This window comes from Miscanthus floridulus, chromosome 3 (genome assembly GCF_019320115.1).
Source record: "Miscanthus floridulus cultivar M001 chromosome 3, ASM1932011v1, whole genome shotgun sequence".
In the NCBI taxonomy this organism is placed as follows: Eukaryota; Viridiplantae; Streptophyta; class Magnoliopsida; order Poales; family Poaceae; genus Miscanthus; species Miscanthus floridulus.
In genome coordinates, this window is record NC_089582.1 from 52,381,264 (window position 1) to 52,443,109 (window position 61,846).

General features: G+C 42.7%; 1 protein-coding gene and 1 pseudogene across 1 annotated transcript in view; both read left to right on the top strand.

Moving 5' to 3' along the window:
* The window catches only part of LOC136541648 (uncharacterized), a 15,755-nt gene extending 4,180 nt beyond the window's left edge, over nucleotides 1-11,575 (top strand). The window contains exons 7-23 of the mRNA XM_066533642.1: nucleotides 763-858; nucleotides 1,111-1,279; nucleotides 1,361-1,503; nucleotides 1,590-1,676; nucleotides 1,785-1,970; nucleotides 2,475-2,642; nucleotides 4,115-4,235; nucleotides 4,468-4,537; nucleotides 4,804-4,891; nucleotides 4,970-5,090; nucleotides 6,728-6,921; nucleotides 7,000-7,108; nucleotides 7,241-7,396; nucleotides 7,660-7,762; nucleotides 7,881-8,054; nucleotides 10,926-11,071; nucleotides 11,152-11,575. Coding sequence (XP_066389739.1) covers nucleotides 763-858; nucleotides 1,111-1,279; nucleotides 1,361-1,503; nucleotides 1,590-1,676; nucleotides 1,785-1,970; nucleotides 2,475-2,642; nucleotides 4,115-4,235; nucleotides 4,468-4,537; nucleotides 4,804-4,891; nucleotides 4,970-5,090; nucleotides 6,728-6,921; nucleotides 7,000-7,108; nucleotides 7,241-7,396; nucleotides 7,660-7,762; nucleotides 7,881-8,054; nucleotides 10,926-11,071; nucleotides 11,152-11,345 — 2,325 coding nt within the window. The 3' untranslated portion in view covers nucleotides 11,346-11,575. The remainder of the gene's footprint in view (nucleotides 1-762; nucleotides 859-1,110; nucleotides 1,280-1,360; nucleotides 1,504-1,589; nucleotides 1,677-1,784; nucleotides 1,971-2,474; nucleotides 2,643-4,114; nucleotides 4,236-4,467; nucleotides 4,538-4,803; nucleotides 4,892-4,969; nucleotides 5,091-6,727; nucleotides 6,922-6,999; nucleotides 7,109-7,240; nucleotides 7,397-7,659; nucleotides 7,763-7,880; nucleotides 8,055-10,925; nucleotides 11,072-11,151) is intronic.
* An 8,036-nt stretch (nucleotides 11,576-19,611) lies between these two features.
* Nucleotides 19,612-58,525, top strand: LOC136545730 (uncharacterized; annotated as a pseudogene).
* The last annotated feature ends 3,321 nt before the right edge of the window (nucleotides 58,526-61,846 follow it).

Sequence of the window (61,846 nt, forward strand, 5' to 3'; positions counted from 1 at the left end):
ATGTGCCTATATGAAGTAAGAATTGATGAGCAGTGCACACTGCCAGAGAATTTGTGGGATCCATATAATTCCTGCCTATATGCTACACCTTTAATGATTTCAATAATTTTTCTGTACTTCAACATCAAATGTTCAAGGCTTCCTGTTTTTGTTTTCCTTATTCATCTGTTAGCCCCACTGTTGCTAAATATGTATCACCTGGAATCCTCGTTTCAAAGTTTTGAAACTTTTTACCACTTATACCTATATAGTCCTACAAATGTAAAACTATATATATGTGACTATATACAAATTACACAAGTAAATTTTTAATGGTATATATTTTCATAGTATATGTACTTATTATTTTTAATATAATATATTTTCATGGTATATATACTTATTATTTTTAGAAGTAATATATAAACTATGGTCAAAGTCTTGCATTCAGGGCTTGGAAAAGTAAAAAGGTTTGAACATACATGTAGTGACAAAGGAAATGCATGAAAGCATGGTGTGCTTTTCAAACACAGTGATAATCTTCATAAGTTGAAGTAGAAAACATTTATTACTAGAGATGAAGTTGTTTCTTCTTATGTAAGTTGGAAAATAAACCATGTTATTGGAAAGAACTATGCTCCTTTTCATGGGCCATCTGAAGTTAATCAAACCATTTGTCATGTGCTTTACATATTTGTCACATGGTTCATTTTGGGACATAAGAATACTTTGATAATATTTTATACTGAATTAGTGTTGCTTGGTTATTTTTTGCTTCCACAGATTGTTAGAACATTTAGGGAGAAAGGCATTCCTTGCGATGTTGTCTGGATGGATATTGACTATATGGATGGTTTTAGGTGCTTCACGTTTGATAGTGTAAGTACTGGATCTGTTGTGTTTGCTACATAGGAGCACTTTAACCACTGATTTGTGTTTCTCTTCTCTTGTTTTAGAACTTTATATTTATACTGCTTCGGAATGTTTACTAGACCCTCCAGTTATTTTTTTTCCTATCATCATGCACTTTTTTAGCTAACCTTTATGGTGTTCTTTTGAAGGCAAATCATTTACTATGATAATTGCTTTTCTTGAATCCTGTCTGAGCACTTTGCTATCGATGTGCTACAGATCCGATTCCCTGATCCAAAATCAATGGTGGACGATCTCCATTCCATTGGTTGCAAAGCAATCTGGATGCTTGACCCAGGGATCAAGAAAGAGGAGGGTTACTTTGTTTATGATAGTGGCTCAAAAAGCGATGTTTGGATTCAAAAGGCAGATGGCAGCCCGTTCGTTGGTATGTATCACTGACTTAAATAAGATTCATCATCATTTTCTTAAACCTTAGGAGGTTATGCCTCATATAGTCTACATTCAGGGGAGGTGTGGCCTGGTGATTGTGTTTTCCCTGATTATACATCTGAAAAAACACGAGCTTGGTGGGCTAGTTTGGTAAAGGACTTCATCTCTAATGGTGTTGATGGAATATGGAATGATATGAATGAACCTGCTGTTTTCAAAGTACGCGATCTATCATGACACATATAATTAATATTGCATTGTTCAATTTTTCCTATGTAACTGAATGTGCTGGTCTAAATTTGTAGACTACCACGAAGACAATGCCTGAAAGCAATATCCATAGGGGAGATGCTGATATTGGTGGTGTTCAAAATCATTCATACTATCACAATGTATGTTTTTGTTCCCTTGCCATGAAAGTGGCTAATGACAGTGGCATTAGGGCACATATTTTTCTTTCTACTTCTATGTTCATATATTTTAGTGTATATAATTTTCAGGTCTACGGAATGCTAATGGCGAGATCTACCTATAAAGGAATGGAAATGGGCAATGCAGCTAAACGGCCATTTGTTCTTACACGAGCTGGTTTTTTAGGAAGCCAGCATTATGCTGCAACATGGACTGGTGATAATCTTTCAAATTGGGAGCATCTGCACATGAGTCTACCAATGGTTCTTCAGTTGGTAATTGAAACATTTGTTCTAATATCCAAAGTTGTTCCTTGAAACTTTTGGAGTGTCTAGTCTTTCGTACTTCTGAAAATATGTTCCCTGTGGCCCCTAAAAGAAAATTGTTCTAGCTCTTTGATCGTTGGTGCAAATGCTTATTCATGACATTTTTGTGACTAGTTATTTTAGCATTTAATTTATTGTGATATTCGATTTCACTGTATGTACAGTCTCGTGATGTGAAGGCAACTAAGTCTGTCAGTACGCAGAAGTACTAGGGTTAAGAACCATCGTCTTCTGTATTAGTTAAATTTGGTTCCTCAACTAGTTGTGCTCCGTCACATTTCTACCGTTCTTCCGGAAAGTTTTAAGGAGGCTGTTCTTGAGATGTTGATGTTTATAAACTGAAATTGTTAGTGGCCAAACTTTATTTTTACTGTGGTTCATCTGACAAGATGTGAAATTTAAGCATGCACTTTCACGCGGCCTAATGATCTAACAATATGGTTATCTGATCAGGGTCTTAGTGGTCAACCATTGTCAGGTCCTGATATTGGTGGTTTTGCTGGAAATGCTACTCCAAAACTTTTTGGAAGATGGATGGGTGTGGGTGCATTGTTTCCATTTTCACGTGGCCATACAGAAACTGGAAGCATTGACCACGAGCCATGGTCCTTTGGTGAAGAGGTACGTACTACATCATGCTACCCAGACTGCCATCCAAACATGTGTACTCAAGAACACAGGAAATTTTGCTACACTCCAAGAAGCTTGATTCACTGTGCATGTTTCTGCTTCACTGCATTTCATCTATGCATGCAATACATGGTTGATGGTTCAATTTCAGTTTCTTTATTATGCTCCTTTTGTGCAGTATACTTGCCACGTTTCTGTAGACTAGCTTGTTCTTGAGGTTGCCATACATCTGTTGAGCATTTCCTCCATTTTGTGCCAGTTGTTAACTCTTTATGCTATACATCATGATTTAACCTGCACTCTTTCTGTTCTGGTAAAAGGGTTAAGGTTCCAAGGGGTTATTGTTGTGCTAGAAATTTCTGCTGCTGTGTAGGCTAGATATGTTCATAGGTAGCTTAACCTTGTGGGCTTAGCCTTATTTCTTGTCATCTTGTGTTCTTCTTGTTAATGATGTACACTCGGATTTAACTTATGAGATACAATTTTGTAGTTAAGATGTACCTTGCCATGGCAGCAAATCTGCTCTGTTCTTTTTATTTTTTATCATTTTCTTTACTTTCCATGGTTGAGTGTCCAAGTTGTAGCCACATTCCTTTATAAAAAAATAACCAGTTTCTGAACATGATTTTAATCATATTGATTGTCAAATTTTTAGTAGTTTGATGAAATGGATCTTAGGACGTCAAAGAAACAGGCAAGTGATCAATGTTTTGAGGCAATTTAGTTTATCCAGCAAGAAGTATAGCATATGTAAATATTTTGTTAATATAAACTTAGGTTAAAACATATAAGTTCCATTTTACGTGTTAACTGCTCTCTAACCCTGTTATTTTCGTTACTTACTCCACTTCATTTTTCCCAAATACCTATGTTTTCCCAGGATGACACTGTTTTTATCTTGTAATTCTTAATGAACTGGTGCTTGTAGCTGATTATTTTGGATACAACTGTTTGTATATACTAACAAGAACAAGAAGAATTGAAGTCCGAAATATTGTGATAGCATGTCTTTGTTTGGTAATTTGGTTGAGTTCTATGTAATATTCTTGGGAATCAAAGCCCCTTCTGGCCATGCCATTTAGTATTTCCCCCCTTTCAGTATGCAGGAGAGCTGCGTATTGTTTCATTAAAGACGAAAAATAACCAAGTACAAAACCTACTCCACACCACACCCTCAACCAATTAAAACGAGTTAGCCATGAACTACTTAAAATACAATGTCTCAACATTAACAAACTCGGAACCTAGTCAAAGTCCGAGACCAACTCGAAGAGCCACTTTGCAGCAGCAGCGCACCACAGTCTACAGCACACCTTCCTCTACGACAGCCCTTACAACTCCATTTACATCAGGGAAAACCAACTTGAAGACTCAATTGTTATGATGCTTCCAAATGGCTATTTAGTATTGATCATTTCTTGATTGAAAAAGCATTGGCTGATTGGAGAACTTTGATCTTTCAGTGTGAGGAAGTCTGTCGCCTTGCGCTACTAAGACGGTACCGGCTACTGCCACATATCTACACTCTTTTTTACCACTCACATACAAAGGGTATTCCAGTTGCTGCTCCAGTTTTCTTTGCTGGTAATTAATTCTCTCACTTTGTATCACCCAATTTTAAGTTGCTCAGATGCTGGTAGTTTGTAGGAAGAACACAGATGTGTGGCAAGTTGCTGCCTCCTTTCTTTTGTGATCCAAACTTTGTATAAGATATTTACAGCCTTAGAGGAGACTGTCTGGTGGGTTATATAATAGATGATATTCCCCAGTTGCAGTTTGTTAACAGATATTATGTCACATTCCTCAATTCTTTTAGATCCACAAGACCCCGAACTGAGGAAAGTTGAGACTTCCTTTCTCCTCGGACCACTCTTAGTCTGTGCAAGGTAATATCTTCACAACAGTGATTTAACATTAGCTCTTTCCTTTTAACTTTTCTCTTGAGGCCCTGTTCATTTGCTTTGATGTAGCTCTGTGCCCAGTTCCTCAGTGCATGTTTGTGTGTTAGACGATTTTGCATCATAAATTGTAAATTGTTCAATTATCTGGCATCAAATATATATAGATGAAAAGATGCCAAAATGCCAAGTGTTATTTTTCTTCATCTTTCTCTATGCTTTGGTATCTTTAACCTTTCCAATTGTTTTGGCAGCACTTTACCTAATAAAGGAGCTCATGAATGTGCACATAAGTTACCAAAGGGCATATGGTTGCCTTTTGATTTTGCGGATTCACACCCTGTAAGTTGGTTTCTAAACTCTTAGTTTGCTGACTTCAATTCTATTCAAAGAATTATTTCTGAATGGATAATTGTGTAGGATCTGCCGGTGCTGTATCTACAAGGTGGAGCAATTCTTCCTGTAGGTCTTCCCATTAAGCATGTTGGTGAAGCAAGTTTGGAGGATGATCTGTCACTAATTATCGCATTGAATGATAATGGTATATACCTTCTCATTTTCTGAAGATCAGATGTTCATATCCTTTATTTAAGGTAGTGTTTGGTTCAATGTTTTCAAGTCGTCCGATTAATCGCGATTAATCGTCCTAATCGGTCTCTGCTGACTGATTAGGGGTACTGTCAACTTGTACAAGTCGTCCGATTAATCACGATTAATCGTGATTAATCGTCCTAGTCGGTCCCATGGCGACTAGGTTCAACTGGATGACTTGAAAACATTGGTTTGGTTGGGATAAGGTAACACAAACGTAAAGGGACTGGATAAACAGTAGTAACATCAACATCATAAGCAATTAATTGATCTGTCTGGTTAGCCTTGGTAACGTTAACAGTAGCTCGTGACAGCATACCAGAGTAGATCTTTGCCTGCTTCTTGCCATCCTTTTTCCCTTCACACTGCCGCGCTTTGCATTTTTTTTCTTCTCGAACACGCATGAGAACTGCTCATCATTATATAAGAAGAAGAAAGGAGTCTAGATGACTCGTAACCCTATAAGGGCAAAGAAGTTACAAAAAGGATTCACCAACAAACCTTAACTACAACCAGCAACTGAGGAAAACAATTATGTCCATATGCTTTGGAGCGCTTTGGCTCCCGCCATACACCATAACGTTGCCTCATCTCTAATATCCCTCAAGATGGCAGTAATATTAGGAGAAAACCCCCAAAAAATACAGCCATTCCCGATTCCCATGTTTACAAATCCACCATGCCACCAAAACAACCAAGGAGTTGAAGCCCTTGCGAGGTAAATTGGGAACCATCTGTAAAATTGCAGTTCTCTAAACCTGGGGCTAAGTGCTGCAGCCCGACTATTGATAGCACTGAAAACCACGCACTCCTAGCAAACACACAAGAAGTGAGCAAACCACACACTGCTGCTATGCTGTGCATAACCAGGAGAGATGCCGAAGTGCCACTTTGCGCGGCCACTGTCGCCACGACAAGCTGCCACCCGCCGGTAAAGATTGCTCTACGTCCTCTGCTCCACCCCACAAAATTGATGAGTCCACTTTTGTGAAGATGACAACTAAGTATTTGATAGCATCCTGGTAGGAGCATCATTACTTTAGGGAAGACCCATATTCAATAACAGCATGATCTGATTACAGGAGGCCTAAAACAAACACCACGCAATGGATCTATTACCCTCCGTAATCAAATCAAAATCACGTTACCATCATCCGAACCAAACATTACCTAAATGTCAATATGTCATATGTGGTTGAATGGATAAGAAAACAAAATTTTGATCTGCTGCACATTAATCTGTGTTTCAAAAAGGGTGACCTTTCTGTCCTCTTTAGAACTCCAAGGCTGACCCCCCCCCCCCCCCCCCCCTGTTGTTCTCTTCTATCCTTCTCCGTGTTCTGTACAGTTGTACAGCCTTGTAGTCTTTTCCCTTTCTTTCGTATTCTCTGTATAGTTTATTTTATTTTAATATAAATCTCTACAGTGGGGGCTTCCCCTGCTGTATTTATGGTTCAAAAAGAATGTAAACTATTTTTTATGCTTTAGTTAGCTTTTATTTGTGTTCAAGATATTGATTTAAAATGTTGTCTCAAAGCTGTGTGCATAATATCTGCCTATCTGCCAATGGCTTGGCTTGTTTTACAGGTAAAGCTGAAGGTGTCCTCTTTGAAGATGTTGGAGATGGATATGCATTCACACAAGGAGACTATCTTTTGACATATTATATTGCTGAACTCCACTCATCGGTGGTTACTGTCAAAGTCTTAAAATCTGAAGGGTCATGGAAGAGACCAAAACGAAATCTAAAAATAAATATATTGCTTGGTGGAGGTGCTATGGTATGCCTATTGCCTTTCATTATTTTTTTTTCACTCAAGAAACGAACTTATCTTTAACACAACATTTTTTTCATCCAGATAAGTACAGATGGTGTTGATGGTGAAGAAATACACCTTACAATGCCTTCTGAATCTGAAGTGTCAAGCTTAGTTGCAACTAGCGAATTTGAGCACAAGAAACGAATGGGTATTTCTCGTACCACTTATTTATGGTTATACTGTTTAAGATCTAGAAGGAAAGATTTGTCATTTCCATAAATTTTAACACATGTAATTGTCTCCGCTTGTCTTATACTGGCACATTGCAATGGTTGTACAGAGATGATTCAGCCTATACCTGATATAGAGGAGCCATCGGGGCAGGAAGGTGCTGAGCTATCAAAAATACCTGTTGATTTGAAAAGTGGAGACTGGTTCCTTAAGATTGTTCCATGGATTGGAGGCCGTATTATCTCAATGGCCCATCTTCCTTCTGGTATGCTTCACAATCACATGTGCAATGTGTTAATGATTTTTTATCTTAGAAATAGAGATATCCTTGTTTATTTTCTGATGCGTACTTTTCCTGACATACTTTAAAATCCATCTATGTTCTTTGTGAAGGTTTTATACTTGTATATCCTTTCGTCATGCAAATGCATTATGAATAGATCATGTTAATTTATCATTAGCTTTGAGTATCACTTGTTAATTATTATCCAGCATAGCTTGAGTATAATTTATAATTGATATTTGCAGATTCCCAGTGGCTTCACAGCAGGATTGAGATAAATGGTTATGAAGAATACAGTGGGACTGAATATAGGTCTGCTGGTTGCACAGAAGAGTACAAAGTCATCAGGTAACTGAAGTAATCATTTCAGACTAATTGTCCATGTGGCTATTTGTTTCCTGTTACATATTTCTTGTCTAGTTCCAATTTTGTCCACTAAATAACTTTAAGTTCAAAAAAACTGTAGGAGGTATCTTGAACAATCTGGAGAGGAGGAATCTATTTGTATGGAAGGAAACATTGGTGGTGGTCTGGTTCTCCAGCGCCAGATATCTATTTTGAAGGACAACCCAAAGATTGTTCAGATCGACTCCAGCATTCAGGCAAGAAGTGTAGGAGCTGGTTCTGGTGGGTTTTCAAGGTGAGGGCCCTTCTTCTCCCATGAAATTACTCTGATAAATCCTTGATGAGTTTCTGTGCAACTCTGCAACCAACATAATTTCAACCATAAAGCACACCACCAGAATGCTCTTTTTTTTTTGAAACTGAAAGGCAGCTTTATATTAATTTAACTGATCGTTACAAAGGATAGACCGGATAGATTCCGGAGCCACATTACACCAAGTTGATCCGGCACACTGATTAGCTAACCTAGCAATTACATGAGCTGCCTCATTACATCCTCTAGGAATATGGATGAAAGTGAAAGGAGTCCCCTTAACTAAGTTTTTAATATCCTGGACAATGGGACCTACAATGGATCTGTCAAGTATGGGAGATTTAATCTTGTTGACAACACTCAAGCAATCCGAAGCAATTATAGCATGCTGAAGGTTCAAATTCTTCGCATAAACCACAGCAAGGCGGACTGCTATTGCTTCTGCTAACTCAGGATCAGCAAGAACGTGCCTCTTTTGGCAAGAAGCAGATATAAATCTCCAAAATGATTGCGTACAACAACACCTTATGCATGGAAAGCAATTTTGTGGAGATTCTGTTCTCAACTCCAGCAGTGTACTTCAGGTCCTTCAATAGTTAAAATTAGTGCAAAACATATTCTAGGTGGTCCATAAATTGGATTATGTTTTGCAAAAATAATCCACCACATTGTAACCTCGCTGGCATGCCATCGGCCACATTGTGAGCCCTATAGGCCAGTGAATGGAAAAAAGGGGAAAATATATTCCTTTTGTTCTCCCACTAACCCTACCTCGAACTCTGGTACTGGGCTACTGGCATGTCTGGGCCTGAATCACTGGTGGCCACTGCTTGCCACCGTTCCATCTTTCCTTTGCCCACCACTAGCAAACAATTCCATGACATCACTGATAGTCTCTGTTGCTTGAAGAAGACCAGGGAAACCATATTGATTGACCTGAACAACCAAACGAAGAAAAGATAAAAACCCAGGAACATAGGTGCCCTTCTGCCGTCATTATACGTTCTTGATTTCTCTCTCTCTGCTCATGATTTGAACTCAAGTGTGACAAAATGAAGGATTGAAGGTCAACCCCTTTATAATTTTTCTAGTAGATCTTGCTGGAATTCAAAGTAAGAGCTTGAGCAGAAAAAATATTTTATACAATTTATAGCTTAGTCTAGAAGAAATGAATTTTTTAAGAGCAATTGAGCAAGCAAAAAAACAAAGAAAGAAAGAAAGAGGGGCAATGGTTAGCCTGCATGTTTGTAGCCCATGCCTAAACTGCTGTGAAGCTATTCTATGACAACTGACTGCATGACGTTATGATTATGCCCACGTTAGCACTGCCCTCCTGGACTCTTTCCTCTCCTATGTTGCTGAAATATAGGTGCTACTTACTGCTGTTTATGTACTAGACACATTACAGAACAGAGATGACACCAGAAACAGAACATTATGCTCGTTTGGTTCCAGGCATCAGCTGACCTTATCCTTGATCATGTCTATGTTTCTTTGCTTTGGAGCTTGCATCTAATATGCTTGCCTCAATTATTTATAGAAAAAAAATTAGCTATTTCACTCATTAAAAAAGTGTCATTTTGTACATCTATACAATCACTAGTGCTCTACTTTGATCTCATATTACCATTGTGAAATGTATGCAAAATATAGCAAATTTGAATATTTTGGAAGTGGATTTCAACACAAATCTAGTTAATCCATTTCAAAACTTCCAACAAAAGTATTCAACAGGAATTGGTTGTCAAAGTTTTAATGTGTGGAGTGTATGCAACTCTTCTTCTTTTTTGAAATAAAAGGCAGGAGCTCTGCCACTCAATTAAGTAAGAGAAAGAGTTTAGAGTTTTATCCACAAATGGTGCCCCCTGGCGCAATACACAATGGTCCTAGGACCCAAGTAGGAGAGATCAAATCCTCCTGCTAAAAGGATTCACCCAGCAAATGTCATCGCCCTACGTCTTTGCATTATATCCTCTTTTGCTAACGAGGCCACCTGCTGCGCCGTCATGTGGGTGTTTTCGAAGATCCTCCTATTCCTCTCTTTCCACAGGTTCCACACAATGTAAATGAGTATTCCATTGAACCGCTTGCGTTCCTGTTTGGGCACCTTGCTTGCCTCCTCCCACCATTTAGCCATGCCTGTAGGGTCCTGTTGTGAGAGATGCACCCTGAAATTCTCCCAGGACAGAACCTGGTCCCAAACAGCTCTTGCGAAAGGACAGAGCAAAGATAGATGAACTCCTGTCTCCAGCGGCCCATTACACAAGACGCAGTGTTCCTGTTGCGGCCACCCTCTCTTCTGTAAATTGTCAGCCGTTAGAATTTTGCCATGCATGAGGATCCAGGCGTGTACCTTGCATTTATTTTCTGCCTGCGCCTTCTAGATGAGATCATGCTGAAATGTTCGATGTGAGCCTCGGAATTGTATTCTATATGCCGAGCTAGTGGAGTAAATACCATCAGCCGTCCACTTCCAAATGATTGAGTCTTGCACATCATCCTGCAGCTGCACATTAAGTAATCGTGCCCGCAATGATCTGATCCAGTTCCCACTGAGTAGTTCCTGGTGTACCGTCCTATTTTTTCTGCGCACCAGCTTGAAAAGGTTAGGCGCTAGATACCTGGGTGCTTCACCTTCTAGCCAGGCGTGGTGCCAGAACTGGGCTTTGTGTCCATTGCCTATGGTGACCGTGGTGGAGGAGTTGAACAGGAGGTGATCTATGCAACTCAAAATGACACTCTTTTGTATTGCATGGATTTGTTGCGTGAGGTTATTTGTAATGTTTTTTAACTGTCCAATTGATTCTTTCAAGAATATATTTTGAAACATTGAATTATGTTTTCACTGTGAAGGTTGGTCTGTTTACGAGTTCATCCTACATTCACCCTGCTGCACCCAACTGAGGTAGTGGTTGCTTTCACGGCCATCAATGGTTCAAAGCAAGAGATCTCCCCGGAGGCAGGAGAAATAACATTCGAGGGAGACCTCAGACCCAACGGTAACTTCCTCTGTACAATTTGAAGACCCTTCCACCGCCGCCCATCTCTGTTAGCTCATTTACTTTTGGCAAATTCTCAGGTGAATGGATGCTAGTGGACAAGTGTGTCGGGCTGAGCTTGGTGAATCGGTTTAATCCCAGGGAGGTTAGCAAATGCTTTGTGCACTGGGGAACTGGTGATGTGAATATGGAGCTCTGGTCAGAGGAAAGACCAGTGTCCAACGAGACGCCATTGAGGATTTGCCACCAGTATGAGGTGCGGCAAACAAGCTAAACACTACCCGGACAGCAGAAATAAAAATACCAATTTGGAGGATGCCTCAGTTCAGCCTTGCACTTGTTTTACGGTCTTTGTATTGACGGTTGTCTTTCATGGTATTTTGGAGTCGGGTCGTTAGTCATTATCCTATTGGAGGACGTTGGGTCTGCTAAAAACATGGTTGCTCTGCAATCTCTGCTACTGTTCACGACTGGCATTAATCAAGCTGTGACTGTTGCAATCTCCATTATTTGTTCCAGTTAGTAAATTTCTGATTGAAAATCACGATTCCCAGGATGTTTAACAGCAATTGCTTGGTTTATACGATAATGACCAGAGTTTGTGCTCCGACACCAGACGTACATGCGCTCCAGTTTCGGTAGCAATTTGGAGCGGTATTAGGTGGTGTTTGGGTCCGGCTACTAAAATTTTAGGTGTGTTGAGAGGATGTTGTATGAGTTGTTTGGATACTAATAAAAAAATAAATTATATAATCTGTCAGTACTATACGAGACGAATTTTTTAAGCCTAATTAATCCGTCATTAGCACATGTTTACTGTAGTAAAACATTGTCAAATTATGGACTAATTAGGTTCAGGGATTCGTCTCGTAAATTAGTCGCAAACTATATAATTAGTTTCGTAATTAGTCTATATTTAATACTTCATGCATATGTTCAAACATCCGATGGGACAGCGACTAAAATTTAGGAGGGGCAACCAAACATCCCCTTAGACTATCTTCAATAGGTGACTCATATGGGCATCTAAACCTAAAATGGGTAGCAGGAGATCCAAAATTAGTCTCCAGACCTATTTTGGGTTGCCTGAGAGGCACAACCCAAATATGAGTATTCTCTCTCCTGAAAATTCATTTGCAGAAAGGATTCTCTTTTGGGTCCTGTTGTTGGAGAGGATGTCGATTGAGTATTGAACCCTTTGACTGTAGCGTTATCCAAACGTTGAATGGGTCTTGTATTTTGGGTGTTGTTGTTGGAGATAGTCTTATGATGCAAATTTGCGTGGTGGCAACTATGGCAATGGACCCCTTTGCGGTTTATTATAACTGTTGTCAAAATCATGATTTTGTGGTATGATTTTTTTGTCTCCACCATATTATAATTAGGTCTTTATACAATCTTAATTAATTAAGGGACCTGGTTTTATGATTCTAATCAGTAAAGTTATGTTTGTGTTGAGGTCTTATGACTGCGTTTTTTTCCTAGACTAGAAACCGTCTATGTGATTTAAAATCTGAGATTTCGACAACATTAAACCTCTATGGCTCGTCTAGGTTTCAGATAACATTACCTAGCTACCGGTTGTTAACCTATGGGATTCAAAACACATCTTAATTACAGAAATATACTAAGGCCCTCTTGATAAAAAAAACCATATTTCTGTTGCTTCGACTTCTAGGTGAAAATGGCTTTGGCTTTACTGTTTTTAGCTTGGTTTTGACTTCACAAGCTGTTTCACATGTGCACGTTTGGCAAGGCTTCACACAATGTTGGTTTCAGCCAGGGCTTATCAGTCATGGTACAGTGTTTTTCTCTCACAACAAACCAGCATCATTCGGGCTTATCAGCCGAGAAACCAACCAACGAACAGGCTGAATGATTAATGTGCACAAGATAAGCACGACAGTAAAGCTCGTCGCTGAATATAATTCTCGATTATTATATTTCCCTCGGCAATCGTGGATTGCTATGTGAGCCGTCAGCCCAGCACGAGGTCCGTTTTTTTTTGCCCGGCCCGGTGGCGCCTGGGCTAGCACGGGCCGAGGGAGCAGGCCATGCCTGGGCTGCTTCCCAGGCACGCCGAGCGGCACGACCCGGCCCGGTAAATGGCCAAAGGCCCAGTGAGGAAGCCAACAGCCCAGCAGTCCAGCACGCACCGCAGCCTGCTCCCACAAAAGCCCACCACGCCTCCTCCCTTAACCCTAACTTCCTGGCCCCTCTCATTCGATGCCGCCGCACTCGGCTCCTCGTCTCCTCCTGCTCGCTCGCGTCGCACGCCCCTAGCACCGCTCCTGCCTCGGCGATGTCTGCGGCGCCCCCTCCTGCCCCAGCACCGCTTCTGCCTCATGTGGGAGCAAGCTCGGCGGTGGCTCCCCTCCTGCCTTGGCGACGTCTGCGACGGCGGCTTGCCCGGGCGGACCAGCGGCGAGCCGGCGACTGCGCCCCAGCGACCCGACGCCCATCTCTCCGTGCCTCCTTCCTCGGTTCCGAAGGCTCCTCCCGATCTCGTACGGCGGCGGTGACCTCCTCCCGACCTCCCGTCGAGCACGTAGCCGGCTTCAAGCGGTAGTCGCGACCTCCTCCACGCAGTCACGCTCCCGATGATGTCCTATGTTCCCCTTCCCCTGCTGAAACGGACCATGGGCCGGCCCGGCCTGCTAGCTTGGTCGTGCTTCTCGGGCCGGAACGGCACGAAAAGCGGCTCAGAGGGCCGTGCTTGGGTCGTCGGCCAAGCACGAAGCCCAGGGAGGCACTTATATATAGCTAAGGTCAAAAATTTTCATGTTTAACTACGTCCACCACTGATCGGGTGCGGACTCACAGAAACTAGAAATTTCGTCTTATCAAAGCAGGAAGCTTTGGCCAAGGTTTAGGGCATCCACATCACCTGAATTCCTTCCCGCCGTTTGATCCCGCATTTGATGCTCCAGATCTCTTCAAACGGATTTTACCGGAACCGACTCCTCCTAATTCGCTTTGCCTTTCTCGACTTCTTCTCAGCTTCTTTCTACCTTTCCTGGCTTCTGCTCTGAATCCGGTCAGCCAAATATATTAGCAAGCTTCCGCTTTAGCTTCCACACACTTCTCCTCTCCCCCTCCTCTCTCTCTCTCTCCTCTTCCCTCTCTCTCCCTCCCCGATGCAAAAAAAAGCTCGCGGGCGAAGCGGCGGCGCAGCGCCGCGCGTGCCCCCGCCGGTGGCCGTCCCAGGCCACGGCTCAGCATGGCTGGGCCACGCCAGTGGCCGCCGCCGCGCCTTACCTGGCGCTGCCTCCTCCAGACGTAACCGTGGCGGTACACGAAACCCTACCTCCTCCTCCTCCTCGCGTCGTGTCCTGCCGGCCGGAACCGTGCCGCCTCCTCACCGCGCGAGGGGCTGATGGGACGTCACGGCGCGCGTGGGCTGCGGCACGCCACCGTCTCCATGCCCCGACGGGTGGCCGCTGCCGGCAACTCCTCCGCGCGAGCAGGCCACGCCAGTGGCCGCCGGCGTCGCTGCCTTCTCTCGTCATCCCGCGCCTGCTGCTATGCTCCATGAAACCCTAGCGCTGAGGCCGGCTAGGGTGGCAGCGCCAGGGAGTCTGTGGCAGCCGCCTCCCTGTGAAGCGTCGCATCGGTGGTCGCTGCCGCCGCCGCCGCCGCCCCTCCCCCACAGACACCGACGCCGGCTGGACTTGGCCTGGTCCCTCTTTCTCTCTCTCTCTCTCTCTCTCTCTCTCTCTCTCCGGGAGTGACAAAATGCTTGTGTGCAATTTCTATCCTTCGTGTGTGTTTGTAAGCAGCATTGTCCCCCGCCAGACTTGCCTATCTGAATAGGCCAAATATGGCGTATTGACTTGCTAAATGAATTGAGTTATTTTTAGTCACATCCTATTTAGCTGTGTTAAAATATTTCTGTTGCCTACAGGAAGTAATACGTGTGAATGTTTATTCTGTGCTTATGCAGGTTCAAATTTCCAGTACAACTATTTTACATGGTAGTTTAACATAGCTGAATAATCTAAGGTGTGGCCTATGCTTCACATCTGGAGCCTTTTACTTATTAGTTGTTATTTGTTTATTGGAATGGAGATGTTTAATGCTTTTTGTACCCATGTCTACTGCTTTTCACGAGATCTGCGGGTTTAGTTTGCGCTAATGAAATGCTAGTACGAGGACACGCGTAATGGACTAGTGTATAGAAAAGCTAAAGCTGTGGGGGTAAAAAAACGGTGACTGGCATGACCAGACGCGAGTCGGTCCACACCGGAATTAATAAGACTAGCTACTAGCTATAAAAAAGAATTCAAGTGGACGACGAAGCGTGGCGTGGTCATATGTTGATTCATGACGTTCAATTATCATATTCTCCCTCAGTTCCAAATTAGAAGACTCGTTTCCTGACAAGTCAAAAAAAATTTAACTTTAATCAATTATATATATAAGAATATCAATGTTTATAATATATAATTAGTAGTTGAATATACTTTTATAATAAACTTATTTGGAGATATAAATTTTATATGCATTTTCTACAAACCTAATCAAAGTTGAGAGTTTGACCAGCACGTATCACATAACGTCTTTCTTTCTGGGACGGAGGGAGTAGTTGTGTGTTTCGGTGGTAACTAAACTCCCTCGTAACGTATTTACCAGAATAGTACATCCTCTTTCCAAATTACAAGCCGTTTCGGCTTTTCTAGATATATTATTTTTACTATGTATCTAGACATAGTATATCGAAATGCATAGCAAAACTATTCAAAAAAAAGTGCATAGCAAAAGCAATGTATTTAGAAAAGCCAAAATGTCTTATAATTTGAAATGGAGGGAGTACAAATGATAATCTCAAATTCGTTATTTTCAATATGCCAATTTTCACTGTTTAACATGTCACTAAAAATACAAATCCCTAGTCAAGCGTAGGCTCACTTAGGCGCTGGGTAGAGCCTTACCGCCTACCAAGCCTTGCCTTTTGAAATAGTATGCTCAACCGTTTCACCTATGCGAGATTCACCACCACCCTTCTTCTTCCTTGCCTTCGTCAACTCCATGCTATTCCTAAGTTCATCTCACCAACTGTCAATTTGTGATGCTCTTATACTTTGACTGATCTATCATAACAATGATCCTATATCGTCTCGCTTATAGCTAGTTACATCACGGCTGCCCCTGTGTGCTTGTATGTAAGGATTGAATAGCCTCAAGAAAGGGGGTTTAAAAATTAAAGCAATAACTTTAGCCTATTAAAACTATTCCTCCCTTAAGTAAGAACTAACCCTAGAGATTCTATAAAAGCACACTAAAAAGTCTTTAGGGCCATTAGCCCATTACACTAAACATGTGAGAAAACTACTAACTAGAGATATACTAAGAAAATCTACCTTAACCTTCACACAATTATTAATGCACACAAGATAGGTAATACTAGTAAAGCTCATCACTCAATATACAATTTTCCATTATTATATCTCCCTCATCAATCGTGGATTGCTACAAGAGGTGTCATATATATAGCTATATAAGAGCATCTCCAATGGAACCCTCAAAATTTGACCCCCTTATCTCTCAAAGTAGGGCTCCCTCCTTCGGATTCCAACTCCTACTTATCTGTGAACTCCAACTGATCCCTTATATTTGTCTCCCTACTTTCACTCACCTCTACTTTATTCATATCTTCTAACTAACAAATCAACCGTTTGCAACGGCTATATTTTTAACGGTTATATTTTCAATGTCTATATTCCAATGTTTTTTTTTCAACAACTATTTTTGCAACAGCTCTTTCAAAAGGCCATATTCCAACGACTTTGTTGCTCCTACTATATTCAAATGGATCTATTTCAAACGTCTATATTCCAACGGCTCCTGAGGTTAGCTTTATATATGCTTCCACTTGCACACTCACATGGTTCATACACCGTCTCATTTGTTTTGTTGCTCCTTCTCTACTTTGTTGTTCATTCTCCACCGAAAATGAGCCATCTCTCTCTTAGATTCATCCTCATCTTCGGATGATGATGAGCCCAAGCTCATCCTTACCGCATTACACCAAGCCCACACTCAATATATGTCTGAATAGTCCATGTTGGGAATGTTCTATACTTGGCTGGCAATATGTTCATCGAGAAAGAGAAAGTGGTCATTTTAGACTGTACAATGACTATTTCTCAATACATCCAACCTATGGGGAATTTATATTTCGACACAGGTTTGCAAATAGCTCGGTCAATTAGTTTGCCCTCTTTTTCCATTCTCTTTCTATGCATAATATGTTTCCTTATTCTCATTTCTTTGCTCAGTTTTAGAATGGCTTGTCCTCTGTTTCTTCGCATAGTACAACCTATAGAATAACATGACAATTATTTTGTGCAAAAAGGAGATAGATGTGACGACTTGGGTTATCATGTTTGCAGAAAGTTATTGTGGCATTCATGATGATAAGTTATGGAGTACCGATAGATTTTATGGATCAATATATTCATATCGGTGAAAGTATTATCATAAAGAGTTTTAAAAGGTTTGTTATACCTATATATATATTCCGATGCAGGAGTAGACTCGAGTGGAGAATGTTTGAGCACACGCGGGCTCCCCAGAGGTTGCTCCCCTATGTGGATGAGGGATCCCATGCGAGCCCCTACCTGTGATGAGGGGGTGGGAGGCGATGGATGAGGGTCTCTCATTTGGTGTGAGTTGGATGAGGAATCAATCGGAGAGTTGTTTTACAATTTGGACCCTCAAAAGATGGATAGGGGGCCAGATGAGGGCTAGGTTGATGATGCTCTAAGGACCTGAGGTCAAGTACTCAAGTTTTATGTTTAACTAATGTGCATCACTGATCTTGGTGCAGAAGCTACCAACCAAGAGCAAGGCCAACGCAGGCATACAAGATTGTTAGCCTCAGGAAAAAGTTAACATACACGTCGAAAATACGGTTGGAAGCCACTGCTCTCCCCAACGCCCACGTCATTTTTTCTCAGTTTATTTCTGACCATGGTCCCGGAAAAAACTGAAAAAGCCTGTGACGGAGCCTTACTTTCTTTCCCCAACGCACGATTGCATGGTAGCCTACGCCTTTTGTCAGTTGAAGCAGCCGTCTCCTCTGCAGGCTTCTCTGACACCATGCAGAACCTCCATCTAGTACTACGTGGATGCTCTATGCGGACGTGGAAGCTAGAGCATCCAGAGCCACCGTGTCGCGTTGGGCACGGCCTAATAGAAAAGGTAAAATTAAAGGCAAAAACCAGTGACCATGCGCGAGTCAACCCGCCTCGAAATGAATAAGAAGACTAGGTGTAAAAAGAACTGAAATGAACGACGAAGCGTGCCTCATGTTGTTTCATGACGCTCAATAATTATCGTTGCGTTGCGTGTTTCAGTGGTAATTAATCTTCCTCGTCAGCAGCAAGCAAGCAACTAATGATGAAAACAGTAAGGAAATATCTCGTACCGAACCGCATCGTTTTCTACATTTAATCCGATCGAATTCATATTTTTGGACAAATTCGAATTCGGTTCGAAATTCAGAACACCAAATTCGAAATCGGAACGAAAACGGTTTAGACATTTTTTCGACCGTTTTCTACTTTTCTACTTTTAATTCGGAATATCCCGAATTCGAAATTCGGTTTAAACCAAATTTGACCCACTACAAGTCCAACCTTAGAAAATTATATCTTTTTCATAGGATGAAGATGATTTTTATATGAAAATTGTAGCTCTCGACGAGATCTACAACTTTCTAGTTCTTAGTTTTTTCATTTTATGTCTTAAAGATGTTCAAAAAAATTAAAATAAAAGTCAGCGATATATTAATCGCGTACAAGCGCTTGTTGTCTTAAAAAATCATATATTCCTTACGTCGTGTCGAATGGAGATACTTTTTAAGAAAGTTATTGGACTTGTTAATTATTATGTACTTGTTAATTGTTATGCACTTGGTCCTACGGGTCAATATTCCGTATTGATTTTTCGTATACCGACCGTGTTCGACATAATTCCACTCGAATTAGTTCGTTTTCGAAATTTTTGATATTCCATAAGTTCGTGTTCGTTTTCGTGTCCGGCTTTACCACTTTCGTTTTCATATTCGTATTCAAATGTAGAAGTAGAAAACGGTTGAGAGGTTTTCCGACCGTTTTCATCCCTACAAGCAACGTATGCCGCTTACGTGTGCACGTCCGTCAGAGTCTAGTCATGCATCTCTCGCTGACGTGTGGACCCCGATAGAGAGACTGACTCGGCACCGCAGCACTTGCAGGCTGTGCAGTCAGTCGCGTCTTTCAAAAACCCTTCTCCTCCGATCTCCCTCCCGCGTCGCTCAGTGCAACTTTCTCCATACTCCACCTGCTCCCATTAAACAAACACGAATCCACGCAAGCAAAGGCAGCGCCGCGGCTCCTACAATACAAGACGAGCAGGACGGTGCTCGCCAGCCGCCGCCACGCTTACGCAGACCACCGCTGCTGCGCTGGTCGCCTCCGCTACCACCAACGCGGACTAACGGCCGCCACCGCTCTGACGCTCGGGAGAGGCCGGATGGCGGCGCGGGTGATACTGATATGGTGTGGGTGCGCGTGTTGGAGGAAGGGGTGTTCCGGTTCGACGCCTCGGAGGCAGCGCGCGCCGCGGCGGGGCCCAGCCTCTCGTTCGCCGATCCGCGGCGGCGGGAGGTGCCGCGGGAGGGAAGCCACGAGCCAGCGGTCCTCCCGACGTGCGAGGTCGTCGGGGCTGTCCAGAAGGTCGTCCTCAAGGTACGGGACATGTGTGATGTAGGGATCATCATCCTACTAGCTAATGGTTGACGTGAAAAATTAATGTTTTCTGGCCGCCATCGTCGAAAACTTAGAAATCACAAAAGAAGAAAAAGACGAAACTCGATCAAACAAATGTGAATAAGCCGGAGTTTTGCACACACCTTGCCCACGATGATGTGAAGGTTTTCACAAAAATTCACCTTTAAAAGATCAAAGCTGGGTTTTAACAATTTTTTAAGAGAGGTTGACTTGAGAGTGCTCGTGGGAAATTGATTGAAAGCAAAGCTTACTCATGCATCCCATGTGTCATAGCACTCAAGTGACCAAGATCAACTTCAAAAGCTTTGATCAAAGGTTTCTCAAGAATTCACAAAAAGGATAAGAAAGAGGGAGCTTTGGGGCGTGGAACCAAGATAATAGAAGCTGAGCTTCAAGATATGATTTAGATACATTCCAAGCGTCCCAAAAACTCACAAAAAACATGCCAAATAATCAGCCAAATTAGTAACACAAAAACCTCCCAAAAATGACCAGAAAATCACCATAAAGAAAAATTGGAGTGAAAGGATGAACTCGAGAATTCAGCAAAAACTTTGATTACCAAAGCATGAATATAATTCATCTATACATCAGATTAGGCTCCTCATAACCAAAGAGGTGGTTACTTCTGTCTAGCCTAATCTCTCTAAAACATGAAGTTCTTGGCTAATCCTAAGGAAAATAGCAAGGGGCAAAAGGATAGCGGTCTTGGGCAACCACTTTTCTTATTTATAGGGTTATTATATATGTCAATAATGCCCTAGGTTTAGACTTTAACCACTAAGCCAACAGGGGTGAAACGGTCTGACTTGATTTCTATGCATTGGACGGCCATGAGCTCTTCATGAAGTCGCTTCGTCTGGACACAAGCTCACCGATGACGCCATGTGCGGTCCCGAGATTCTCCCCCTAGTTTTCAAACTCGGAAACCACTCCACCTGTAGTTCTGAGGCTGAAACTGCCAAAAACCCTCCAGGCCGCGCAGCAGCTATGCAAAGCCTCTGATGTCGACGCGTGTCCTCCATGTCCTCAGCCCAGTGGGCCACCAAGTGCTCGCAACGCCTTGCCACCTTGACTTGGTCCAAACTCAGCTTAGACACCGATCATGTTGTCTTCATCACCGTCTTGCATGTATCTCTTGCTCGATGACATGTCCAAGTGATAGCCGTACACAGTCCATCCTTCGGCCATTAGTCCTTCGGTCCAAGCCTCCGCGTCGACCCTTCACTCCTCATGATCCATCGTGCACAGACTCCTGCTTCACCTTCTCTATTGTCGTCGACCGTCTCATGCTCAACACCTGCACATCCACAAGCCAAGACACATGCTGCACATATAACTCACACCTTGGTTAATCACACACACATTTAACCAAAGCTCTGATCACCTCCTTGACAACGACTCATCACTCACACATGATCATATCTCAACCATGTGTTTGCACAGCAAGGCAAGGCCAGGCTGGCGGTGGCCATAGCCCGCCAAGCAGTGGCTATAGCCAGCCAATGATAGCTGGGGCGGCCAGAGGCCTCCGGGCTTGGCTAGGGTATGCAAGAAGAGGCTAGGGCAAAGAAATATTGGGAGAAGTTGCCCCGCACGCGGATTGGAAGTCACCTCCACACGTATTTTTTCACACATCAATTGGTTTTTTAAGTGCTAAAACATTGGTGGGAGTTAAGATAAGTAGTTGTTGGAGAGAGCTTTTTTTTTTCAATTCCGCAAAAAACCAACATTGGAAGTAGGTTTTGAGAAGCATTGGAGATGCTCTCTTGAGCCTTTGTTGAAGTGGGAGTGAATTGTCCGTACTTCACCTGGTTTAAACTAGTAGGTAAATGCATGCAACTCTCTCAATAATCTTGTGATGCTCACGTGAGCCACCTCTAGAAGTACTCCATTTTGCTAAATTGCCATTGTAGTTATTAAATCAATCATCCTCCACGCCAAATTGGCAAAATGGTTATCATTGTTTCTAATATGATATCTATTCCGAACGTAACTTTCATAATTTTCAATTCGACAACGCATCCTTTTTTTAAAGGAACAGGAGGGGCAAAGCCTCTACTGAAATGCATTATAAAGAAAAAGAAAGTGCAGTTTACAAACAAGCAGAAAGGGGGAAAAAAAGAGCGCATCCTTATCCTTTTTTTTCAGGCAAAAACGGGAGGCAGCCGGCTTACAGGTTTTGCCCACGTGGTTTTTTTAACTCTGATACCAATAATAATGAACTCTGTTTATGTATTGACTCTTTTTTTGATATGTTATCTCTCTGAAAGTTAAAGAAACATTACCTCGGAAAAACAATACATTTATAGGCTTACGTACATGTTCTCTTTTTTAACATGGCAGCTTCCTTCTGGGGAGCAAGCGGCCCACTTGAAAGAACTGGGAAACGAGTACAGAACCTGACAGAAGAAATTATAAAATATACTTTGTTGGCTTCTTTTATACCATCTCTATTTCAAATTATAAGATATTTTGGCTTTCCTAGATACATATAAACAGTGTATCTAGCAAAGCCAAAATATTTTATAATTTAGAATGGAGAGAATATATAACTAGTTTTTGACTTGCCATGATATATGTCAGGTTTTCACTTGGAACACGGATGCTTGGGCTTATGGACCAGGAACCACTTCATTGTACCAGTCATGGTAAGTCATTACTTTTGGGAGAAAACAATCATAAGCCCTAATCTGTACCATGGAAAACAATCATTTCTCCCTGTACCATGGAAAACAATCATTTCTCCATGGTACAGATTGACTTAAGACCAGAATCCACTATAAAATTCTCGGTCTCATCTGCCTACCCTGTCATTACTTTTGGGCCATTGAATACACCAGCTGAAGTTATCACATCCTTGTCTCATGCAATTGGTATTTCTCCCACAGTATTTAACCAATCTCTTCTGCTAATATTGTTATATGCTTTGAAACATGGCAGTGCTCTCTGGAGTAAAGTTTTTTTTTTAATTTTGTACATGAATAATGAAGCTGTATTCCTCTGCTCTGTTTTGAACAACGTAGTTGTAACGATCTTTAAATTCAGTTTAGCAATTCCATAGATACACGTTTGGAATCTTGATAGCGTTGTGGTATGTTAGCACTAGGGGTGGAAATGGATGTTCAATTATCCGTTTGTTTGAATTCATATCCAATAAAACAAATATTTTTCCTCGGACATGCACAAAGAGCTACGCATCATTTCATTAAGAAGAAGAGAGTGTACAAGGGAAGAAGAATCCACACACACACACGCCTCACACTCTGAGAAAGAAAACATGATAAAACCTGAACATGGATACTGGTATTAGCATCCGTTTTTAGTAGGGATGTTAAAATGGATGTACCCGAATCTAGCATTTCGTAACTTTTATATATCAGAATCTAGACTCGTATTCAAATAAATCATGCATTATCCAACAAATTATACGTATCAGTGAGGAATATAAATATGATGAAACTATTTAAAAGCTATTTTTATGTTGACTACTGGTATTAGTTTTTAGTATCATTAACGATGTATCTATTGAAACTATTGTTAATACCATTTTAAATTGTGCAAAATATATGTTATGGTAAAATTTTTCTATGATTAATATGTTGACATCAACAGTTGTTGTAGATCTATGTAACTTTTCATATATTAATGATCCAAGTAAAAAAAGTTTGATTGGATAGAATCCTAAAATGACCTATTTTTGGAACAGGAGGAAATAACAACAAACTCATAATCATAGGAAATAACTTTTAACTAATATAATGGTGCCATTTTGAATCAAATAACCTTCATATTGCGAGACTATGTTAGTTAATGATTAGAAAGTTTGATTTTTGAAACACATTATTTTGAAAATGTGCGGCCTACATTTTGGAAAAGAGGGACTACCTAAGATGCATCACTGCGCTTTTCACTATGTGAAAGGCCACAGTTGAACACACACATTCAAAATTAATTGTTTTATGTTACATCACTTGCTATTTGCTACCTTGTCAATTAAGATGGGAGAATTTTCCAATGTAGGAACTGTGTCCATGCCTCCGAAGTGGTCACTTGGCTATCATCAATGTCGTTATAGTTACATGTCTTCTGAGAAAGTGCTGAAGGTATTTTCTTGCTAGAGCTAGGTCAAAATGGTGTCATATATATATTTATTATTTTATATGTTTACTGTTACCACAAGTATGATCCAATGAAGTGTGGCATCTTAGACTTAAGAAATAAATATGCAAACTTATATTTAGTTACAATAGGAGTATATGAAAAATACTATGTACTTGTGATCAATACATGGTGATAATTTCCCTAAGCTGTATGTAGTAAAGAATTTTTATTATTGTTAAAAATTTTGTTCTTGGTGTTGTAAGCTTCAAAGTGATTCCATTATTAGAAAAAAAAAACTTTAGTCTTCTTCATGGGCCTATTGCAGCATGCAAACCTTCTATTTCTATAGCTCCAATCTTTTTTTTGTGGATCTTTTTTTTTCTCAAACACACAGGAGAGTTATGTATCATTTTATTAAGAAGAAAAAGGGGTAAGAGCCCTTACACAACACACACGCACACACACATGCACACACCCATGCACGCGCACGCACACACCACCTCTGTTCATGTAATTGTTTGTGGGTCATACTGTTTCAATTATTGATAAATTTTCTTTGTAACCTGACACCTCTGCTCTCTCTTCTTTATTTTAAGGCATGAATACATCTTAATAATGATTGTTTAACAGGTTGTTATAACATTTAGAGAGAAAGGCATTCCTTGTGACGTTATCTGGATGGATGTTAACTATATGGATGGTTTTAGGTGCTTCACGTTTGATAGCGTAAGTACTTGTTCTATCAAAGATTCTTTGTTTGAACATCCACTACGTAAAAAACGATTTTTAGCAATGGTTCGATTTTTTTTTGTAGGGGCGGCTGGTGATGGAGCCGCCCCTATAGTGGCGTGCTCGGGTGCCCAGACACCAGTCGCCCCTACAAATGGAACAGCAGGGGCGGCTGGTGTTACGAGCCGCCCCTACAAATGGGGTCTGATTTGTAGGGGCGGCTCAATCACCAGCTGCCCCTGGAAATGCTATTTGTAGGGGTGGCTGGTAATTAAGCCGCCCCTACAAATGGCCCCGTATTTATAGCACCGATTTGTAGGGGCGGCTCAATCACCAGCCGCCCCTACAAATGCCCCCCATATAAAACAGATGCAGCACCTTCTTCCTCCTCGGGTCACTCACTTCAACCCGTGAAAAAAGGTGGGGAGGACTTGGGCACCTCCCAAAAAGTGCTCTACTAAGGGGGGAAGGTTTTGGTCTCAAATCCTTTGGTGGAGAGGTTGTAGAAGGTAAGAAAATGCTATTCCATACTTTTTTTGAAGTTTAAATGGTTGGTTAGTGAGTAATTAGAGTTTTGTTTTTCTCTCTCTTCTATGGTGCTTGAGTTATTTATGAAGCAAATTAGACCCAACTTTTAAATGTACTAGGATAAATTAGGGAGGGGAACAAGATCATACCCTTATTTTGTCCATGTTTCTTGATTTTAGTGAACAATTAGTTAGTTTTATGGATGTTTCATGTGCATGTGGATCTAGATCTAGGGTTTGGTTTTTTTTATTAATTTCGTTTTTGTAAATTTATGTTTAATGAAATTGGACTAGGGTTTGTATGAAATATATTGGGTAAAGTATAATTATTGCTAATTGTTGTCTTTGAAATTATTTATTGTAATCAATAAATATGTATTTAATTATTTATGGATAAATGGGCCGTTAATTAATTTTCTTTTACCATGGTGTGTTTGTATGCTTCATATAATTATATTAGATTTATATTCATATATATCTGAAGTATATACAATTATTCTCAAGTAATTATTAATTTGTTTCATTTCTATATATATCTGAATAAGTACTCCTTTAATGTTTGTTTTGTTGTTGTTGTAAAAGATGGAGTACAAGAACTCTTGGATGTATGGTTCGTTAAGGTTCAAGGCAGGTTTCCGTGAAGAAGTGGATAAATTTATTGAAGCCGCAAAGAAGCATGCAACGACATTGAAAGAGAATAAGGATACAATTATTTGCCCATGTAAAGATTGCAAGAACCGTATGGCATGGACAGATGTGACTATCATCAGATCACATTTGATTATGCGAGGATTTGTTGAGGACTACACAGTGTGGATTCATCATGGTGAAACGGTTATTGTTAACGACGAGGATGAGGAGGAATACGACGACGAAACCATAGAATCCCTGTCCCAATATTCAGCAGAGCTTGATGCACGAATGGATTTTGAGTTTGGCAATGAACAAGGTGGTGATGCTGGTGGTTGGGATGGTAACGACAAAGGTGGTGCCAATAATGATGGTGGAGCACGTGTCGGGGATGAAGATGATTTGGAGGACATGATTCGAGCCCTTGGACCAGAGATTTTACTAAATAGCCCGAAAGGTCTAGAAAATTTGGAAAGGGTGACAAAAGCATCGAAGGAGACTGTGTATGGTGTTGAAAAGGGTTGTCCGATACATTGGACATTGCTACGTTTTGTGCTTGAGCTGCTCATCCTGAAGGCTAAGTATGGCTAGTCAGACTGTAGTTTCAATGATCTATTGCATCTCCTGTCATGGGTGCTGCCACAACCAAACTCAGTTCCCACCAACACATACCAAGCGAAGAAGGTCATAAGTCCATTGACAATGGGAGTTGAAAAAATACATGCATGCCCCAACCACTATATACTTTTTTGTGGCGAAACGTTCAAATCACTGGATAAATGTCCCTAGTGTGGGGCCAGCCGGTACAAGAACAATGACCTTTACGGTGGGGACAAACCCTCCACGGGAAAAAAGAGGAATGAGAAGGGTACCAAAAAGGTGGTACAAGAATCTCAGCCCCCAGAGGACACTCCATTAGGCAACGATGCAAAGCAGAGAAGAATTCCTGCCCTGGTAATGTGGTACCTACCAGTGACCGACCGCTTGAGACATATCTTCATAAACCCTAAAGAAGCCGCACTCATGACATGGTGGGATGATGAGCGCAAGGTGGATGATGATAAGATTGCACACCCGGCTGATTGTAGTCAGTGGCAAAGGTTTGATGAGAAGCACAAAGAATTCAGCGATGACCCAAGGAATGTATGGTTTGGCTTGAGCACCGATGGAATGAATCCCTTCAATGAGAGGATGAGCGACCACAGCACATGGCCAGTGATCTTGACCATGTACAACATCCCAACATGGCTGTGGCAAAAGAGAAAGTACCTTCTCCTCACTATTCTTATTTCTGGCCCTAAACAACCAGGCATTGATATAGACGTGTTCCTCGAGCCCTTGATGCAAGAAATGGAGAGGCTATGGAGGCATGGGGAGCAGATGTACGATGCATTTCGAAAGGAGGACTTCATATGTAGAGCAATAATATTTGTTACTACCAATGATTACCCCGCGCTGTTTGCTTTATCTGGACAGATCAAAGGGAAGACGGGATGCTTGGTTTGCTTGGATGGTACTACATGGGTGTACCTGGATGTATCCAAGAAGATAGTTTACCTAAGGAATCGACGCTTCTTAAAGATAAGTCACAAGTACCGCAGCAAATTGTTCTTTAGATTTTATGACAACGCCCCGGAGATTGAACCCCCTCCGGAGAGACGTCATAACGAAGAACACGTGTACAGAATGGTGAAAAACATACGCGTCATCTATAGAAAGAAGAATCTGGATGGGACGAACAGAGATAGAAGCACACCTCCTGTCGAAGGCGTACCTTTCAAGAAACAATCAATCTTTTTTCAGTATCTATCTTATTGGCCAGACTTGGAGGTCCCCCATGCCATTGATGTTATGCACGTGTAGAAGAATGTCTTTGAGAGTCTCATTGCTACCTTGATGGACACAGGCAAGTCAAAGGATGGTCTGAAAGCACGGAAAGACATGGTGCAGCTAAACGTGATGCCACAGCTTTAGCCGGTACCTGAGGCTAATGGAAAATACACGCTGCCCGCGGCGTGCTTCAACCTAACACCAGACGAGAAGAGAGCTATATGCACTTTCCTAAGAGGGATCAAAGTCTCGACTGGGTTTTCAGCAAATGTGAAGAAGCTAGTGTCGATGAAGGACTTGTCAATAACACACTGCAAGGCTCACGATTGCCATGTGATGCTGACAATATTTCTACCTATTGCAATCAGGGCTATAAAGCCAGAGTTCTTGAAAATGGCCATCACCCGCATGTGCTACTTCTTTTCGAAGATCTAACAGAAGACGATTGGCAAGGAAGAGCTGAGTGACCTACATGAATTTATGGTGGAGACACAAAACCAACTGGAGATGTGTTTACCCCTTGCTTTTTTATATATAATGCCACATCTCATGATTCACATGGTTCATCAAATACAGGTGCTTGGCCCTTGCTACTTGCATGAAATATGGTCCTATGAGCGGTTCATGTTGGTTCTAAGTCGATACGTGCATAATCGAGCATACCCAGAGGGCTCCATGATAGAGGGTTACAGTACTGAAGAAGTCATTGAGTGCTGTCAAGAGTACCTAAAAGTACAGAAAGGGATTGGTAAACCCGATTCTCGTCACAAGGGTAGGCTGGCTGGGAAGGGCACCAGTGGTAGAAAAGTGTTCATCGACCATGATTACAAAGAGGTGAGTCAGGCGCATTACAGTGTCTTGCAGAGTACACAACTGATACAACCGTATATTGATGAACACTTGGCTATCATTATGGCAGAGAGAAATGGTCGTTCGGATGATTGGGTCATGAAACAACACAAGCAACGACTAACTACATGGTTGAAGGACCAAAACATACCGCCTAGAGAAACCATAGACTCTATTACCATCAGTAGGTTGGCGGAGGGGCCATCGAGACAAGTGACATCTTGGAATGCTTATGACATCAATGGGTATACGTACTATACCCACGCAAAGGATAGTAAATATGTGAACCAAAACAGTGGCGTTCGAATAGAGGCTCTCGATGGATTAGGGCGGAAAATCCAATACTTTGGCATCATTGAAGAGATATGGGAACTTGACTATGGAAGGGATATAACGGTGGCCCTGTTTCGATGCCGCTAGATCAAACAACACCAACTGAATGAGATCGGATTGAGAGTCCTGGACCTCGAGAATCTAGGCTACCAAGATGACCCTTGGGTGCTCGCTTCACGTGTCACACAAGTTTTCTATATGTCTGACCCACAAAGTAACCTCCCCCCGAAGAAGAAGACAAAGCACGTGGTTGCCTCCGGGAAACAACACATTATTGGAGTTGATGGCGTGGACGATGTTGAAGCTTACAATAACTATGATGAGATATCGCTATTCACAGACTTTCCTAAGAAGATCAGTGTTGTGGAAAAGAACCTCCCCAAAGACATAATGCCATGGAAACGAAAAGGTGTCAAGGGAAAAGTCGTTACAGCGGGCTAGCTAGTTGTTGAACGTGGAGTGTTTGTGTAAGTGTGTGTTTGTAAGACTTCATTTATGCATGCGTGTGAGACTATATATTTATGTACGTGTGTAAGACTACATATTTTTGTATGTGTGTGAGACTACATTTTATGCATGTGAGACTACCCTTTGCAACATCCAGATGACTCTATTTGAACATCCACTCTATTACTACTAAAACTTTATGAAATCACTTAACACTTTATGAAATTAAGAAATGACCAAAATAAAAGTAGGAGATCTTGATGAGTTATACAACTCTTATATTCATCACCTTTATAGCTGAAATCATTTAGTGTTTGAAAATTAGGTTTGAAGCTGTCATTTTCTGAAATTTAAAATTTGAATTGTCACATGAAGAAGTGATCAAAATAAAAGTTGTAGACAGTGAGGAGTTCAACAACTTTTATGTTCACGACTTTTATTGTTGAAATCATTTAAGGTTTCAAAATCTTGTTTCAAGTTGCCATTTAGTGAAATTCAAAATTACAACGGTTCAAATTTGGTCAAATGAAAATATGATCAAAATAAAAGTTGTACATATTGATGAGTTGTACAACATTGGTATTCATGAGTTTTTCATCTGAAATTATTTACTCTTTCAAAATATTGTTTCAAGTTGAAATTGTTTGAATTTCAAAATTTGAATCGTTCATACAAAGTCACATGACAAGATGACCAAAATAAAAGTTGTACATGTCGATGAGTTATACAACTTTTATGTTTACAATATTTTCATTTTATTTAATTTAAAGTCATAAAATTGTAGTCGAAGTTTTAAAATTCAAATTTATAATTTTTATTTTTTTTGTTTTCTATATTGTTTTGACTACAATCGTTTATATATATATTTCTTCATATATATAATAATACAAAATATTATATTTGTGCATATACACAATTGTTTTTATCTTACTTTTATTTTGGTCACAATTGTTTTATATATACACAATTGTTTTTATAATACAAAATTAACAATTTTAAAAAATAAAAATATATTTCTAGGGGCAGTTGGATCAAGAACCGCCCCTATAAATGCATTTGTAGGGGCGGCTGGATCAGGAACCTCCCCTAAAAATGCATTTGTAGGGGCGGCTGGATCAAGAACCGCCCCTAAAAATGCATTTGCAAAAACCGCCCCTACAAATCATCCTGTCTATATATACGAGTGCGCACGGGTGTTGTCTTCATTTGGGCGCTCTCTTCTCCTCCGACGCCGTCAGGCTGCCCCGCCGACGTCGGCCCGTGCCCCTTCCCCGCCGACGCCGGCCCACGCCACTTCCCCTCACCCGCGCGCCCCATCTCCGCCCCCGCGCGCCTGCTCCTTCCCCGCACCCGCGCGCCTGCTCCTCCCTGCCCTAGGGTTTCTGACCCCGCCGCCGACGCTCGCTCGCTCCCCGGTGGTTGGCCCCCGCCGGCCGGCCGCTTCCCCTCACCCACGCGCCCCATCTCTGCCCCCGCGTGCCTGCTCCTTCCCCGCACCCACGCGCCTGCTCCTCCCCGCCCTAGGGTTTCTGACCCCGCCGCCGACGCCCGCCCGCTCCCTGGTGGTTGGCCCCCACCGGCCGGCCGCTTCCCCTCACTGCCCCAGTGCCTCGGCGCCATCTGCGGCGTGGGGCTCGTCAAGGCGTTCCAGAGCGCCTACTTCGATAGGTACAGCAGCGGCGCCAACTCGCTCACGTCAGGGTACTCCCATGGGATGGGGCTCGGTGCAGAGATCATCGGCACCTTCGTGCTCGTCTACACCGTCTTCTCCGCCACCGACGCCAAGCGTAGCGCCCGCGACTCCCACGTCCCGGTGAGCACCCGACCAACGCCACCGCCTCTTCCTTTTTTTCTTTCAGCTTTGTGTCTCGATCTGCTGCTACCTGCTTAGTTGAGAGTATACTATTTTGTAGCTTAAAAGTTGGCTTGTTTTAATACTTGGCATCACTCGTAAGTTGAGTCCTAGGCGAGCTTAATTAGAGCCCAATTCATGCTAGCTAATCACATGCTCAAATCTTGGCAACGTACATGGCGCATGTGAGTCAGTGAAGAAAAAAAGAAAAATTCGTTCCGGTTTAGAGAGGGAAAGGAGTAGCACAACAGATACAAAAAGGCAAGAGTTTATCTTCTCTTTGGAAAGTCCAGGGCAGAATATGAGTATCATCATTGCTCTAGAGCACGCAGGAGGAATTTCTTCGCCGTAGACTAACTAAAGTGTTTTAGTTTTTGAAAGATTCTCCTGATGTTTGTTTTGTTCTTCCATGCTTCTAGCTACAAATGTTATTTCTTATTTGCAGTATGACATAATATGATTTGTGGTAGGTTCTTGCATTGTTCTAGCATGCTGGCTTGACTGTATTTTTTTATGAAAACTTGTGCTACTTGCTGGACTATGATAGTAAAGTTGTATTACTTGCTGGACTATGATACTTGCTTGACTGTATTAGTTGACAGTTTCGATGCCACTCTATAACTGTGAGAGATAAATCCTTTGCTCCTCTCTATCCCTCATTTCAAACCTTGTGCTCGGATATGGCAGGGATTGAGACATAAACACTTATATTTGAACTGTGCAACAAGTAGAAATGTAAAAGCTTAAACACTTATATTTGAACGGTGCAAATTAATAGTCAATCCTTTTGTGTGCTCAAGGTGAAATAAGCACTGGAACTGAAATTATGTTTGTGATACTAACAGACTCAATCTTCTATTCTCCATAACAATGGCTGCTTTTAATAAGTTATACATACACTATATTTGCTTTGATGCTATTGTCTGCTTTTAATACTCTAGGCATCAGCTTCTTCTCGTATTATACATACACTGTATTTTCTTTGATGCTATTGTCTGTGCTCTTACTCTTACTCTTACTCATACTACTCTCTATACTACTATACTACTACAAAGTTAACTGGATATGTGCCTACTACTTCTCTTACTACTACATAACTACTGCCACTGCTCTATACTACTACTGCTCTGTACTACTTAACTGCTGCTGATACTCTATACTACTACTTAACTAATACTTAAGTTGTCCTTGCTACTACTTTATACTCTTACTCTTACTACTACTTCACTACTCTTACACTACTACTCCACTGCTCTTACTACTACTACTACTACTCCTCCTCTTACTACTCCTGGGCATGCTTGTACAACTGGGCATGCTTGCTGCTTGCTGCGCTCTGCTTGCTGCTTGCTGCTCAAAATTGAAACAGGCTTCCAATTGTAGAAGCTGTTAATGCTTATCTTGGACATGATGATGGCTATTTCGATTTTTACACGCTGAGCAAAGTGCCTAGAGTAATGGGAACTATACATGATGTTCATGCCCATTTTGATTCACACTGAGCAAAGTGCCTTAGGTCAATGATGTTAGATTTTTAGACGCAGGAGGAGCACCCTTAGGTGCGGCAGCCGCACCTTACTTACGATTGTTGTCTGCAATTTTTGCTAGCTAATAATCAGTACACCCCCTCAATGCATCCTCCCTGTCTAATTAGCACTATTTCCTAATGGTATCTGTGGACTGATTAGTAGCTTTGATGAGAACTTGGGTTATTAATTGAGACCTAAGGCACTTTGCAATAATGTTTCTATACATTCTTAATAGTATTATTTCCCATCTGTGAACTGTTGGTACTCGTTTCATGCCATTTGCAATAGCTCATTAGCTCATTAATCCTAGCTGTCTTCTCTGTACTTGTTGTCTTCTCTGTACTCCTCTTCGATCTACTACTACTCTCCTCTACTCCACTCTACTCCTCTCCTCTCCTAAGCAGTTGTTGCTTTTTTTGCTACTTCTACTACTTCCCTACTACTACTGTCTACTACTTCTGATTGTCCGATCTGCTTATCAGGTTTGGAAGATATTAAGCATATGATGTTCTTACATTGTCATGTTGCTTTTTCTAGGAAGCAGCACCTGCTTTTTTTTGCCAAATCTCCCCTCTCCTCTATTTGTTGCCACCTTTCCTATCCTCTATGTTTTGGAAGCAGCACCTGCTTTTTTTTGCCAAATCTCCCATCTCCTCTCCTCTCCTTTGTTTTGCCGATGATGAAATCGTCCAAGTCCATACATTATATGGAATATGAGCTGATGATTAAGAACTTGTGAGGAACTTGGCATCATTAGCAGCCGCCCCTACATTACCTTCTCCTCTCTTCTCTGTTATGATGCCTTGATGCTCTAAGTTCAAGATCAGATGATGTTTGACATGTTTCTGAGGCCTCTACCACTGCTACTTCTCGTTTTTTATATATTGTTGTTTTATAGGACTACTTTGGTTTATAGACCTTTTTGATTTCTTATACCTTCTCGCGTACCTAAAGCACACTTTCTTGCATCTATTAGAATAAAGCGCGAAATAATGTCGCGGACACTAGACAGTGCAGCCCGATGCCCCGAGCATGATGAGCAGCCAACCCTTGAGGAGCAAGCACTAGAGGACCAACTTACTTAGGAATAGTTCAATAAGGAGGTACAAAATGATCTAGAAGTGATGCTTACTCAGGAGCAGTGTGACAAGGAGGAGGGCCCCGAAGGAGAGGCTGCTGAAGGCGAAGAAGAAGAGGATGATGCTGATGATGACTCAGAAGAGGGATATGTAAATCCCAAGGATCCTTTCCCACGTGAAGCCAGAAGGAGGCCAACGGAGGAAGATTTGGACAAGGACTTTGACCCAAACGAGGAGGTTGGGAAAAGCCTTAGCTTGTAAATTTTGCTAAAGCTTTGGCTATGTTACCTCTGCTAACACTTTGACCTGTCGTATATACAGGCCCTCCTGAAACTCGGAAAAGACAACGTCGACGTCCGCGACATCTTGCTGGACAAGACGGAGTAGAGGAAAGGAGAGCAGAGGCAACAGCCACAGAGACAGATCACGATGCCTCTGCTCCACAACCTGAAGACACAACCACGACTACCAAGCCTAAGAGGAAACGAGGGGATAGAAAAGGAAATCTATATCCAGATAAGGCATGCTATGTGATAACGGAGGTCGGGCCAGCAGGGGTGGTCCTTGAGCCAAAGGAATTAAGAGGACGATTCCGTAATGCGATCGGGGCCCTAGTAAGAGATAAATTGAACCCAGCAATCCCTAACTAGAAAGAGGTACCAGAGAACAAAAAGAATGAACTATGGGATAGGCACCTGAGGGTCAATTTTAGATTTCCGGAGGGTAAGCACGAACTGGTAAAAAAAATGCTTTCAGGATGATGGGAGAGGTATTCCGACGTTGGAGGTCGGAGCTCAACACGAAGTATATCCAAAAGGGGTTAACTCCCTTCAAAGAGTTCGGCAAAATAACTCCTAGTCAATGGGAGGAGCTCGTGGCTTAGAAGACTTCACCGGAGGCATTGGAGCTCAGTGCCCGTAACACTGAGCTGGCGAAGAGGAACAAACACCACCATCATCTAGGCCCCGGTGGCTACTATGCCAAGGAAGAGCAGTTTAGGAAGATGGACGAAGAGGCCACAGTTGCTGGGAATATCGATGTGATGAATCTGAAGGTACGCTCAAGGAACTGGATATATGCGAGGAGTACAGAATCATTCGGCAGTAATCTTAAGTTTAATAAGCCGGAGACCCAAGAGGCGGTATCAAGGATACTGAAATATGCTGAAGACAAGGAGAAGGGCTCCTTCAATTCTTCTAGAGAGAGGGACGAGCTTAGCCTTGGCTTGGGAAACAAGGAGCACACAGGCCGCACCAGGGGGCTAGGGAAAAGGACGACCTGGAAGCAAGGATTTGAAGAGGACAGGCACATGTACAAGAAACATGGCCGAGACCGGGAGACTAGTCTTGAGCTCCAAGTGAAGGCTCTAGTTGTGAAGGCGCTGGAGGAGCAAGGACTATCTACGGAGCCACGGATATTAGTGACGCCGCCGGGAGAACTGGCATTAGTTGGCAGCCCTCCGAAAGTTCCTAGCAGCCAAGGTTCCACTGCAGCCACAACCCTCATCGATCACATACGGGAACCAACTAGTTGCACCTTGGTGTTTCTTAGCGGCCAACAAAACACTGTGATGGAGGTGGCAACGGGTGTGGCACATCCTCCCGGTGGCTTACACCACAATAATAAGATACTGCCGGACTACACTAGGGTCGAGGTGCATACCATGAAGCTCGAGTTCATGCAGTGGAGGATAGACTACGCAACTCCCGAGGGGCTGGTGTTACTTGGAGACGTTATTGGGCAGTTCATCCTCTAGCACAAACGGGACATTATATTGACTGCTTCTTCGCCGCCTCCCCCTCTCCCAAATTTGGAGCGAGTTGTTGTGGTTGGGGAGATATTTTCACCGTCTCGTGACCACCATGTACCTAAGATGCCACATTCTTCCCCACCTCCTAGCGAGCATGTGCCTGATGAGATGCCACAACCTTCTCCAGCTCGTACCAAGCAAGTGCATGATGAGATGCCACAGTCTTCTCAACAAGCATAGCCGATACATGAACAACGAGTGCCTCCTAAAGAAGGTGATGCACAAGAAGACGAGGACGTGCCTGAATGGGAACTTCGAAAGAAGATTCCAATCAACATAAGGCCAGTTTATGTTCCGGTGAAAGACATCTCGTCGGTGTCCAAGTGGTATTCACATGACCAGTTCAAGCCTGAGAACCAAGTTAAACAAGTCCTAGAACGGGGTTCTGAGGAGGCCGTAACTAGCAAACTCCACCAAATTACAAAGCAGTATCCAAATGTTGATGACATCAAATGGTCAAAGGATTGCCCGAAAACATATGAAAGAGGCAAGCCCTTTATACCAAATCGGGACATCCGGCGCCTACCACTTGGAATGAGAAGGTTCCATGATTGGTACTTGCGTGTTCTCCCAACGAGCATAGATATCATACAAGTATGCTTTCCCACCGGCACATTTGGAAGCCCAGCCGGGAAAATTGTCTTTGACTTCAATGACATGCACACATGTTTTCACCTGGGAGAAATGGAGATGAATCTAATTCGCACGTGGTGCTTGTAAGTCCTTGTCCTCCCGATATGATATGAATGTAATCTTTGAATTTTGTTGTAACTAACCAATGCCGTGATTTGTAGAATGCAAGTGCACATTGTCAAACAAATGCCAAGTCTGAAAGCCGGGTATGTAGACCCTCAAGCTATAGCCCAACCAAATTTTAATTACCCTAAACAGTGGACAGTGGATGCCAAAGAGCTAGCTGTTGCAAAGACTCTTCGGGAGAAAGAGCGCATCTGTACGGCGAAACTAAAGGAAGAGTCCCTTAAGGTTGCGGCATACATTGCTTTGGCTTTCAAAAATCTACAACAACACTCTACTATATGGCTACCATACAACTTCGAGTAAGTTCAACTATATACTTAAAGCTTTGTTTGATATATTTTATTCGATGCAAAAGAGCTTATCTAGTTCTATGATTAAATCCATGCAGCAACCACTGGATTTGTATAGCCGTCGATGTCGTTAGGAGCATGGCATGGGTCTTTGATTCAATAGATAAGGACCCGGCGACATACAAAGACTTCATATCGATTCTCAAGACGTATACATATCGACAATCCTCATTAGCTTATATGTTTGTATACATACTTGTAACGTTCACTTATGGATACTAACAAGTTGTATTTGCTAAAATAATTTGAACATGGCATTTAGTTCTATGTCACTCATCATCACGGAAGGCATGATCCAGCGAGGAAGGAAAAGCTGGCTATAAAAACACTATGTGCGGTAAGTGTAACTTACTTCTTCAGTACTCCGTTACATGGCTGTCAAAAGCATTACCTAACATTTTCATATGCAAAACACACAGTGCCCCAAGCAGAGGCCTGGGAGTGTACATTGTGGATACTATATATGTTCTATGATGAGTAACACCAGTGCCTACAGGAGACACCCTTTAAGGGTAAGTTTGAACCTCTTCATCAGTAGTATAAAAACTTCGTACATGGTATGAAATACTAAACCGAAACTTGTTCTCTTGTAGTGGAGAGAAGAGAAAGGAATGAAAAAAGACCCATACAAGGATGACCAACTCTTAGAGCTCGTCGGCGACCTTTGCAACTTCATATTGGACCAGATTGTACACGTCAAAGGCGCCTACCATGACCGAGAGTCTGACTTAGGTAGAAATCCTCAGTACCAACACCTTCATGAGACTGAAAGGCTAGCTCTAGGACGTTGATAACAATGTTTATGGAATTTGTATATTAAATGATGGATTGTATATATCCTTACGAATTGGACTTGTAATTGTAGTTTATATAATACTATTGTGCTGGTAGTCGCGTTCGGAATGTTGGTCGCGGGGCGTTCGGCAACGCGAACGCGGTTCGGAACATTGGTCGCGGGGCGTTCGGCAACGCGAACGCTGGATGGAATACGCGGAAACAAACAGTTCTGGTCGAATTTGAATTGTAAATTTGAATTTTTTTTTGCGGGAAAACGTACTGTAGGGGCGGTTCTAGATTGAACCGCCCCTATAAACAGGTATTATAGAGGCGGCTGGCACTACAGCCGCCCCTACAAATCGATTTGTAGGGGCGGCTCAATCACCAACTGCCCCTACAAATCGATTTGTAGGGGCGGCCTGGGAACCGCCCCTACAAATGCATGATTTGTAGAGACGATTCGGTAGGGGCGGCTGACCAAACCGTCCCTACAAAGGGTTACCTGCCGCCCCTAAAAATGCTTTGTGTAGTAGTGATCTACGCTTCATTTATCATCTACTCCCTTCGTCCCACAAAGAGTGTCATTTCTCGCTTCCCGAGAAGTCAAACACTTTCTACTTTGACCAAATATATATAATTATTAATATTTATGGTGCATAATTAGTATCATTAGATGAATCGCTTAATATATTTTATAATAAACTTATTTGGAGATATAAATATCGCTAATATTTTCTATAATTTAGTCAAACTTAAGAAAGTTGGACCAACACGAACCCCATAGCGACACTTTTTTTTGGAACAGATGGAGTACATGTTTACAAAATTATATTTCTTCAAAATTTTGAATAGTTCATGTAATTGTTTTGCTCCTATCATTATGTACAAAAGTGTAGTTGGATTGTCATTGGTCCCGTTAGGTCCTGTTTGAGCATTTTGCTAATGCTATCTGATATATATACTGCAGAACTGCTTCTACAGTCAAAATCAATGGTTGATGATCTCCATTCCATGGGATGCAAAGCAATCTGGATGCTTGACCCAGGAATCAAGAATGAGGAGGGTTACTTTGTGTGCGAAAGTGGTTCAGAAATGGATGTTTGGGTTCAAAAGGCAGATGGCAGCCCATTTATTGGTATGTTTGCAAAGCTTAAATGTTTTCCCTTCATTTTTTTTTCTTAAACTTAGTAGGATATCTTCATGTACTCTTTATGCATGTTCTAAACTCAGGGAAAGTATGGCCTGGTGATTGTGTTTTCCCTGATTTTACCTCGAAAAGAGCACTTGCCTGGTGGGCTAGTTTGGTAAGGGACTTCATCTCCAATGGTGTTGACGGAATATGGAATGACATGAACGAGCCTGCTGTTGCCGATGTAAATGATTTTCATTATCTGTACGTTTATCTTATGTCTTGTTTGGTTTGTTTCCTTAGCAACTGAAAGTGATCGTATGAATTTAATTTGCAGACTACTACCAAGACAATGCCTGAAAGCAATATCCATAGTGAAGATGCTGATATCGGTGGCACCCAGAACCATCCATACTATCACAATGTATATGTTGTTCCCCTGCCGAGGATTAGCTGCCATTGTCAATAATGAAATATTTTCACATAATTTTCTATTTCATATAAATTTAATGCTTTCGTGATTTTTAATCTTTAGGTCTATGGAATGCTAATGGCAAGATCTACTTATGAAGGAATGGTGTTGGCTAATGCTTCTAAACGACCATTTGTTCTTACACGAGCTGGTTTTATAGGAAGCCAGCGGTATGCCGCAACATGGACGGGTGATAACATGTCAACTTGGAAGCATTTACACATGAGTCTGTCAATGATTCTTCAATTGGTAAGTGAAATATTTGTTCCATGTATCCAAAAGTTCCACCTTAAAACATTCTGAGGGCCTAAGCATTTTTGTTTTTGACAACAAGCTTTAACTCGCTTCAATAATGCAAACCCTGATAAAGTACCTCGACTAAGGGGAGAGACATCCACCCTAGCATTTTACTAATAGGTAGAAGGTGAGAATCAAACCCTGGTTGGCTGTGTGACATCCTCCACCCCCCCCCCCCTAGCCAATTCATCTTAGGGAGATTCTCCATACCCTAATGAAAGGACCTAAACGATGCCTAGAGGGGGGGTGTGAATAGGCGCTTTATAAATTTAAACCTGCAAAAACGAAGATCAAACAGCACTGAATAGGTCTGTCGGCTTAATTAGCCGACTTGCCTCGTCGGCTTAGCCGATAGGCTCTCTGTTGCATAGTATATGGGTCGGCTTAGCCGATCCCACTACTTGGCTTAGCCGACTCCTTCGGCCAGGTCAGGTGCAGGTAGGGATGAAAACGGTACGGATATTTTTCGACCGTATTCGAAACCGAATCCGTTTAGAGGGGTTGAAATCTGTCCATATCCGAGTCCGGATATCCAACATCCGATACCGTATCCGTATCCGAATACTCAAATCGCATATTTATGATGTCGATATCCAATCGTATCATATCCGACATAGTTGACACTATCCGTATTCGAATCCGAATCCGGACAGAAATATGAAAACAAATGTAATATCGGTGATATCCGTCCGTATCCGATCCGTTTTCATCCCTAGGTGCAGGGTCCCCAAATGCTTGTTTTGATCTTCTCTCTTTCCCTCATCGATCCAAGGTGATATGGGATGTATATAGTGCAAATGTATCTTGCTCAAGATGCTCCTACACCCACAAACACATATACCCGAGTAGACACAATTGGAGGCTCACAAACATGAAAGTAATGAAATGAAAAGTAAATGTGAGCCAAACCGAACAGAGAAGACGCAGCGATGTGTTTGACCGAAGTTCGGGCCCCACCAAGGTGAGCCGTACATCTCCGTTGTGGAAGCTGAGGAGGACCCAACAAAGGTCAACTCGTGGCTAGGCCCAAAGCGGCCTCTTTCCAACTTTTACACTAAGGGGTCTTGTTTCCTTTTTTTAGCAAGAAGACTAGCCCTTACAAACTTCCAGCCGTGCACCACACCGCGGTGACTCACCGATGACCACTAAGGCCATCTAGGAGGAAAGCTCCAAGAGTAACAAATGCTTCACATGAACTTAATGTCACCACAAAGTGCTCAAGGGTGGTTCAACTCAGATTTTGCTCACACACAATCTCACACATGCTTAAATTTGCTCTCCAATTCAAAGGATATGGCTAGATGGACACCAATCCCACAAAGAGTGAATTGGGAGCTCTCTTTAGGCTTTGCTGGTATATATGAGCGTAGAAAAGCTTTAGGAACCGAGCAAGGCTGTGGGAGGAGGTATAAATAGAATAGGTTCAAAAAGTAGCTGTTGGGCTCCTAGGCCAGCCAGAGTCGTAGTCTACTTGACCAGTCGGCTTAAGCGACTGGGTGACAGGTGACCGTTTGAAAGGTCCTAATGGCTAGAGGGGGTGAATAACCTATTAAAATTTCTACAACAACACTTAGCAAACCGGTTAGACAAATATGAGGCGAAGCGAGTGTTGCGCTAGCCTACTAAAAATGCAAGCCACCTACCATAATTCTAGTTTCTATAGTCTCTATTCACACAATGGTTATGTCACTACACTGAGTTAGTGTACTCTCAAAGGCTAATTAAAGAGCCACACTAATGAAACTAATAAGCTCTCACGACTAGCTACACTAAAGAGCTTGACAACTAGTTTGCGGTAATGTAAAGAGAGAGGGAGCAAGATGGTTATACCGCCGAGTCGAGGAATGCACCAATCAATCACAAGAATGAATACCTCGAAATCAAATGATGACATAATGATTTTTTACCAAGGTTCACTTGCTTGCCGGCAAGCTAGTCCTCGTTGTGGCGATTTACTCACTTGGAGGTTCACGCGCTAATTGGCATCACACGCCAAACCCTCAATAGGGTGCTGCACAACCAACACAAGATGAGGATCACACAAGCCACGAGCAATTTACTAGAGTACCTTTTGGCTCTCCATCGGGGAAAGGTCAAGAACCCCTCACAATCACCACGATCGGAGCCGGAGACAATAACCAACCTCCGCTCGACGATTCTCGCTACTCCAAGCCATTTAGGTGGCGGTAACCACCAAGAGTAACAAGCGAATCCCGCAGCAAAACACGAACACCAAGTGCCCCTAGATGCAAACACTCAAGCAATGCACTTGGTTTCACTCCCAATCTCACAAAGATGATGAATCAATAATGGAGATAAGTGGGAGGGCTTTGGCTAAGCTCACGAGATTGCTATATCAATGCAAATGGCCAAGAGAGTGAGCTAGAGCTAGCCAAACGATATTTATAGACACCCCCAAATAATAGAGCCGTTGGCTCAATTATTGGGCTGACTGCGGGACGACCGGACGCGTCCGGTTGCAGCCTGACCACCACATGTCCCTTTCAAATTGTTTAATCATTCGCACCCAATGGCTAATACTACATGATCAGACGCGCTGTTATAAAATGACTGGACGCGGGAGACGCAGCGTCCAGTCGAGTCCAGAGAGCTCCTAGAGCCGCTCTGGGCCGACCGGATGCGTCCGGTCACACCAGACCGGACGCGGGAGACGCAGCGTCTGGTCGAGTCCAGAGAGCTCCCAGAGCCGCTCTGGCCCGACCGGACGCGTCCGGTCACACCAGACCGAATGCTCCCAGAGTCCGATCAATTATTGCGCTGAAACCCCGAGACTTGCAGGTTCACGCTAGAAGCGTCCGGTGTGGCGACCGAACGCGTCCGGTCGCTATCTGCAATCCTGCTTCAGGATATATCACTTTGACCTGATGCTGAACAGTAACTCGTCAGCGTCCGGTCACTCCACTGAGCCGAAGTCCGATCACCTCGGTAACTCTGCCCGCGCCTGGCCAGAATACCAGACGTGTCTGGTATCGATATCGGACGCGTCCGGTCACGTCAGGAACATTGCCGCTGAGACAGTACCGGACGCGTTCGGTCACCCCGTGACCAGCGCGACTAACTCCTTTTCAACTCTATCTTCTTTACCCTTGCTCAAATGTGTCAACCACCAAGAGTATCACCTTGTGCACATGTGTTAGCATATTTTCACAAATGTTTTCAAGGGTGTTAGCACTCCACTAGATCCTAAATGCATATGCAATGAGTTAGAGCATCTAGTGGCACTTTGATAACTACATTTCGATACGAGTTTCACTCCTCTTAATGGTACGGCTATCAATCCTAAATGTGATCACACTTGCTAAGTGTCTCGATCACTTAAACCAAAAAGCTCCTATCAATTTCACCTTTGCCTTGAGCTTTTTGTTTTTCTCATTCTTCTTTTCCAAGTTCAAGCACTTGATCATCACCATGGCATCACCATCATCATGTCACGATCTTCATTTGCTTCGCCACTTGGAGTAGTGCTACCTATCTCATAATCACTTTGATAAACTAGGTTAACACTTAGGGTTTCATCAATTCACCAAAACCAAACTAGAGCTTTCACCGTTGGAGATGCTGACCAAGTCGGCTCAGCCGGCTGGGCCAGCCAGCACAACTCCAAAAACTTCTCTCAAGTGCTTTCTTATGGATTTCTCACTTGGGGTTGGTTTTGAGCACTTTTAGGTCACACTAGTATAATGTGTTGCATCCCTCTTGATAGTACGACAAGCCTAAACTCAAGAAATATAAATTCACAATTAATTCCACTTGAGCTTGTCATTCTTCAAATAATGTCGATTTATCAACTCAAACATTTGAGGGTTTCCAACACCATCCATGTTTTGAGTTGAGTTTCCTTGAGCTGTGACTTTGTGTTGATCAAACCATTTGATTAGAAATCCACATATCAACCAAAGTCACTCTTTCCAATTATTTGATCCTTCATATCAACATGATCTTTAAAGCTTGATTAGTACTTCGACTGAATGCAAGTACTTTCTTCTTCACCTTAGCTAGGTTCTTCGGTCGCTAAGCCATCGCTTGCCCTTCACCTTTGCTTAGTACCTCGAAACCTTTCCTTGCTATCTTCACTATCTTAAGCCATCAAGTCACATCTTGTTTTGAATCAACCATTACGCTCATAATATATTCTTTTGTATTAATCTATTCATCATATAGATCGATCAAGCTCCAAGAGTGAGACCATTCCATATACAAGCCTCTATGTCTCATATATAATAGATACATGGCAAGCTTGTCAAATCATTTTGATAATATGCCTCGGACTCATTTCTCATTTGTGTGTCATGTGCTTATATTTGAGCCTAAATTCAATACAACACACTTGGGACTAAATACCTGTGAAAGCCTGCAAGTCTCATGAAACATATTAGTCCCCTAATCATGTTGTCATTCAATCCACCAAAACCAACTTAGAGGCTAGATGCACTTACACCTGATAAAGTAAAACATATACTTATCACAAGTATCCTAAAATTATGTGTATAATGCTGTGACACGAAAGTGACACATACTTTGTTATAGTACTGAGAACCATTATATTCCCTTCTGTACTGTTCACAAAATTTGGTTCCTCCATTAATTTTCTCCAGTACAATTATATTGTTCTCAATTTTCATTCTTTGAAGTTTTATGCATACCCTTCATTGTATATTTTACATATAAAGTTGAATCATATTGCAGTGATAAAATCATTGTTATTAATGGGTGTGATATGAGAACTGATCAAGCTTGTAAGAACCTAACGACATGGTTAGCCATTCAGGGTCTCAGCGGTCAACCGTTCTCAGGTCCTGATATTGGTGGTTTTGCTGGAAATGCCACTCCAAAACTTTTTGGAAGATGGATGGGTACGGGTGCATTGTTTCCATTTTCACGTGGCCATCCGATAACCGGAAGTAATGACCATGAGCCATGGTCCTTCGGCAAAGAGGTATAGCTTTATGCTCCCTATGGTGCCACTCACACAACAGCACAAGCATGCACATAAACACTAACACAAACAACTATTTTATCACACTCAAACTATTCCATCAATCATTTAGTTGTAACCCCTATATGTTTTTCACACTTAGCCCTCAAACTAGAATCAAGACTCTTAGAACCATACCCTTGTTTTTAACGGGCAGATTCGCCAAGACTACTTAGTCAAAGCCATCTCAATAAATAATGCAAATCACAATTAACCATGCCAATAAATGCAGGTCATGACTACATCTTCGCAGGCAAAACACCCAGGCGAATTAAGTGTGAAGTAGTACTTTGTATTAACTAGGGAATTAAGTGTGAAGCATTACTTTGTATTAACACTTTTTTGTGTGTTTGAGGGGTAGGGTGGGTTGGGGGCGATAAATGGTGTTGGTGGACAAACAAAATAATTCAAGTGACTAAATGGACTTCTCATGAAACAAAAATGAAGAGAATAATGTTATGTGCAATTCAATGTCTTCCACTAGAAAGTGGGAATATATTAATACCTTTTCAATATAACTTAATATAGCATATATACCCTCTTTTGCCTGTATTAACCAAGCTATTATTGTATTTCCATTCCTCTTCATTATATCCTAAAGTAGTATATATGTTCTCAACATGATAGAAACTATTTTTTCGTATTTTTATTCCTAACGAATGATATTTTTTATGGCAGTAGGGGTCAAGTAAATCATCTCTATAAAAAGAGATAACTGTGTATATTAGTTACATCAGGCAAGAACTCTAAAAGTAGTGAGTGCCTCTAGAGGAGAGTGGCTAACCCGCTACCAATCAAATTCATATCATTTAGTATCAGAGCCAAATCATGATGGAACATGTTCAGTTGCTAAACCGTTCCTTGCTGCTTATAGCTATTTTAAACGCTAGTGTTGTTGATACACAGCCTACACCAAAACTCGAGGACTTGAAGGGGTGGAATAATGTTATACAAAGAAGGCTATCTAGTATTCATCTTTTTTCTTTTATCAAGATAGCATTGGCTAATTGAAAAACTTTGTATGTATTGCAGTGTGAGGAAGTTTGTCGCCTTGCGCTACTAAGACGGTACCGGCTACTACCACATATCTACACTCTCTTTTACCATTCACATACAAAAGGGTATTCCCGTTGCTACTCCAGTTTTCTTTGCTGGTAATTATTTCTGTCACTTTATATCGTCCAATTTTAAGTTGGTTTCAATGCTTGTAGTTTGAAGGAAGAATGAAGGTGTGTGGCAAGCTGTTGCCTCATTTCTTTTGCTATCTGACCTTTATAAAATATATTTACATCCTTCTTAGCTGGAGACTGTGTTTGATGGGTTAAATAACATATGTTCTTCCCAGATGCAGTTTACTACAAATATTATGCCGCATTCCTTTTTTTTGTAGACCCACAAGACATTGATGTAAGGAAAGTTGAGACTTCCTTTCTTCTCGGGCCACTCTTAGTCTGTGCAAGGTAAAATCTTCACATCAATGACTCGACAAAGTTTTTTCTTAACCTTTCTTCTTGAGACCCATGATCTTCTTTGTATTGGTGTTCATTCGCTTTAATGTAGCTATATATGTGCCAGTTCTTCAGTGGATGTTTTTTGTGTTAGAAATGATTTTGCACCATCAATTGGAAATTGCTCAATTATCTTTCATCAAATATATAGATGAAAAGATGCCAAAAATCCAGTGTTATTCTTTTGAATCTTTCTCTATGCTTTGGTATCTTTAATCTTTCTGGTCTTTAATTTGCAGCACTGTATCTAATAAAGGAGCTCATGAATGTGCACATAAACTACCAAAGGGCATATGGCTGCCTTTTGATTTTGTGGATTCACACCCTGTAAGTTGGTTTTTAAACTCCTGGTCCATGGACATCAATTCTATTCCAATACTTATTTACGAATGGGCAATTGTGCAGGATTTGCCAGTGCTGTATTTACAAGGTGGAGCGATTCTCCCTGTAGGTCTTCCTATTCAGCATGTTGGGGAGACAAGCTTGGAGGATGATCTGTCACTAATTATTGCATTGGATGAAAATGGTATGCAACTTCTCATTCTCTGAATTATCAATGTTGGTGATTTCCTTTAAGGCAACATTTGGATAAAGGGAAATGAGGGGTGCGATGAGGATATGTGGGTTGGGAAATATTTGAGACCATGTTTGCTTTTATGGAAAGGGAAAATAGAAGGGTTTGAGAATGGGTTGCAAAGGGGTCTTATCCCACTCAACAAAACCAAGTAAGGGAGATGGGCCGATTGTGAAATGGGGACCGGATATGATTTGCCCTGCCCCACCCCCCATCAGAGTGGCCCTTTGCCCCCATCTAGCCATCAACCACATCTTCTTGAGCCCTCTTTGTTCAGTCATTTGTGAGCGGCGCTTGGGCCATCGCTGTCTTCTGAATCCACCCAAGGAAGCCATAGTGACCTGGTCAGCTAATCTTTATTTAGCTAGATCTTTGGTTGTTGTTGTTTCTTCCTCATTTGTTTCTTTTCTACACATTGTTGTGCTATCTTGCTTGACTAGAGAGCACGGATGGAGATAGAGAGATTCTTAGAATGCAAAAAGATTTATGGTTATATCGGTTTATCTAGCAAAATAGACATTATTTTAGCTTTGTTCCAATGAGGGGGTATTTTGGTCATAAAAAGTTGTATCTCTATCCTAAACCAGTGCATACCAAACATTGGAAAAAGGATAAGTCCTCATATCCTTAACCCAATCCTGCAGCATGCCCCGCCACATTTCCCTATATCAAACCCAGGTTATATCCAAACACCAAGTGTCAATATTATTAGAGTATATGGCATGGATCCCAAAGTATCTGGTTGTTATGGCAAGATAGGATTAGCTTCCATCTCTACTATATAAAAGATTGCTTGAGATCCAAGCCACCATGTACTCTATATAAACAACATACATGACTCAATACAGATCATTTCATATTCTTACATGGTATAGAGATGGTGTTGTGTTCTTGAGCCACAACATCTATGCTTTCGTATTGCAACACCAAGGAGGAGGGGTTGATCTCCAAAATCTTCACTGGGAGTTGCGCACCCGTAGTTTAGTATTGTATCACTGATTTATAGGTCGGCCACTGTCGGGATTGTAACCCCGAGGTGTCTCAAGGCACCGATTAGTGAGCAAGCCAAGCGGCCCGCAAGACATTAGCTAGCGAAGGCCCAAACGACTGAGGCCTAGCTAGGCCAAGCGAACCAAGCCAGAAGTCAAGGTCAGGGTCGACCACGACCCCTCCCTTTTGCCGTAGTCGCACGTCACTCGATGGGCGCATGACCTTTCCACTGTACCGACCCCTAGGAGGGATGGGGAGAGGTCGAGCCTAACCAAACACGCCTGCTCTAACAAGAGCAAGCATGCCACACTGACCCCGCAAGGACCGAGGGGACAGCAGTCACCTCGGCCCGGTCAGACACCATCCCTACGCCACGTCGCATCGACGAGACAACACCGCACGACGGTGGTAATGGGTACGATACCAACCATCCAAATATAGACTGAGTACACGCGTGTACGATCCCACCCACTACAAGATGGGATCCGCGACAAGGGACTCGATGAAAAGGCCATCTAGACCGGTAGAGTGCCCTGACCCCGATGATCGGGGTCGTGGCTCTCTGTCCAGTAAAGCCACCAGAAGAACGATGACCCGGGGTGGTTACCTACTTTGGGTACGACACCCCTGGGAACTAGTAGACGATGACGAAGGCCACGACAGACACCGCGTTGCATAGGACAGCTAACGAACCGCCATCGAGGCTATAGTGCCGCCACGACCGGTACAATAGCGCCATGTCACATCCTACCGCAACGAGGCCAGAAGACGATGACGATAGCCACGACTGAACGTGCACCAGGAGACGGTGTAGCTTGCAAGCCTTGTTAGTTAGGCCCTCCCTCGGGCTCTCGACCCTTCCGTTGGGAGAACCTCCTCTTTGTATAAGCCCTGGCCCCAGACTCTATATAAGGGCAGCTACACCCATCTCGGGGATGATTCACATCCTCTACCATTCTATTCCTTCACCATTGTAGTAGGGGCTCCTGGAGCTTCTCTTCGGGCAGCCCTCCGTCTAGCATAGGTCCTTCCATCTCTTCCACCTTTCTTGCACCCCTATTGTAAGAACTTTAGAGCATTCAAGCGAGGAACACACACTCGATCATCTCTGAGACTAGACATAGGGCTCTGGCCTGAACTAGTATAAATCCTCATGTCTATTGGATGCTACCATCGTCTTCCTAGAGCAGCGCGACAATTGTATAAATTTACTAGTCCATTTTACAACAAACCGACAGTTGGCGCACTAGGTAGGGGACAGTCGCGCACTCTCGTCTGTTGAGAAGGAAGCGATGGCTCCTCGCATTGCCGGTGAACTCGCTGGTGGAATGGCCCACGACGGCCACATCCGCCGCAGAAACTACGAATTCACCAGCATCAAAGGGCCAGCACCCGTGACCACCCGTGGCTACGACCCAAACCTCTGCCATAGAGATTCGGGACATGTAGCCCGCAATGGACACACTCTTGGAACTGCCTCTGATGGCAGCATCCTGGAGTTCACCTACCCAGAGGGGCCAGTACCCTCGCTCACCGAGGGAACTCCTTCCTACATTGCTTCTCAGTCATCCTGTTCGCACATCTTCTTCGTGGTTCGTTATCACTGCCTGCATCTACATCGTCGTCCCTTGTGCATGGATGACCATTCTGTGACCCTTGCTCATCACCTGTCTTCACTAGGTTTTCATCAAGCTGTTTGAGTTCTTTGTTACTAACATTGATCACTACTATCGTTGCCTACCTTGCGTCAGGACTGCTCGCCTTCGAGCAAGATCATCCACCCGGATTGCTCGCTTGAGCATGCACTGCTTCTTCTACATCCAGCACAACCTCGTCCCCAATGTTGTTGTCTCTAGCAAACCCGACGCGTACCTTGTTAGGGCCCTCTCCCTAGTATGTTTGGTATTAGAAACATTGGTGCATACCTTCGTCCCTGACACGTAGCTGAGTCTAGCAAACTTGACACACGCCTTAGCCTTGGTGCCATTACTGTATCGACTTCAACATTCACCCTCCCATCCCATTTGTCTCCATTGCTTCGCCATCTTTGTCTACGTCCTCGACAGCATTGACAGTTGGCATTGTCCCCTTCCATGACGACTGCCTGGACGTGTCTCCATCATCACCATGATGCCTCTTTTGTGTCCATAGCTCCATGTGCTACTTCCTCGACATTAGCTACCTCAACTGCTATGTTAACTATGATTATCTCTAGTATGACATCCTCGACCACGGCTAATCCACCCTCACGCTTGGCTATCTAGGGCACAACGGGCTACTGCCTAGCTTGAGTAAATCTTGTCAGCTTCCACTCTAGCCACAACGTCCACTACGCATCGAGCATTATGACTACATGGGGAGGTCAGCTAGATGGCTTACAACATTCAGCTTCTTCTCTAGTCTAACCATCTACGTCGCTCCCATTGTGACTGCAGGAATGTCAGAGTATATTGGGATATCTCCAGATATGATAGAAGGTAGATTAGGATTGCCTAACCCTTATGTCTAAGGAAGGTTTCTTGCCCCCTAAACAATGCACTCCTATATATCCGGCCACGAGCCTCAACAATATAATCGACAATTCCACACAATATTCCTCCTACAAATACGTCATATGTCATTGAATGGATACGATAACAAAATTCGATCAGCACATTAATTTATGTTTCCATGTTATATTGTTTTTATGTTTTATTTAGTTAAGCCTTTATTTGTGTTTTTAGGATACTGATTTTTTATGTTGTCTCAAAATTGTGTGCATAATATCTGCCAATGGTTTGGCTTGTTTTATAGGTAAAGCTGAAGGTGTCCTCTTTGAAGATGTTGGAGATGGATATGGATTCACACATGGAGACTATCTTTTGACATATTATATTGCTGAATTCCACTCATCGGTGGTTACTGTCAAAGTCTTCAAATCTGAAGGGTCATGGAAGAGACCAAAACGAAATTTAAAATTAAATATATTGCTTGGTGAAGGTGCTATGGTATATGTCTATTGCCTTTCATTCTTTTTTTCACTCAAGAACCAAACTTATCTGTAACACAATTTTTTTTCATCCAGATAAGCACAGATGGTGTTGATGGTGAAGAAATACACCTTACAATGCCTTCTGAATCTGAAGTGTCCAGCTTAGTTGTGTTGTACACAATCGTGCCTCTAAACCGTAGATCATGGGTAGGCTTCTTACTTAGATGGGGAAACAGTTGATGTACCTTGGTCTAGGTCACCATTCGGTCCATGGACGCCGGTGTCATGACAGCTCCACCATAGTGGTGAGAAGGCGAGGTCTAGTGGCCCAGTGGTGACACTACAGGGGCGATGTAGAGGTGACGGCGGAGTTAGTGGGGCTTCCCGTCACTGGCATCACACACTTTAGATCGGAATAGGTTTTTCTATGGGTGGTTACAGCGGCTCCGGTTAATCTCATAGTCCAAGCCTTGATCCCCACCTCTCTTTATATAGTGCTGTGCGACAGGGGCCCACCAACCATATTAGGGTTGGGCGCCCCCGATCAGGGTGCAGATCCAAGGGCCCAATAGGCCATTGGGCCTATTGGTGGAGATCAACTAATATTCTCCCCCTTGATCTCTTTCCATCTTTTACTTTCATATCATTTACTTTTGTTTATTCTATTACAGATTAGCGCATAGAGCATGTCTCATCGTCACGGTCCATTGCCGATAGATTTAACAGCTACAACACACCACTATGTTCTGAAATAGATACTTATCTTTGGGCCTTCTTTTGTCGAGGAATTACAGGCTTTCCCTTAAACCCATGCTAGCTACATGTTCTCTGAACACGTTGGGTGGCAAGCCTTTTGTAAGCGGATCCACGAGCATCTTTTCTGTACTTATATGCTCAAGACTTATGACATGATCCCGGATTTTATCTTTCACAACATAATACTTTATGTTAATGTGTTTGGCAACACCACTTGACTTATTGTTGTGAGCATACTGTACTGCTGAATTATCATCGTAGTATTACTTAAGTGGTCTATAGATGTCGTCAACCACCTTCAAACCGAGTATGAACTTCTTTAGCCAGTTCACCTGCCCCGTTGCCTCATAACACGCTACAAACCATCATACATTGTGGATGATGTAGTGACGGTTTGTTTTGAGCTTTTCCATGAAATAGCTCCCCTTGCGAGAGTGAATACATATCCAGACGTGGATTTTCTATCATCTCCCGCATAATCAGAATCTGAATATCCCACTATATGGAGTGAATCAGATCTTCTATACGTCATCATGAGGCCTTTAGTTCCTTGCAAATAACGCAAGACTTTCTTTTCTAATTTCTAGTGTTCTGTTCCAAGATTGCTCTGGAATCTGCCAAGTAACCTGGTAACAAATGCCAAGTCAGGGCGCGTACATGCTTGAGCATATTGCAAGCTTCCGACAGCTGAAGCATATGAAACCACTTTCATTTGATCGATCTCATATTGGTTCCTAGGGCATTTAAAATCCCCATATCTGTCGCCCTTGACTATAGGAGCAGGCGACGGACTACATTTGTGCATACAGAATTTCTTTAAGATCTTTTCTATGTATGCCTTTTGTGACAGTCCTTATACCCCTTTACTTCTATCTCGGTGAATCTCGATCCCTAGAACGAACGAAGCTTCACCAAGATCTTTCATATCAAATTTTGAGGACAAAACTTCTTTGTCTCCAGTAATAGACTGACATCACTACTAGCAAGTAAGATATCATCCATATACAGGACAAGGAAGATAAACTTCCCATTCTTAAACTTTGCATAGACACAATTGTCCTCTACATTCTCTTTAAAACCCAAAATTCCTTATTGTCTGATCAAACTTCAAGTACCACTGTCTTGAAGCTTGTTTTAATCCATAAATGGATTTCTTTAGGCGGCATCCCATTCGTTCTTTTCCTTCCATGACAAAACCTTTTGGTTGTGCCATGTAAACACTTTCCTCGAAGTCGCTATTGAAAAATGTCGTCTTTACATCCATCTGATGTAATTCTAAATCGTAATGTGCCACTAATGCCATTATGATTCTGAAGGAATCCTTACATGAGACTAGAGAAAAGATCTCATTGTAATCAATCCCTTCTCTTTGCGTAAAGCCTTTTGCCACAAGTCGCGCTTTATATCTCTCTATATTCCCTTGAGAGTCAAGTTTTGTTTTGTAGACCCATTTATAGCCTACTGTTTTGGCTCCTTTAGGAATTATTTCCAAGTCCCAAACTTTATTGGCATTCATAGATTTTATTTCATCTTCCATGGCCTCGAGCCACTTTGATGAATGATCACTTCTCATGGCTTCTTCAAATGAGGTGGGATCATCCTCCATTTGAAATTCCTCAGTGTTGTACACTTCATAGTCAGTAGGAATAGCTGATTTTCTAACTCTTTGAGACCTTCTAGGGGCCTCCACATTTGGCACATCTTCTGTTTGAGGCTGTTGTTGCTCCACCTCATTTGTGGCAATAGGTTCTATAGGATCATGAAGAATAGGTTCCTGATCATCATTCATTGGTGCCACAGGCAGAACAACAACAGGTGTTGGCACCACAGTATCTTGCACTGTTGGTGTAGCGACAGCAGGTAGTGAGAAAAATGGCTCATGAATCATCGGAGTGGGCACATACACCCGCTTCTCTTCAAGATCAATTTCTCGAGCTACCATGCTCCCCCTCATCATTTCATCCTCTAGGAAGACTGCGTGTCTCGTTTCTATAAACTTTGTATGTCTGTCTGGACAGTAGAAACAAAAATCTTTTGACTTTTCTAGGTAGCCAATGAAATGGCAACTTACTGTTTTTGGATCTAGCTTCCCAATGTTTGGGTTAAATACTTTAGCCTCAGCAGGGCTCCCCCACACACGTAAATGGTTTAGTGAGGGTACTCTTCCTGTTCACAACTCATACGGTGTTTTGGGCACCGACTTACTTGGTACTCTATTGAGAATATGAATGGCGGTTTTTAATGCCTCCATCCACAGGCTCAACTGTAAGGTGGAGTAACTTATCATACTGCGCACCATATTCATCAGGGTACAATTGCGTCTTTCAGCTACTCCATTCTGCTGAGGTTCGCCCGGTGTAGAATACTAGGCTACTTTGACATTCTCTTGTAAGAACCTTGCAAAAGGTCTAGGAACTTGGCCATATGGGGTGTGCCGACCGTAGTACTCTCCCCCACAGTCGGACCTGACTATCTTAATCTTTAAATTACGTTGGTTTTTAACTTTTGCCTTAAATATCTACATTTATCCAATGCTTATGTTCTTTCTTTGATTGGATAAATGTAGACATAACGGGAGTAATCATCTGTGAATATTATGAACGAATCATTACCATCCACACTCTTTACAGGAAACTGACCACAGATGTTTGTATGAATAATCTATAAAATTCCTGCGCTTCGTTTGACATCTTTCTTAATTTTCTTTACATACTTTTCTTTATGCATTCTCTGCATTGTTCTAAATCTGAGAGCTCTAATGGAGGAAGAATATTATTATTAACTAGTCTTTCTATTCTCCCCCTCGAAAATATGGCCTAAACGATAATGCCATAATTTCTACGACGCATCGTGAGCTCTCTTATGCCACTATTTCCAGAGTGACTCTCTGTCACCAGCTGCTTTATCAGCTAGGTAGCATATGTCTTTGAAGAGCTAGTGAACTGACTCTTTATTTTATCGAGGTACTCGGTGATCATGTCACACTCTGGTATTGAGCCCATAATTGCAGGCTCAATCGTGTTCTTTATCACAGCCAAATATTTCTTGTTGGCAGTGATCCACTTCCTATGCACAAGGTCGTAGGACATCTTTTGGGATTCAAAATCTCTCTCTTTAGTTGCCTAAGCGGCATCAGCCTCGTTTGTCTCTCTCACCGGTGCCACAGGATCAGTGGGACACAGTGAGGTGACTACCCAGTCCATCTTAGCCAAGATGAAAACCAGGTTAAACCTTTTCTTAACATAAAAATAACACCTTTTGCATGCCTTGATTCCAACGTTGGTCAAAAACAAAACATACAACTGTTCTTATACATCAATTCTACATTATCGTTGGGCAGAAATAGAATTAATGCATAAATCATTAAAATTTACATTTGTTCTTATACACTAATTCTACATCACCGTTGGGCAGAAATAGAATTAATGCATAAATCATTAAAATTTACATATGTTCTTATACACTAATTCTACATCACCGTTGGATAGAAATAGAATTAATGTATAAATCATTAAAATCACGATATTGTTATTAACAACGTTAGTCAAAAAATAACAACATCATAATCAAGTCAAAATCTCTTTTTCTCCAATTAAATATCACGTTGGTTTTAAAAATAACTGGAGAATAAACAATTTCTTTAGCAGCGAAAACATGAAAAAATTCATTGTCTATTTTTCAGAAGCTTTTCTAGTTCATATCTACTTTCTAGAAAAAATAACACGTTGGTGTACTTTTACTAGAAATTTTAAACCTTTGAAATTCATCAAAATTCATTCAAATCAGATTCTGAAATTAAATAAAACAAAAAATTGCTTTTCTATTCATTTTGGCCCGGCCTATAGAAATAGTAACCGGCCAGCACATCATCAGCATCGCGCGCGGCCCAGCACAGCTCCGCCGCCGCCCAGGCCCAGCACGCCTAGGTGCCAGCCCACGATCGCATTCACGCGCGCTCGCCCGCGCCCAGGCCGCAACCTGGGCCTGGGCCGGGAAAGTGGCCTGGCGCTCGCGCCCGCCTGGGGCGAAAGCTGGCCCGACCGCCCGCAGCCGCTCGATCAAGATCGACGGCTCAGCTACTTTTTCGCACGAACAAAAACCCCTAGCCGCAGCCGGCTCCCCAAACCCTAGTTCATTTGCTTCATTCCCTTGCTTTCCTCCTCAGCGGCGCAGTCAGAGGAGAGACGAAGCAGCGCAGCAGTGCCGCCGCCAGTCCGCTTCGGCTCTCCCCGCACCCCAGAGAGCGAGCGTAGAGAGCGAACGGCCATGGCGCCGTCGCCGGCCCCCTCGCCGGCGCGTGTGCTCCCCAACGGGTGAGCTCGCCGCCGTCGAACGGCCTGGCGGCGGTGCCCTATCACGCTCGTGAGGGCCGTGCCCTAGCGGCAGCGGCGCCTGTACATCCCGCGCGACGGCGGTGTCGGCAGCGGCGAGATAGGCCTCTCCCCTTCCCTTTCTTCTTCCCCTTCCCCATCTTTTGGGTTTGGATTCTCGTTTGTTCTTCTCGGATTCAACCGATTTGGGGATTTAGGGTTAGGGTTTCTTTTCCCGATTCGATTCGTTCGATTCGGTTCATCTTTTCATTTGATTTCTTTTATTTTCTATTTATACCGAATCAATCTTTTTCCCCTTCTTCATGCGAGTTAGGGTTAGGGTTCGGTTGAACCCGATTCAGTTTTTCTCTCGGTTTTGATTCGAGATCGGGATGGGGATTCGTTCTTGGGTTAGGGTTCGACTGACTGGAGTCACTATTCTTCTTTCCCAGCGAGTTCTTCGTGAGTTTGAGCTCGGATTCGGGTTCTTCTTGAAGCCGAGTCCTTCTTCTTCTTATTCCTTTCCTCAGATCCGAACGGGGTCAATTCTTTTCTTGCTGTGCGCCGGCGAGGACGGCGGTGCGGCACCTTTCCCCGCGCGGTGGCGGTGGTGACCGGGAGTTCCGTGACGTCCGCCACCTCCGGTCTCTTTTCAATTTGCTTTTACCCAGTTAGGGTTAGGGTTACACACTGGCAACCTGTCTCTGATACCAATGTTGTACACAATCGTGCCTCTAAACCGTAGATCATGGGTAGGCTTCTTACTTAGATGGGGAAACAGTTGATGTACCTTGGTTTAGGTCACCATTCGGTCCATAGATGCCGGTGTCGTGATAGCTCCACCGTAGTGGTGAGAAGGCGAGGTCCAGTGGCCCGGTGGTGACACTGCAGGGGCGATGCAGAGGTGACGGCGGAGTCGGTGGGGCTTCCCGTCGCTGGCAGCACACACTTTAGATCGGATTAGGTTTCTCTGTGGGTGGTTACAGCGGCTCCGGTTAATCTCATAGTCCGAGCCTTGATCCCCACCTCTCATTATATAGTGCTGTGCGACAGAGGTCCACCAACCATATTAGGGTTGGGCGCCCCCGATCAGGGCGTAGATCCAAGGGCCCTGGGCCTATTGGGGGAGATCAACTAACAAGTTGCAACTAGCAAACTTGAGCACAACGAACGAATGGGTAATTGTCCTACCACTTGTTTATGTTTATGCTGTTTTAGACATAGAAGCAAAGATTTGTCATTTCCATAGTTTTTAAACACGTTACAAAAGAGATACCACAGCTTTAATTGTCTGAGCTTGTCTCATACTGCCACATTACGACGGTTGTACAGAGATGATTCAGCCTATACCTGATATTGATGAGCCATCAGGGCAGGAAGGTGCTGAGCTATCAAAAATACCTGTTGATTTGAAGAGTAGAGGCTGGTCCCTTAAGATTGTTCCATGGATTGGAGGCCATATTATCTCGATGACCCATCTTCCTTCTGGTATGTTTCACAATCACCTGTGCAAATTGTAATATATTCTAATAATTTTTTTTATCTTAGCAATAGAGACATACTTGTTCATTTTTCTGATACGTACTTTTCCTGACATACTTTAAAATCCATCTATGTTCTTTGCGAGGGTTTTGTACTTGTACATCGTTTCGTCATGCAAATGCATTATGAATAGATCATGTTAATTTATTATTAGTTTTGAGTATCACTTGTTAATTATTGTCTAGCATAGCTTGGGTACAATTTATCATTGATATTTGCATATTCCCATTGGCTTCACAGCAGGATTGAGATAAATGGTTATCAAGAATACAGTGGGACTGAAATTATGTCTGCTGGCTGCACAGAAGAATACAAAGTCATCAGGTAACTGAAATAGTCATTTCAGACTAATTGCTTGTGTGGCTATTTGTTGCCTGTTACATTGCATATTTCTTGTCTAGTTCCAGTTTTGTCCACTAAGTAACTTTAAGTTCAAAAAAACTATAGGAGGTATCTTGAACAGTCTGGAGAGGATGAATCTATTTGTATGGAAGGAGACATTGGTGGTGGTCTGGTTCTCCAACGCCAGATATCTATTTTGAAGGACAACCCAAAGATTGTTCAGATCGACTCTAGCATTCAGGCAAGAAGTGTAGGAGTTGGTTCTGGTGGGTTTTCAAGGTGAGGGCGCTTCTTCCTCTCAGTCTCTGCCTCTTCCTATGCTCCTTACTGTTGTTTATGGACTTGAGGAATTACAGAACAAAGATGACACCAGAAACAGATCGCTTCTCTTATAATCCGTCTTTTTCAGCTTATTTTTTCAGCCGGAGCAGTGTTTTTCTCTCACAACAAATCAGCAAGAACAGTGTTTTGGCTTGTTTTTTCAGCGAAGCGAACGGGGCCAGAACATTAAGCATGAGTAGTTTTTTTTTCAAACAGTTCAATTGATTCTTTCAAGAATATATTTTGAAACACTGAATTCTGTTTTTACTGTGAAGGTTGGTCTGTTTACGAGTTCATCCTACATTCACCCTGCTACACCCAACTGTGGTAGTGGTTGCTTTCACGGCCATCAATGGTTCAAAAGAAGAGATCTCCCCGGAGGCAGGAGAAATAACATTCGAGGGAGACCTCAGACCCAACGGTAAGTTACCCTGTGCTGCACAATTTGAAGACCCTTACCTTTGCCCATCTCTGTTAACTCACTTTTGGCAAATTCTCAGGTGAATGGATGCTAGTGGACAAGTGTGTCAGGCTGAGCTTGGTGAATCGGTTTAATCCCAGGGAGGTCAGCAAATGCTTTGTGCACTGGGGAACTGGTGGTGTGAACATGGAGCTCTGGTCAGAGGAAAGACCAGTGTCTAACGAGACGCCGTTGAGGATTTGCCACCAGTATGAGGTGCGGCAAACAAGCTAAACACTGCCCGGACAGCAGAAATTAAAGTACCAATTTGGAGGATGCTTCTTGCTTCAGTTCAGACTTGCACGCGTTTGTCTTTGTGTAACGGTCGCGCACCAAAACATCTTTCATGGTATTTTTGAGTCGTGTCAGTCGCCCTATTGGACGACGTTGGGTCTGCTAAAACATGGTTTCTCTGCAATCACTGCATCATACTGTTCACGACGGGCATAAATAAATCTGTGGTACTCACTGCCTACCACGAACCGACCTTAGACGCTTAATATTTCTCTCCAGTTCATTCTCATCTTTAGCCTTAGGGCTTGGCTCCAACAAGATAGTGTTGGCTTCCTGTAATTTTCTTCAGAGATATTTCCTTCGGGCATGTCAGCACTAACCCAGAACACTTTCATGCCCTGAAATCATAGGGTGGCCTTGACTAGCCACCTCTTAAAATGCACACCGGAAAAAAAAAATCAGCCTCGGCGTAATTAATTTAGGAAAAGGCCTACAATAATGTTTTTGGATTGTTGAAAAGGTAGGCAATTTGGAAATCAAAATCAGAACATAGATCATGACAATCTCAGATACTAGCATTTGAAGCCCTAGCATACTAGTTAGATTGGTCAGCATGAACAACGGCGTGATGAGCAACAACGTGATCATCAAAATAGTAGGCATACGACAATAACAGATTGGATCACGGTGCATGTGCCTTTCGTCTGCAGAGGGAGACGCCATTGCTTGTGGTGGTACGAAGTTATTGAGTGATGGAGGAAGAGCTCGAAGCAGCTGTGAAAGAACCGAGGATGTCGCCTAGAGGGGGAGGTGAATAGTCGTTTCTAAAAAAGAACACCTTCAAATGAGGAAACGATTAGTATGAAGTTTCCAATGAATCGGAAATTTCAAATCAGAGAATTAAATCCCTCAAGAGTTAACCACAAAGTATATAAATGATCTAGAATATGTCTAGGAGCTAAAACCCTACACCACAAAGGTTAGAACAGAGAAAGAATAAATTCAGCACAGGAGGGTAATATCGGACACGTCCGGTATTCTAAGGGCTTGTTTGGAATGGAGTATTTTCATAGGAAAAGTAGAGGAAACAAAAACAAAGGAAAGTTTTCTGAGAATAGCGTTTGGATTAAAGGATTCTCTGGTTCCTTTCCTATGGAACACTGTTGCAGGCTTCTTGTTTGAAAGGAAAACAAAAATCCAATCAGAACTCAGGTTTTCTCTTCCTTCACCAAGTACGAGACAACCACGCTGCTTAGACGTTCGGGTAGCTTGTGCACATCATTGTCCAATACTTTGAAGCTTGCACTGATAAGTACCCATATTTGCCTAACATGTTACAATTCCTATGTTATAAATTCTTGTGTTCCAAACAGCCTAAAGTCTCTGTTCCTGTGTTTTGAAATCCCGTAGTTTTTCACTTTTCATCATACCTTATTCCTGCGTTTTTTTCCTATTCCTGTGTTTTGGATTCCTTCGTTCCAAACAGACCGTCAGGTGCTGCGGTCCAGCTGCCAACTTGCTCTCTTTTGATTTCTTCTTTCACACCAAGTTGCAGGCACCTACTACTAACCTGATCACAAGCTCAAGCAACACAAATAGATCACAAATATCAAAGGAATGCGAATTGAGGCACGGTATTTGTTTTACCGGAGTTCAGACTCTGTCGAGTCCTACTCTCCATTGAGGAGGCTACGAGCGACCCAATGAAGGTCAGCTCTAGAGGACCCACAAAAACTCTAGCCGGAGTCTTTTCCAACTCCTTTTCCTCCTTCCACTAGATGATTCCTTCCCTTGCGGCGGTGGAATTGACCGTTACAAACTTTTCGAGGCACACAACAATCTCTTGGGTGCTCTGTGGTGACGCCTAGCCGTCTAGGACAGAAGAGTCCAAGAGTAACAAATGCAAATCGCGAGATAGACAAATATGCACAAGTGCTCAAGAGTGGCTTGCTCTCAATTTTGAATCTCACTCAACCCACAAGATGGATTTTGCAAATTTGATCAATCACTCACTAAGACAGGGTTGGAGAGTATTCTCAAGGCTCAAAAACGTGTGGGAGTATTAGCAGAATCAGCAGCCTACAAAGGTGGAGGCTTGGGGGTATTTATAGACCCCACTTAAAAACTAGCCGTTTTCTAGCCATTGGAATACCGCGGACACGTCCGGTATCACTAGTTGAAAGGTCCTAATATGGCTAGAGGGGGGGTGAATAGCCTATTTAAAAATCTACAAATGAACTAGAGCAATTTGATTAGTATGACAAATAGCGAAATGCAAACTTGCTCTAGCTCTACAAGGGTTGCAAGCGACCTATCCAACAATTCTAGTTGCAACGATAGCTAGACACACAACTTGCTATGATACTACTCACTAAGAGCTCTCAATCTTTCTACTCTAAAGAGCTCCACTAAGCAAACTTAAATAGCAAAGCAAGCTCTCAAATCTAATTACACTAAAGAGCTTGCTACAACTAGTTTGCAAGAATATAAACAAGTGAGTAGGATGGTTATACCGCCGTGTAGAGGAATGAACCAATCACAAGACGAATACTAAACCAATCACCGGGAGAATATCAAATGGCAAGAGACAACCGATTTTTCTCCTGAGGTTCACGTGCTTGCCAACACGCTAGTCCCCGTTGTGTCGACCAACACTTGGTGGTTCGGCGGCTAAGAGGTGTTGCACAAACCTCGTCCACACGATTGGACACCGCAAGAACCTACCCACAAGTGAGGTAACTCAATGACACGAGCAATTTACTAGAGTTACCTTTCGGCACTCCGCCGGGGAAGGTACAACTCCCCTCACAATCACCAGAGACGGCCACGAACAATCACCAACTTGTGCCGATCCTCCACCGCTGCAATGAGCCATCTAGGTGGTGGCAACCACCCAGAGTAACAAGCGAAATCTGCAGCGCAACACGAATACCAAGTGCCTCTAGATGCAATCACTCAAGCAATGCACTTGGATTCTCTCCCAATCTCACAAAGATGATGGATCAATGATGGAGATGAGTGGGAGGGCTTTGGTTAAGCTCACAAGGTTGCTATGTCAATGAAAAATGTGCAAGAGAGTGAGCTAGAGCCGGCCATGGGGCTTAAATAGAAGCCCCCACGAAATAGAGCCGTTGGCTCAAATATTTGGCTGACTGCGCATCGACCGGACGCTCCGGTCACAATGCACCGGACGCAGCACTGGACGCTCCAGCCGTGAATACCGGACGCGTCCGGTCAGCCTACCGGACGTGTCCGGTAGCTCCCAGACTGCCACGTGTCCAGTTCAAACCAACCGAGCCATTGCTGCCCATTCTGTCGACGACCGGATGCTCATATCGGACGCACAAACACAAATGACCGGACGCTGAGCCACCGAGTCCGGTCGAGTCCAGTAAGCCACCAGGGCCGACCGGACGCGTCTGTTAGAAACTGACGGGACACTGAGCCTCAGCGTCCGGTGGAGTACAGTAAGCATCCACGCTCGACCGGACGCG